A 72089-nucleotide genomic window follows, 5' to 3' on the forward strand; every position below is an offset into this window, starting at 1 on the left:
GTATCTGCTTCTTATCTGAAGCAAATAAAAGCAAAGCTATCTTCAAAGTAAAATACCGCAAGAGGTAAATGAAATAATATGTTTTTTTTTGGCAAGCTGGATAAGCTGACCTTTTAAATTTCAAGACCAAATGAAGCATTTAAATTCAGGAGACTGACTCGTCTCAGTGGTAAAAATTTGCCTTGAGCAATGTGACACAATAGAGTGAAGATATTAGACAGTGGTTAACGTATTCAGTCTGCTGTGCCACTCTAAAAGGCTTTAATCCAGACTGCTGCCGGCTTTAGGTTATAATCCCCCTTCACCCCTCACCCATTCTGTTCTACCATCTCTCTACCCATCCCCCTGTATTCACACTGTCACCCCTTCTTTATGCCCCAAGCCTCTCACTTATTCATCCCCCATCTTCTCAACTGCTGTGTTTTACTGCATGTAAGCTCTCTGATACAATGCTTGCTGAAATAGCAGTGGGCCTCGACAATGTAGAGGGTATCAGTGTTCTACATAGTGGGGGGAAATGAAAAAAAAAAATCTCCTTTGTCTCTTTGCTTAATTCCCTTTTTCGTCTCTCTTTGTCTTGTATGTTTTATCCCTGTTCGCACACAGGCTTCAGAATACAATATCTTTGAGGGTCTGGAGTGCCGTGGAGGTCCAGCACTGGTGCTGAGTCAAGGTCGGGTGGTTTATGAGGAAGGCAAGCTGCAGGCTCAGCAGGGCACCGGTCGATTTATTCCCTGCAAGCCCTTCCCAGACTATGCCTACCAGCGCATTAAGTTCAGGAACCAGGTACAGAACATAGATGACGAACAGGGATCTATGGCAGTATTAAAAATGGGGCATTTAAAAATATTTCCACTTGAATGATTAGATGGACTGTCCCAACATCCAGTGTTAGTTTCTCTGTAGCTACACAATTAATTTTCTCACTTGTTTTCAAAAATATTTAGAAAATACATATGGAAAACACATGCATAATTTAGTTTGGTATGACTTACAGGCAATACACCAATTTCCATTGTTGTCCCTGTTGTTTTTCCGATCCATCAACATTCAAAGACAGGCATTCAATGACTGACAATAGGAAATATTACAAAATAGATTTAAAAAAAAAAAACGGTTCATTGTTACTGTAAAAACAACTGATCCAAGAATAGAGCTTCATATTTGATCAGAAGCTCTAAGAAAGTCTAAGTTATGAAAACACAAAAGAGTTATACTGTATTATGCACCCATATTACAAAATATATTTCACAGTGGTCTGTATAATGGGTTATTTTGTTGGTGAGGAATGACTAATAGTTGTGCTTTGTGTTTGTCTCTCTGTGTGTTTTCTGTCCAGGTGAAGGGGAACCAGGGTGTTGCTCGTGGGATGTATGATGGTCCTGTGTATGATGTCGTTCCTACTCCCAAATATATTACTCCAGCCCCATCAGCCAAAACTTCACCCACCTCTCACCAACCACCACCAATACGCAATCTGCACCAGTCCAACTTCAGCCTATCAGGTAACAGAAATTATATATTTTGTGCGAGTTTTATAATCCACTGAATTCTTTGATGCTTTTAATGTGAAAAATATTCCCTTTTAAAGTAAATAAATCAAATATTTTAATTTTGCTAATTTAATCTGATTTTTTTTATTTCTCAGGGGCTCAGATTGATGACAATGTCCCACGTCGGTCTGGCCACCGTATTGTAGCACCCCCCGGTGGTCGCTCCAACATCACCAGCCTTGGTTGAACACCTGACTGTGCACAAAGTGTGGTTGCTGTGGGGTTTCACCTCTTGAGTGTGTGTGAGTGTATGTGTATGACTGAGAGTGTGAGCACACTGGCATGAATGAATACCTTTGTATTTTTTGGTACAATGGTGACACGCTCTTTTTAGACCATTATGATTTTATCAGATTGCCTTGAGTCCATGGTCACTGAGAAGAAGCACATTTATACTTCCAATAAAATAAGAGTGTGATTTACAATCAACCAAAGTCATTCAACTCACAGACTCACGATCGGGGCACTCACACACACACACAGATCTGGTGTTGGACCCCCCTCCAAGCACCTAAATGTGACCCCAGTATTATGTCTAAATGTTGTTGTCTCCTTTCCCATGAGCATGACTTCCTCCTTAATCTTCCTCACATCCCATGTCTTACTGTGTGGGTCTGCTCAGACATGGTGCTCCTTTCCACCCATCTGGTGGACAGCTGAAGAAATGACAGATTTCTCCTGCATCTAGGTTTTCGACATCTTGGCAATATTTGTCTCAATGTGACTCAAGTGGATCAGTTATACATGTTGCATGGACACATCTTTAGACGTTGCACTACTTGTGGTTTATTGTTAAAACGCAGGAACACTTAAAATCGTACTCAAGGCACATTTGTATAGAACATACAGTATCCTTATATTGATAAATGTATGCTTTGAACACTTAACTATATTCACTGTGGGTAGAGCCAGCTGTTACCAGGTTCAAAACATGTTAATCCATTTCTTAACATTACTGTGAACTTCAATAAAAGCAATGCAACTTCTACTCCACCATCAGATACTATATGCAAATGCGTCAGTACTCTCCTATAAAGTATTAAGTAGATGAGCAGTTGAAACAAACACGAAGCTGCGGATTGCTAAATCAATTTTTAGATTGATGTACTTACATAATAGAGTTTCACAGTAAAGACTTTATGATGTGTGTGCTAGTTTTTCTGCCAATCACTCATGCCAGAAATAGACCTTTCTTGTGATGACATGCTCAACTCACTGCTGTAAAAGGGCTTCAGCTCCCACCGCCACTCTATCAAACTTCACTGAGAATCTTTTTAAGCTGTTTTTATTTTGTTGTGTTGATTCTGGATGTTTTCTTGGTACATTTAGTGTTTCTATGCCGCTCTGTTTTTGTTGCTGTTGTCTGGTGTCTCCAATGGAACCACTAATGATCAATAAAGACTTGACTGTTGTCAAAAAATTATGGCAAAACATTCCTGAGCATTTAATACTAATGTGTTAGTATGACGTGTGATTTGCCACATAATAATTGTGACTACAACTGTGATTCAGATAATTCAAGTACTTTCTTATGCCACATCTTTGTCTGCTGAATTTCGCCGGCACAATTAATTTGTGCTAATAAATTTCAGTCTCCAAAAGGCACTATAGTGGAGCTTATATAGCAAGTCTTATATCACAAAACTTCTAGTCTTGTTATATACTGCAGTTGTCAGCTTGTCATCACCTTGAAAATACTTTCACTTCCAAAGTGTCACAACACAATATACAATTAATTATGCTACATCTGTAGTATATCTACACCCATCTGTGTTCCCAGAGGAATGTTTTCTTTTGTTTTAGTCCTTGACAATAACAGTTAATTTGCCTTACTTCATTTTCACATTTCATCTGGCAGAGATTGGCATCACTAGTTCTAAAGTGTTTTCTCAAAGAAAAAGTCTGTAATCAACACGTTTATTAAAAAGTGGTTTTGTTTTTTTTTAATTACACTCCTCATGAGATTGCTGCATAAATATTATAAGTATCACATTCGAATGCACTCTTCAATAAACTGACGTGTGATATACAAGTATATATATATATATATATATATATGTATGTGTATATGTATATGTATATATATATATATATATATATATATATATATATATATATATATATATATAAATGGGTGCACATAACTTTTCTAGTGAGTAACTCAGGTAAGTACCAGGAGATGGTGTTTGGTACTCACCCCATATGTAGCGTGGTCTTAATAAGAGCAGTCTTCCTCACTGTCCTCCTCGGTGTCGCCCCCACTGTCCTCTGCTTTAGCTTCCTGCATGGTAGATGATAAAGATGCTGCACATCCACCTCCCTGTCCTTGGTTGAGCCTCCAATCAGCTGTCTCCATCCACAGGTCAACAGCTGGCTTTGGGTCAAATGTCTCTGTGGTCTGCTTTTACAGGTGAATGTGCATCAGGGCTGAGAGACGAGCATCTGACAGACGAGATCTGTACTTGGTTTTTATTATGTTGAGATGTGAGAATGCCCTTTCACAAGCTGCGCTACTTAAAGGCAGTGTAAGAGACAGCTTAACTACAGTGTTGAGGTTAGAGTAAGCATCTGGGTTACTTGTATTTACTATTTGGACCAAGTCATACACACGGAAGAGGCTCCCAGGCGTTTTCCTGCCGGCTTTAAGCGCATCCATTCTGTCACAGTGGTGTCTTTGTCAAGTTGCAAGGTGGCTTCATATTTCTTGACAGACACAATGTAAACGATTTCCTGCGCAGTTTTTGTGATGTCCTCAGAACTATCAAAAAGCAGCCCCAAAACTTCAGCAGACTGCAACTTGGCTCGTAAGTCCCTGCTGATGGTGTGAGCGATGCTCTGCACGATCCGTGTGGCCCCTTCACGTGAATGATATGCACCTCCGACATTTACTCCTAGCCGCTTCAGTAAAGGGGTATCCTCAGAATAGGAAGACATGGGACGTGCGTGTTTTGCTTTATGGAAGGCGAGGAGAAAAATGTTAAACAGAGCTTGCCGCTGTTCTTCATTCAGCTTGTCTCGCCATCTGGTGGGGGCGACAGGACATTTCTTCTCGGCTAGCTTGTTTATTAGCAATGACTCGCACTACACTCATGTGCTCCTTGCTCTTTTCATGTTTGTCAAATAAAGGATGGTTGAAATTCTTCGAGCCATTATAAAACGCACCTGTTTTGTCAGCTAGATGTGGATGCGAGAGCCAAATCTTGCACCACGTTTCCGTGCGCTCATCGTTAGCTTCAAGCCACGGCACATCTTGGAGCCACTTTTCTGAAAAAAAGTCTTTTCTTCGGCTCTGGCTCCGGTTGGCGTTTCTTTGTATGTGGCGAAACGCCAAAGAAGATGCTTAAAGTCTGTTGTTGTTTTTTTTTTTGTTTACATCTCCAACAGTAGTTGACAAGCGTGTGCAAGCATGTGTAACGTAAAACGAGATAGTGATGTCGTGACGGTCAGGTACATAGAGGCGCGTAGTAACACAAGTGGGTATTACGCGTTCCTGATTTTTGTTGCGCATGCGTACCAGTTATGTGCGCCGCTGTATGTATGTATATATATTTGTGTATTAATAATAATAATTAATATTTTTCATGTATATATATATACATGAAAAATATTACAACAGTGTGTGATCAGACATATCATTTCTATCCCACCCATTAATATTTGCTACATATAGATTTTTTTTTCAAATTCAAGCTTTATTCTGAGATTCTCTGCAATGCCTCATAAATAAAGATCACAAAGATTTTCAGTATACCCAATTGGAAATATAAGAGTATTTTCAATTGTCAGGTGTAGCAGATAGTGGTGTTCTGCAACACAAAATAATAATAATTTAAAAAAAAAATGCTCTAGTGCAAAGCAATGCAGTAACATCACAAATTTTGGCATTTCTACAGTTACAGTATGATCTTCCCAGTGAAACCTATTACTGTCTACTGGATTCTCGTGTTTTTTTATTTATAACACACAGACTGTATATATGAATTGGATATTTTCTGGCTTCTTCTAAAGATGAACTGATTCCAGACAACATCACCTTCACAGAGACCAACTGAGACCTGCATGCTGCCTCTGCCATCTGCTCTGGGAGCAAACCAAAGGGATGTAATATTGAGCTTGTGAGAGTGAAATTATACAAGTTTTCCATTTTCTGCAGTAGGTCATGAAATCACAGAAATGGGAAACAGTTGCTGTGTGTGTGTGCGTGTGTGTGTGTGTGTGTGTGTGTAGGGTGCACAGAAGTATGAACAGGTGCCATAACAATACAGAGACTTCCCATACCTTGAAAGGTTATGAGCTGCTGTTTGGGAATAACAGGGGATTGCCTACATCCAGGCAAATTACTGAGCCAGCTGTGCTGTTCCTCTAACACTGATGGTCCCTCAAGTCCCTGCTGTGCGTACCTGAGCTGAATCCACTTTACTGTGCAATAAACAAAAAATATGCTATATCTCTTTTCTGAATGCAGCCAGGTTGTGAATGAGATCTCATAAAAACCCAACAATAGGGTACTAATTCAGTAGTACTTTCTAACCTCTAATGGCCTACGATAGTTATTTAACGTATTTGATGGCAAATTTAAAAGGAGTATTATAATAATAATCTCTCACTGTCATCAGTACATTTCTGGTTTGTTTCAGGGAACAATTACATGTAGAACACAAGTCAAACTGACACCGGCTACAATTGGATCCTAGATAACACTGCCATTACCTTAAATACATCATATCATCATATTATCTTCTAAATGTGGCACTGTGGATTGATGTACTGTGGTTGTTGTTCTACATAGTATCACTCCTATGTCATTCACCTTATTGACCCAATTAGCCTATCCTACACGATTACAGTAGACATCATCACATCTTTTTATCTGACAGATTTATTTAGTATATTTAGCAGCAAGCTGTGAACACAATTAATTGCTAACAAAGTAACTCAGCAGGGAGGTATTTAACACACTCTGCATCATAGTCAGGTTGTAACACTCCTTTTTGTCCAGTTGGTGTCCATATTGAGCTTTATTGTTAGGTCAAGCCTGTTCTTAAGACAGGCTTAGATGGATGTGCATTTATTTGAAGTTAAAAAAAAAAAAAACAAAACAAAAAACTTTTTCCCAGCCTAGACAAACCTGCTGGATTTCACATAAGATGGTGAGACTTTTGCCAACTGCCCTTAAGGATAGGTTCAAAGGAGCAGTTTTTATTTTTATGAGCTAACAACAAGATTATACCAAAAACAAACAAAACTAAAACTAAACTATTAAAAACAATGAATAAATAAATAAATAAAAGAAAAAATAAAGCTTTTTCAAGCCATGAATTAAAAAATCTGGCCTCCAATCCTACTACTGCTGATAATACTACTAAGTATATTGTTTGTAGAGTGTACTATTTACTAATATTTACAAGTAATTGTATGTTTAAAAATTATAGCCTTGAGCTGCCTAATACCTACCCACAAATCACCACTGTCACAACTACAGCTTGGAGCTGTCAGTTATCTACACGCCAACAAGAAAGTTTCATTATTATTAGGTAAACCGCACAACATCTAAGGGCTGAACACTTACTGAGAAAAAAACATCAAGGGAGTGAAGCCACACAGTGATTTGTGTGGCATTATTTGTCTGGTCTTTTAGAAACCAGAAGCTGTCAGCTATCGGCCAATCAGCAGATGAAACACACCTCTGCAATCACTTGAAACCACAAATCCCACATCACCACCTGCAGGTCATCAGCCACACACACACATACACACACACACATACACACACACACGAGCTTTGGGTTTCTGTACATTAAATGTTTTGTTTGGATAAGTTGACTTCCAGAGAGCATCAGTGTTTTTATATCCCAAAATCTGGATTGGTTTCATTGATCCCATCAGTTTATAGTGGAACATTAATGGAATTATTTTGAAACTTATTTGGAAAGACTTGCCAACACAATATATAACATATTTTTGTGTTTATTTCACGGTTTCTTTTCTGGTTCATTTTCTCCACCACTTAAAACCTCAGTTCATCATAATAAGTCCAGCGGATGTACTGACCATCATGACATTCCAGGTAGTGCAGTATGTTACTTGCTTTTCAATGTTACTGTTTAATTTCCTGCACATCGTTTTCTCTTAGTCCAAGGTTTTTTGTATTATAGAAATCTACAAGAATGAACTGGAATCTTCACTTTCGATCCCTTCCTCCCAAAACCTCATGGCTTGTACATCTGCATGCTTAAATACACAGTTGCCCCGATAGTGTTGACAGTAGTGAATATTCTCACTCTTGCAATCATCAATAACATTAGAAATGTGACGAAGCTACACAGTCTAATGTGACACTTAAACCACCAGCAGATCACTGGCAAACATATCTGTCTTATATGATTTGGGAATTAATGGTAGAAAAAAACGCTACCTAAGTACATACATGTTTATCAGAAAGTTTTTTCTTTGTATACTTGAAGTCTGATACATTTCTCATCCCTCAAAAGGATGTACTTTCACATGAAATCACATTGTACAGTGGGTATGTGTTATTTCCTGCTACTCGACCAAGAAAGCTGATGGCACAGCTATGATGAGTTCAGGCTGGTGTGACCATGAAAAGACGAAGAGACATAAATGACAGCCTACAGAGGAACACAGGGAGGATCAAATCTCACATCAACCGCCTGGCATATCACTGAGAAAGAATGTTTACAGCTCTGCTGCAAGGCTTTCCTGAACAGAGGAACACTGCACTCTGACAGAATTTATCACATCTGCAATGCTTTATGCTCAGCTCTACTGATGCTGAATGTTTCTTTGGTGTTGGAGGGCTGCAGCACCCTGCTATAGATGTTAACTGACTGGACATCAGAAAAGATTCCTCCCTGACAGGATAAGCACAAATGAGTAAGATGGGGAAATTTCAACATATTACATGATTATGTCTTTTCACTTTGAAGCCATGAGCCCAAGGTTCTCTCTCTCTCTCTGCAAGTAAAGTCTATTCAAAGGCAAAACACTTCTGCTTGCTTTCACTCAGAAAAGGAGAATCTGCTTAAGCCCCTGAAAGCATCTGACAACTCCAAAGACCATTTGATATACTGGACCGTGTATGAGGAGGTTAACATTCTGGGGTTTACTTCATCAGGCGCTTTCCTCGCAACATTTTCCTCTATCTTTACAAAATCAATAACATGCACGTCCATTGGGTCTATCCCAGGAATTTAATTAAGAGTTCAAAGAAACTGACGTCTGTTTTTTTTGCAGTGCAGACAATTCCTTGTCCATTTGTCTGGTGAAACAATGTGATTTATTTACAAAGCCTTTTATGGTTGCCACTTCTGTGAGATAACTTACGAGAACGAGTTGATTGATACGATACCTGATGCTTTTGATGTTTCAAAGATGGTTGTTAATACCTTTTACTGTGGGGCTTAATGATTTTCTTTTATGTGTGTTTTTATGACGTTATTGCAGGCTGCAGAACAATTGGTCCTTCGGGGATGGTAATATCTGGACTGTTCTTTCCTGAAAGACTTAAAACTGTGGTCAGTAATTCATGATTTTTTGTTGTACACAGACTTTTATTAGATGTGGCACATGCTGGCATTTTAATACAAGTGATTATACTAATTGCAGATAATGAGGATACAAAATTATATGGCTCTAGAATCCACGAATTGACATTTCAGCTAAACTGTAGATGAAATGTGAAATTGCTATAAGCCATCAGCCGAGAAAAACACAAACTGAAAAACTGTTTAAATCCTTTTCTCAAACAGTGAAATTCATTTAACCTGTGATGGGAATATTAAGTTGTAATTGTTTGACAAATTGAATTAGCAGATCTGTATTAAGTGAATAACCTGTGACCAGTAGCTCAATCCCCTGACCTGTTAAAATAGAGTAGATTTTGCTCTGGTTGTTTTGTTGAAGATGGTGAGTAATCAATCAAGATGGTGAGTAATCAAATATTAAAATAAGTTTGGTATGTTGGTATTATCTGCACTGGTGGTTTTACCACACATGAAATAAATGATTAGCACAGATTCAGATTGAAACCTTGTGGAAAGCGCAATTCTTTATCTTATCTGTGTGTTGTCACGATATATAACATCCAAACCATTCACGAAGCCTCAGCTCCTTCACTTTTTCTGATTTACACTTCTGAATTACACCTCCAGTAAATGTATTATCCACCCATTATCCATTTTATATCTGAGATGACACAAATTGTGAAATATGAAGAGCTTTCCTCTTATACATGATCATTTTCCAGATTGTGTCACATTGAATCTCTTTCCATTCTTTTATAGCAGAATAAGCACAAGAGGCTACATTCTCAGCTATAAATTAAACTGGCAGGTGTATCTTCTAGCTGTCGGCTCAAAAGAAATGGCTGTTAAGCAGAACATGCTAATAAATGTATTTGTAGCTTTTCAGTATTGGTTGTAGTTTTTTAATGTATATTTAGAGAAACTGATTTCTTGATCTTTACTTATTCTATCCTCCATTATTATCAAAATGAGTCTGAAAGAAAGGAGAACAGCTCATCAAAGAATGAATGTGTGCACTGCCAGAAAACCAGTAAGTAATACTGATACATGACCACACGGGGACAGTGTTGCATACTGGGCAAGAGGAAATACAGATTGCGGGACTTTCTTGACATTTTGAGTCCTTCACACTAATCTTTGCAGCAGTTAACACCTCTGAAGCATTTTCTGATAAATGTAAGTCCAAATTGACCTCTACATTTTAAAATTTTCTTGCTGTAGGTCCCAGTTTAGAAAATTCACCTTTCAAAGACACAGTTGATGAATGATGCCTCATTTTAGTGATATTCTAGAAATATATTTGGGTGTCAGTCAGGTGCAAATTGACATTGCACATTAAAATAAAAATATCAAGGTGTCATTCTGCTAAATTGGAGGATTTTGGTTCTGTTAGTTGGGCATGAAAACAGTTAAAAAAAATTAAGCTTGACATTTCGTTTTTGCCCTCGGAAACAACAGTCTCCACTTACACGCTAATTCTGGAGCTTTCTACAGCACAAAATGGTCCTCTACTGCAGAAGGATTCTAATTTGTCACAGAAGTGAGATTGAACGTCTAAAGCCAAGCTCCTCAACAAATTGTTAAGTTTAACAACGTGGGACCATTCGAGTAAGGCACCTTTTTAAAAAGAGTTCTTAAGCTATAATTAATGAATATTAGCTATGAATGTGGACAAGTTTGAAGTCACTAAATCTACGATTATAACTGTCAGTAAGTTTTCTCACCTTCTTATCAGCTATCAGCGAAAGCTGATCAATCACATGCACTTGTAAATGTTGAGATAATTAATAAAGTGTTCTTACACAATCCATCAAGTCTGCAGTTGTTGTTAATAAGCTGTTAACAGAGAGTAGGTAGGTGGTCACACCATCCATTGGAGGGGGTATTCTTGAGGAATTATAGAGCTAGCTAAAAACACATCATTCTACAACCTGGCAACCCAAAAGTAATTCTTTTTAATAGATAATCTATTAAAAAGATCAATCTATAAGATGTTTGTAAATGATTTATTAATCATTAACAAAGAAATTAATTACAGCTTACAAACACTTTATAAATACTGCCTCATTAGAAAGTATTAGCATTTCTGTGTGTGGCCTGGTTATCATTATCATTAGGTCATCTCAAACTGATGTTCCTGAAGACAGTTTTGCAAATACTTTTCCAACAATTGTTTATCTGTTACCATGTGTCAGTTAAAGTTAACAGACAAACAAGAGTGTTTGAAGTTTTTAATGTCAAAGTCAAACTTTTACATGATTCATCTTCATACCAAACCATTCGTCGACGGCTCCTCTTCTTCCTCGTCATAGCAAATGCAATTAGTTCATTATGTAATTACAGGAAAGGAGCAGCAAAAAATAGAGCCAGCCCCATAAGAAAACAAAGAAGAGGAAAATAAAAATAAGTTTTTTTTCTCATTTTTTTTTCTCAAGTGCAGATTTGAAGACCTTAAGCATGCCATTGTCTGTTATGGATTCCAGTTGTCTGTTCTACAGTGTAGTTTTATCTGTACATGGCTATAAGGGTAACAGCACAAGGGGGATGACAGGTACATGATGTCCGCTGAAGTGTCTGCTTTTAAAAATGTCTTGATTACTGGGTGACAGATCTCAGACGTAAACAGTCTTCTCTGTCTGTGTCCCCTCTCTGTTTTTCAGTAGACTGAAACATATTCATGTTTAAACGTGCAGTATAAAAAAGATACACACCCACACAGATTTGTGTACAGAAAGTTCCCTTAAATCCGGATCCGAGGGGTCTGAAAGGTGCCATAATGGAACTGCCATAAAACAGCAGTTTAAGAAATATCTGCCACTTCGATGAGGCAGGGCTGTGTCAAGAGTCTCTTTCCAAAACTCACAAACTGGACATTAGTTCTTCAAGACCTTTCTGGCGTCAAAGGATACAGACACATTTATCCAAGAGAATAAGCACGTCTTAGTGTATGTACCCTGAAGGATGTTGCGATTGTTTTCACAAATCCCTTTTCAATGTGAACTCTCCATCAACAGTAACTCCGCATGTTAGGCCTTGAGTTTGGTTCTGTTGGTCTTCAGCACAGTCCATCAATGACAGAGCTCGGTAAACAGCCGTGTTGGGCAATCGGGGGTAATGAAGGCTTAGGGAGTAAGTACATCAGTGGCCCAGAACAAGCTACAGAGTTGTAAAATTGAAGATACATACAGGTATACAAATTGTAATCACGCATTTTTCTCAGCCTGATTACCACTGAAAAATCAAAGGAGTTGTGAAAATTACTACTTTACTGTTTCCACGTTTTAGGTTAGCTTTCAGTGAGGGGACAGTCAAGCACCAACAGTGTGTGGGTTGGGGTGTGGCCCTAAACCACTAGCAGCTAGTTAACAGCTTGAACACTGTTGTGCATCTTACCTGAGTGTTGATCTTATTTCTGACTCTAAGCTCTACAAGGATCTATGAACTAAACTTCAGCACATCTTTAACAACTAGGTCTCTTTTGACTTATCTGATCCAAAACAAGCAGAAAAAATGAAGAGACACACTTACTAGCAATTTCCAACAGTGTTACATTCGCCTATCCAGACATTAATGAGATCAGTGCAGATCAAGGGAGGAGAAGAGAGGAGAAAGGAAACTCATTAAGACCACAGGGACGACCTAACCCTATTATCCCTATCACACCACTGAACCACACACTGATGATGGGAATTAAGATGTGCTGGCCTCGATCCACACCCACTCTTCAGCCCAGTGCAGCAGAGTGTGTCTGGAGTCGAGCAGTAGCTGCTGGGAAGGACAAATGTGAAGGAGTTTGTTATCTGCGCAGTTCAGCACAGCAGTATGGGCGTGTTCAGGTCGGCACTGTGTGGTGAAAAGGGTCGCAGCAGAACTCTGCGCTCCCACTACATTGTGTTCTTTTTTGTTGCAGCCTGCGGCACTCTCCGTGCCAACGTCAGGGGTGTGGGAACTGAGAGAAAGGCCCGAGGTTAGCCCAAACTTGCTCTACGATAAAGAAGCAACAGTTTAATCCACTGAAGCCAACTCCCGTGCTGCCATCATTATCTCTATTTCCCCATAAGCACACACATTTAGTACAGATGTATCCAAATAGGCGTGGTATCCAAAAAGGCGTGTGGTTTAAAAAAGAGGGAAAAAAAGTTAGCATTATCTTTCTTTCATGCAGTCTTTTTTTCTATTCCTTTTTTTCTTACAGAAATTTGGTTTTTCTATGAGTCCTACTTACAGTATGCAGAATATTTCATATTCCCACATGTTTATCATTACATACAGTAGATGTCATTGAAATTCCCATTAATGTAGCCCCACACATCAGTCAGAGAGATGAGTAATTATTTAAATACATTTCATGTTTAAATACTGGCTGGAGGGGAGCAGGCAAAATGCTATAGCTAGTTCAATGAGAGGCAATATGTTAAAAAATTATGATTAAGAGCACATACGCACATAGTGCATATGTATTTTGCGCATTGCACACATCTTAATATGGGTTTGTGTCTCTACTTATGTTTTAATATGCTGTATGTGTGTGTGTGTGCTTAATGTTTTCTGTATGAAAGCTAATGCAAGTTATTATATACTTTATGTTACACTGCCACTGAATCTTGTCATAAACTGTGGCCCTATGCATGTTCACATTCTGTTAATGCACTGTTTGAGATTGTGTTTACATGCTAAGGTCTGTATGCGTGCATGTGTATGTGTGTGTGCATGTGTGGGAAAGAACATTTATGATACATGAACACTGTTAGGATACTGTAGCCGAGTCGGGAACTCAGCACCTCAGTCTACTCTGAAAGCGTTGCACAGCAGCAGAGAGAGAACGCTGCCGTTTTATCAAATACACACATACAATATATACATACAGACTGGGCGTGAAGGCAAAATAAGAAACACATATTTTCACACACGCCAGAGAAACAGTGGCACTACTGACACCCTATGAGAACCTTGTATTCTGAATGGTTACATTTGATTACTGTAAAAAAAAAAAAAGTCACATTGTTGCAGTTTGTTCTGAATCATTAATATTTTTAACGAACAGTACCTGATTTTTGAGATCGGCACTTTTTTTTTCCTACTGTGTAACTGTACAGTGTTGATTCTCCGCTTATGACTTAAGATTCTCGCAGAGTTAGCAGTTTCATTGGTTAATATTCCCGTCTTGCGTTACGATAGAGTTGATTAGGCATTAGAAAGTTTGATTGGTTTGAATTAGATCCAAATAACTCAATCAAAGACCCATTACTTCTTTTCATCTATTTTGACTGGTTAAGACCTCGGCGGTTTCTCAGAAGACGGTTAATCAGTTGAGTCCAAATTTAGTCTGCTGTAGCCTCAGAGAAAGTTTTTATGTGCACTGAGGCATTTATAACATCAGGCATTTATAACATCAGGATTTACTCAGTCTCAATCTCTTCTTCACACAGATCCCTCTGTGGCAGAGGGTCAGGCATGCATTGGATTCAGGTAAAAAGAAGAGGAGATGAAGTTGTCCTCCTCCACAAGGACATAATAGGATCTTTGCCTGTAGGCAATTTTCACTGGTAGTTAAAAACACTTTTTTTTAGAAAGTACTTCTGGTCGGAGCTCTCCAAAGAGTGGATCCATCATTTGCTCAAGTTTAAGTTCCTATAAATATTAGTCAGAATCCAATAGTTCCAATTTGATACACAGCTTTTGGAAAACATCTTCCATGACATTTTCACATCTTCACAGGTTTAAATGGCCCTCCGAACTGATGACTTTCCAGTAAAGTTTTAACCTTCCCTCTTTTACAGAAAAAGGAAATGTGTTGTGATTGCTCTGTTGCAAGACTGTCACAGGTAGACCTCGCGGCGTGACAATGTGAGACAGGACGTGGTCTTGTAGTCCGCTCCTGTCCGCGTCAGCGGTATGACCTCAGGTGGGTTCTGGCCTTCTCCTCCTTCCTCCTCTGGCTGGCGTCTCCCGAAGCCTGCGCTACTAAATGTGTCGTAGGATGCCGAAGTCATCTTGCGGTTCAGAAGGTTACGGTTGTGATCGCCCATGTTCCTGTTGCGGTCTCCACTACCCAGGGTGCCAAGAGGATCCCCGTTGACTAAGGGTAATCTCTGACCTTCTCCGCTGACGACCACCCCGGGTTCTGAGCTCCCTGCGCTGCCAGCACTCTCGCTGTCACTCTCATGGTCGTTACCACGGAGATTGTTGTTATCGTCTCCTGGGGCGAAGGTGGAGAGCCGTGGGGGGTCGCTGCCGTGGCGCTGGCGCTGACGAGGTGAAGGGCGGACAGGCATCCAACAAGTGTCAGAGTGGCCAAATTCATCACACTCCCTGGTACACTTTCCTGTCAAAGCTACGTCTGGCAGCTGTCTGGCATCTGGATACAAGAAAGAGACAAAACGAAGAGTCAAAAAAAAAAAAGAAAAAAACTGAATTTAGTACTGAACCAGACAGGAAATATGGGGAGAGAGAGAGAGAGAGAGAGAGAGAGAGAGAGAGAGAGAGAGAGAGAGAGAGAGAGAGAGAGAGAGAGAGAGAGAGAGAGGTGTCACAAGTAGCCGAACTGTTGATGCTGCAGTTTTATGGTACGTACTATGCCAATTCAAATGGAAAGAGAAAGCAGACTGATAAAATACAACAGGAGTTATGAGTTGAACATTGGCTGAGGCAGACAGGAGAAAGACAAATGTTTAAAAAAAAAAAAAAAAACAGGGGACAAAGGTTATAAGGGACGGGATAGAATTTGAAGGAAGCAAGAAAGGCATGAAAAAAGCTGTTAAAGCAAAATGAAAATTGCTGACTTCAAAAGAATGATTTTAAAATATCCTAGCTGTGCTCAGCATTACGTGAAGGGTGAAAGGTGAGGTCAAACCAAACAACTATTGAGGCCAAAGAGAAAATAATTATCAGAAATTTGAATGACAAATCCAAATTTTTTCCACATGCAAGGAAAGGAGGAAGTTACATTATTGGCCCTATTACATCCCATGAGTGTTGGTTCAAAAGGTTAGTGAGGCCACCAGAGATTGAATGCTGATGTCCTACAGTGTCAAGTGTCAAAGGTTATGGTTATTATCTATGTAAACCAGTCATTTCTGAATCAATACTGACATCGTGTTAAATGGAGACAGGAGTTATAATGATGATAGATGAAGTAACTGTGCAGGTTTCATGTTATAGATAGTGGTAAAGAAAAATACTCAGTTCACATCCCATTCATTCACTGTTTGATTCTCTAAATTCTATTTTAACTTGAATTAAACAAAAGAAATTAAATATTTCTCTTGTACTCTGAAAACTAATTCCAGTTTTGGTGGCTACGTGCAGCAAGAGCCGAGGTAAATTCATGTGAAACCAAACAAGCACATAATCATACAGCATAATTACAACCAACACAAAGAATTCTCTGCTCAATTCCTCTCTCCATCTGACCGTGACAAAAACGTATTAAACGCCACAAAATCCTCAAGATTTCACTTCAGTGAAAATACAGCATTTACCTGCAAGCACATTTAGAGCCCCAGAAGTATAGTCAGTCACCAAGGTCATAGTGACCTTGGTGTATTGGCACTGTTGTTCCAGCTCTGGCCTGATCACATACTGAGGAACGAGGAAAAAAAAGAAGGTAAAATAAAAACCCTTTTTTGCCTGTCTCTATCCTTGAGAGAGATCCAGTAGAAAAAGCTAAAAACACAATTTCTTTGGTTAAAAGGAAGATTTGGGCCGCTGACTGACAGCAAGACCATGGATTTCTGAGACAGGATGATTTCTTTCTCAGCCCCTGTTCGTCCCTGCCTTTGCCAATGTGTACCGGACCGGTTTCATCTGACATTCTTCCTGTTTCCACATCCACCTGCTCATCTGTTTTGAATTTCCAGTCACTGGAACTTCACCGCCTACCTACACACCTGTTCCTCTTTTCCCTCAACTGCTTCTTGGTATTTCGACCAGTCCTTTTCCCCCAGTCACATGTCATATCGTTTGCTAATTTCTCTGTGTTTCACTTGCTGCTCATGCTGTGGACTCCTGTTCCTGCAACCTGTGTGTAATTACGTGCCTGCCTGCCAGTGTGTCTGCTCCTGGGTCCTCCCTGCCTGTGCACCCTACCACCAGCAGTGACACTGGAACAACATACTACAACACATTAGGTTTTCTGAAAAGCTCTTCACATAAAACACACAGACCTTCATACAAAAACATGTGCAGCACATGCAAACAAACACAGGACAGCTGCTTCATTCTGTAAAACACATTCTGATCATGTGAGGAGAGAAAAGACTCCTGAGACCTTGACAGCAAGTTAAGGTTTCAGTGAAAGTGTTGGTCTGTGTGTGTGTGGGTGTGTGTGTGTGTATTTGAGAGTGTGTGTACAATCAAATCATGCCTAAGCCTTTCACAAAATACAGCACATATAGCCTTGAGGAATAAAATATGTAAGTAAATGACTTCGGAGGCCTCTTGACCCCAATTCTAAATGAGTTCAATAAATTTTATTAGCAGTTTACTGTTTGTGTGTGTGTGTGTGTGCGTGTGTGTGTGTAGATGCTCTGACCATTCTCCACATGCTCCTCCTCCCCCACACTGCCCTCCGGAGTGGTTCGCTCATAGCCTTCCTCGGGCAGCGGCAGGGCTCCCAGTCGTGGCCCTGATGAACTCTTGCTGCTCGGCGTCTCCGAGTCCTCCAGGCCACTATCATAGCAACCGCCATCCTGAGGCTGGCTGACTACCGAGAAGGTCACCCGACGAAGGGTCCCCTGCAGGGAACATACACACACAATACGGGATTAATCATCCAGGATTCCTAATCTGAGATTCTAAATCTGGGGATTAGGTTGGTGGGCAGGGGTCTGCAAAGACATATTGAGATTATCTGATCGTGTTCGCCTTGATTATGGGCTTAGAGGCTACAATGCAGGGTAATAGTCATCAACCAATCACGGCAGCCTTTCAAAGTTTTCAGTTGGCTTTTAATCCCAGTTTAGATTAATGCAGCTGGACATGGCTGATGTTTACAAATCTCTGACCTGCCCAGAGACACTTATTTTTCATCTGGAATGTCGCCCAGTAGTAGCAGCAGCTGGGCAATATAGAGTCTTCTTTGAAAAACACTTAGTTGGTGCTCTATTAAAACAAGTGAAGGATTTTAAATGATAAGTCTGGTGATATTCTATATTTTTCTTACTGTTAACAAACCCCATGAAAAAATAAAAACCAGCTTGTCTGTGCATCCAAATCATCATATAGCTTCTTCCTCAGTGGGATAGATCTCCATTGTTGTCAATTAAAGACGCATCAAGAAGCCACACCCTTGCATTGGATGACATGTTCCTTCATAACAAATAACATGAGAAATGTAGTTTATTTTAAGCCAATCTCACCTACACCGTCTTGCTGTGCGTACAGGATGATTATGTGTATAAATACTGATTAGATCACAAAATGTGTATTAATCCATGGCTGAAACCAGTCCCCAACTAAAAGACAGTTTACTCTTGTCTGAGTTACGCTTGCTTAAAACTACAGTGCCCTGCTGTTTTTAGGAAATTATTTAACCTTTATAAAAAATATAACAATATATTTGTGACCTACTTTGAGATTTACATCTACAGAGGGATCAAATGGGGCTTTGGACGAGTGCCACAAATTGGGCCAGGACGATGGAAACTGGAGAATGAATAATAATGAATCATCATGAATATCAACATCCTCATGACTTTAGTTGATTTTTAGATTTGTTAACTAATACAATTTTTTATCATAGACTCTTTCTGATGTTTGGTTTGTTCTGCCTTCTCTTGTTCTGTTGACACTGTGTGATTTGAAATTGCTGTTACTTTTTATTTTTTTTTATCATTTTACAATGGCCCAAGGAAGACTACTAATTGGCACTCCTGTTTAACTTCCACCATGTGGAAGTTAATTGGGATCTGAACAAAAAGAAATATGTCTTCTACTCGTGAAAGCTTGGAAAGCAACATAACAGTTTCCAAGGTAGGCTGCATCTGTAACTGTCAGCACAAACCAATGGGCCTTCAACCACTAGTGACAACTCCCCCAGTGCTGCGGTGAAAGTGGTGGTGATTCAGTAACGAATCATGTCATTCAGTCAAACTAAGCATCGCACCTGCTGTGATTTCAACACACAAATCACCCCAGTCTAGTTAGCGGACCAGTTTCCACTTTGGAAAGAAAAAAAAAAGACTGTAATAAGTCCATGCTGAGAGAATATCAGAGAGAGTTAAATGACTCCGTCTAGCCTGGAGGGATCACTCTGCACCAGGAAGCCCATTTCTATACAACACCCCTCCTATCTCCTCTCATACTCATTTATCTGCTCGCAAAATTACAACCCTTTCAATTTGGATCTGCTTTGAAACACACAGCGTATAGAGAGGAAGTGATGGAACAGAGGGAAGAGGCAGATTAGGGCGGAAAAACTTCAGCTCGGAACGTCGCCTCTGGATAATCTGGAGGGAAACTGATGGACGGCTGGGATAAAAGCCAAAACTGCACCAATTCTTTATTTTTCTTCCAACCACCCAAAGAAAAAGGAACATTTGAACATTTCACCTAATGAACGAGACAAGTGGAGAGAGGAACAGAGCAAAATTAATTAAGCAGAAGGGGGAAATTAACGGAGCATTTGTTTCTTCTGCCTTTTCTTTACAACATTTAGATGAAAGAGGGATGAGAGAAAGTAACTCAGGCAGCAGCGATGGCGAGCACAAGCAAGACAGAGAAAGAGGAAGAGATATTAGAGTCTAATGGAAAAGCAGCAGTTCTTGGAATCTCAGTGGTTTCATCTTAACTCTCCACAGAGAGAGCAATGTATTTTTAGAGCATTAGCTTATATGAAGCAGTCCAACCTCTTTTCCACTCGTTCAGACTAGGGGCAAATGGCACAGAGATGGAAAAGTGGGTGGAGGAGTATAAGAGGCTGAGTACAGAAAACCACAGAGTGCAAGGGTAAGGATGATTTTTGTTTTCCTGCTATGAAAACAAAAATTTAATTGTGTGATCTCATTATAAGCATCAGTGATGTTAGCACCACAAACAATTCCTCTATTTCTTGATTTAAAAACCTGTCAAAACTGTTTTCATAGGATCATAGAATCATAACAACTCAACATCATGGCAGAATGTGTTTTCATGATCACAGAAGTACTTCATGATATTAATGATATATATATATATTTTTTTTATCACAAGACAAGAGAACCCATTTTCTACACTCATTTTCTTTCCAATCTTCTGTTCAGTGAAACAATATAAAACAGGAAGAAAATGAGATTACTGAGGAGTTGAGATTATTGTTAGCTTCGGTTTGGGCCTTTCATTTATTGCCATTACGTTCAAATCACAGAGCTCCACATCAGATTTTATGAAATATAAATACGCTGCAATCTTTGAAAAACCGGGAAAGTTGTTTAACCACACTCACAATGTTCTGAAGATTTTTCTAACTATATATAAGAAAAAATAAATTCTGTCTTGAGCACAGTAGAAAAGATTTTTAACCCCTGTCCATAGTTGTCCTGCTTTTACCAAATACAAAGATCGTAGCCAGAAATGATCCTCAATTTGTAAATCTGATCAAAAAAAATGTAAAATCAGTTAAAATTGTTTAATGTATCATCACTCTCCAATATTTTATGCTTTAATATAAAATAACAGATATTTTGCTTGAATTTTACAACAGTAGTGTTACTTCTAGCAGCCTGAATTAGGAAAAACAGTCATAGCCTGGGAGATATATTCTGTCTGATGAGCACAGATGGAATATTTTTTCATCCAGATGGTTAGAAGAGTCTATGAGGATTCTGGAAATACCTTCAGAACAGTAGCTAACGATGTCAAACACGAGTCCGCAGCCATGCTAGCATTGCTAAATGCTAACACCAGCATGTTGATAGACAGATATAAAATTCAGGGGATCATTAAAATTATTACAATTTACCCTGTGGGGGTAAATTGTATGCATCTATGTATGCACCAAATGTCATGGGAATTTATCCTTCCATCCATCCATCCAATAGCTGTCAAGATATTTCTCTGAAAAGCCAGGGGATCAGAAAAGTCAGTAGGCTTCATCCTTTGGGGACCATGGATGTCTGTAGAACATTTAATGGAGGTCCATCCAATAATCTATTTCCATCCATCAGATGCTTAGGTCTGTGACTCAGATGTAATGGTAATACATGAGAGGCACAAACTGGAGCAAGGATTACTTTGTGAATGTAGAAATCCAGCCTGCACCACAGGGCGGGACTTGATTGACAGACGAGGAGTGAGTTACTACTATTGGAGGCCTGGTGCTGGTTGCTCTCTGTGTGTGTTCTATAACAAAATTCATCTGTTCAGCCATGATTCCATCTAATTCAATTTCCCTCTAACCCTCTTTCTGGTCAGAGCTGCCCCCTTTTATTCCTTCACCCTGATAATTTTATTTTCTATTGCTCTCCTCTATCCTTTCTTCCTTTGGCCGGTCCTGCCGTCAACTCTGCTTTTCACAGCTGTAACTCTCCCTCTTCTCTCTGTACCTCCCTCTCGATCCCACCACCACCCCCCTCTCCTCCATCTCTCCTTCTCTTTGCCAGTCAGCTTTATGATGTGGCGATCGATGATGTGTCCTTGACCTCGTTATGAGTCCCACTCCTCTTCCCCACAGCAGGCTTTATTGACCCATAACTTCTCCACATTCCCTAACCCCTTTTCCCTCTTTCTCTCTCATCCTCCGTCTTCTCTATCTCAAAATCTTTCACTCATTGACAAACCACTCTTCTGTTCTTTTGCCAAATCCCATATTTTGGCATCTTTTAGTCATTAAATTCTACTAATTGTACACTCTACACAGTCTGCCCCCGTCCCTCTCGCTTCTTATCATTGTTGCCTCACTTCTTTCCAAATTTGGCTTTAAACTCCTTCATTTATTCTTCTGCTACTCCCTAATCAGTCTAACATTTTTCTGTCAGTGCGGTCTTAAGCTTTTTACATCTTTCTTCTTTGCCCAGACCTCATATTTATCTCTCTGTATTTCCTTTCTGCGTTACCAACTTCTACCTTTCTCCATATTCCTTGATATTTTCAAAACCTGACTCACAAAGCACACAGCGTGTTTGTGTGTGTCCGTAAATGTGTGTGAATCTGCATATTTTCTGTTATTTGGCTGTGCTATTCCAATAAAGGCTTTTTACTAAATATTTCTACTGAATGTCGACACACATTCATACATGAACATCCACTCACGTACGGATGGATTGGCTGAGGTCCAGTGTGGCCTATGAATTCATGCCTGATGGAATATTAATTGAGTTTGACGGAGGACATAAAAAACCTTCTTCTTAAGCTGACACGGGCCATTACAGTTCAATACTGACATGGGAGCTGCACTCATGTGCACGACACGGTGCGCGTGAGAATGAGCATGTTTGTGTATCTATTGTGTGAGTGTAATGCATCTGTGTTGTACAAGCGTATGAGTATCCTGATAGAGTATAGAAGCTATTGGGAAGTTATTTCTGGCAGATCAGTGTGAATCAAACAGAGGTATGATGGGTCTGAACTCAGAATAAACTTAACCATCTAAATCTTGCAGCTCTGAAGAAGCTGTAGAAAAAAATGTTCCTAATATAGCTTTCATTTCAGGGCAAGCTTGTGTTGCAGCGCACTTGTGTGTGCATATGCTTACACTTATGAGTGAGACTTCACACCTTTATGTTTGTGTTTTATGGCTGTGTATGAGTGTGAGACTTTCAAAGCCTGCAAGATGTGTTATGTCAGCCTTTGAGAACACGTGTGTGTGTGTGTGCGCGCGCGCATGTGTTTGTAGTGTGAGGATGCGTATGTGTGTGTATGCATGTGCACAGGTTGGCTTAGTCATCAAGGTAATTAGTGTGTAAACCTCCTCGCTGTCGGTTCAAAGAGAATTAACGAGCTCTAGTTAATTAACAGTCTCCCTCTCTTCTCGTTACATGTGTCTGCATATTCAACACATGTGTGGTGTTGTTTGCGGGTGTGTATGTGCAACATCTGCAGATCTGACTTTGTGCCTGTGTGAGTACTTTTGGATGTGAATGTGTGTTTGTGTTTGTCTATGCCCTGCTACACTCCGGTCTGCATAATGAATTGACAGGATGTGGCTTATGCATAAACCAAAACTACAAATATGGTTGTAGGACTGGAGCCACATTCCCCCTTTGGCTCTCTGCTCATTCTCATTTATGTTTGACATGATCTAGGTACAGGGGGTACGGGGAGAGAGCCACCATGTAATGGCTAACTTTGATTAGCTTGTTATATATACATTATAATGTTTAGTTCCTCTTTCTAACAAGTATTTTGCTTACAACAACTCTCAGATTGGAGGTCAGATTCCCACTGAGGCCACACATTTGTTCATCCATTCACTGAAGTCTAAGTCACGTTGCGTGCAAGGAGAGTGAACATGTCATATATTATCCATAAATGCATGCATAGAGCTACCGCATATCCTACTTCAGATATAACACAACACATTACTGTAGTGAATCAGCACACTACAGACAGAACAAATAAACTCGCAATAATTCATTTTCCGCACCAAAATATAATTGGAGTTTGACTAATATGGGTTATTGAAGACTGATACCAAAATTATTGAAGATCAATACCCACCGACAGTGTATGATAGCTTTTTGTTCTTAAACTGATATTTTATAGAGTGGATGTAGGCAAATTAATTGATAGCGGCTGTTCAATAATTACATTTGGGCTGAACAGCTCTTAGATTTTAATTACATAAAAAGATGCGTTTTTTCTTGCCTGCTTGCTTTTGTTTATTAAAAATGTAACAGACTGTGGCAGAGGGAATTTATTTTAATGACTGAGAATTAGGGATGATATTTTCTAATATTTCACAAATGTTCATCGGTTATGATGCCTTTAGCTAGTCTGATAGCACGATGATAGCCAGCATCACAAGTGATAGATTCTATTTTCATCTTTCATTCCCAGCATCCCACTCCAACTTTCCTCCATGTTACTTGAATGCTTGCATTTGTTATTGTGCTAAAAAAGAAAAAAAGCAAATAGTCTTATAAGGTTTTTGTGTGGAAACAGGCAGACGTTGAACAGCTTTATGAGCTAAAGGCCAATCAATCAGACACCCGACAACCTATTTGCAATCTCCCCCTCCAGACACCTGAAATTTTCCTAACGTTGACTGAGGGGTGTAGCTTTGCGTATTAATTTCCCTGCCAGTTGTCCTTGACTGGTGATTTCTGCATGTGGGCACGCGATATTTGATGCCAAGCGTCAATATTTTTTTAAATGTGATTATTTTCATGCCAGAAATAGGATTGTGTGACCCTCATGGGATTCTGAAAGTCTCAATTAAAGGCTAGATTTATGGAATTATTTAAGTGGCTTAGCAGCTCTGCTGGGCAGAATAGCTTCTTGAATGGTGAGAATAACTCCGCCATTTAAACATAATATGTGCTTTCAGGGAAATAAACAGTTAATAAAACAGTTTAATGGAACAGAATAGTTTACAAAAAACACTGAACTGAGTAAGGGAATATTCAGAGAATATTTTGATCTAGTGCTCAGGAAAACATCTCTATCGCATTAGAAAAGCAGATATCTGATACTTAATACAACATCAATATGACAGTCTAATATTACTATTTATATATTCAAATTCTGTCACCTCATCCTGTTACTTATAATATGATAGCTTATTTACTACCTAAAAATAAAATGTGCTGATAAAATGTCAGTCTTCCATTTATTACAGCTATAACTACAGAATACGTAAGGTGATAGCGCACTATGCTATCATAACACACAGTGAAAACTAATATGCTTCTGTTGACACCACATGGGTATGGTCCAGACCTCATATCTGGAATGCTGATCAGTCAAAATGACCTTTACTTCTGCTCTCTTGTTTTGCCTGCGTTTAGAAATCATGTTGTGCTAATGCAGCCGGCAAATGGATGTGCTCATACTTTGAGAGGTGAGTGAGTGCTGGAATGAGTAAGCGAACTCAATAACTGTGAGTTTATTACAATTCAAACGTTATTGAAAAATGATGAGTTTGCATTGACTGTTTTTGTGTTCACATTATTGAGCAGGTTTACAGCAGGAAGGCTGTCGTTTTTCATGATTAAACTGCCATGTAAAGATGCTTTGTGTGGAGACGCTAACTACATGGATCGATTCACACTATTGTCTAATTCATACATTCAAAGTGAAAGGTCCGTGCGGCTCCTCTGACGTCACGTTTTGTTTCTTGCCTTTGATTTAATGTATGCTTTTCCTTGTCATTCTTTAAGATTATTTTCTGCCATTTTAATTGTGTTGCAATGTAGTTTCTCATCATCTAAACTTCAGATGCCTTGTTTGATTATTTTAAGGGAGAATTTTTTACAAGCACTTTCAGTGTGAAATTTGGTGGTGAAAATTCACAAGAATATCTCGGGTGTTTTATCTCATCTACACAAACAGTGAAGTTCATCTGTATTTTGTTTTTGTCCTTTAACACTTTTTTCCTATCACTTTTCTGTGTTTTATCACCATACCAATGAGACCAATGAATGAAACTAAACTAACTTTTACTAAATGGTTGAGTTAGCTGGTCAAATTTCTCTGTTCTTAGACTGCATTTGCTCAAAAATGGTTCAAACACTTGCTAGAAAGTCTTTTTAAACCTTTCACTGTTGACTGTTAAGTTATGCATCAAAGGCAGCGAGGAGGAGAAACAGTGAAAATATGCTGACAGAAAGCATCTCACAGGGGCTGTGTGAACAGGACAGATGTGTTAAGAATTTATTTGACGATGATATATTTACACTGGTTATTTAAATATAGAACTGATCTAAAGTTGTATTCAAGACCCTGTGCTGTAATGGGGTGACGTGTGCAGTGCTGGAATGCAGTTTCCTGAGGCTATGCTGAAAAGAACCGACGCCCTGCGCACACAGTTTAGCCATTAGGTCAAGCAGACAGGTAAAGACAAGTGTCGGGTAAGAAAGTGGGAGAGAGGCAGCAACTGTGGATGAATAAAACAACTGATAAATGAGTGAATTAGCAAAAAAAAAAAAAAAAACGGACAAAGAAAGCACCAAAAGGCAGTTAATCAGCATGTGAGGCAGGGAAAAACAAGAAAGGGACAGACCAAAAGGCTCTGCATGACCACAGACTGTCTGAAGTAGAAATGAAGAGACAAAGAATGCTGGTTAGAGGGGAGAGACGACAGACTGTTGTGGTATTTGCAGAATGCAGAAAATGGTTTGGAGCAGGTTGAAACTCAGCTCAGGGAGGGATGAAGCAATATGAGCGGCATTTCTTCAGTTGTCTGACTCGCACATGTTGATGAGCCAAGGTGCCTTGTTACCACATCACACACACACACACACACACACACACACACACACACACACACACACACACACACACACACACACACACACACACACACACACACACACACACACACACAGCTTCCATGCGGATACCGTAGATCCACCTGCTTACTTACACTCACACTTGCAGGTGTGCACTGTACACAGACTCCCACATTAGGCAGCATGTATGTTGCAGTGGGACCACCTCTGCAGTAAAAGCAATCCTCTCATCTCCATGCTTCTGCTTTTCCCTTATTTTTTTCCCTCCCATATTTCTCTGCTCCCTCTCACCCTTCCTTCACTCTCCCTTCTCTGATTTCCCCTTTCTCCTCTTTCCTCTACTCTTTCCTCTTTCATCCTTTTTATTCTGCAGTTCACCAGTCACACCCCTTTCCTCCCCTTCCCTTCTCTCCTTCCTCTGTCTCAGTCTCTCTCTCTCCATTGCTCCCTCTAGAAGCAGGTGATGTAGAAGGGTGCTCAGCAGTATCTGACTATCAGGCCTGACTCTGTGAGAGGAATGATAATCACTGTGCTGCACTGCAGAGAGAAAGAAGAGAGGGAGTGAGGGAGAGACAGGGAGAGAGAGCAGAGGGAGGGAAAAGGGGCATGAGGTAGAGGGAAAGGGGGGCAAGTGCAGCAGTAGAAAAGGGGGGTAAAATAGAGTGGGGAGTGGGGAGAGTGAGAGGAGGAGGAGGAGGAGGGTATGACAGCGGGACAAAGAAAAGAGGGAGAAGAAGACAAAGAGGGATAAAGGAAAATGGTAGAAAGAAAGAAAAAGAAGGAAAGAAAGAAAGAAAGAAAGTAAGAAAGAAAGAAAGAAAGAAAGGATTACAGAAACTGAGCACTGTTTTAGTAACATATACCTCCTCTGTGCCATGCTCCCTCTTTCCCCTCACACAAACACCTTCTCCTTCTCCACTCCCCTCATCTTTCCCTTCCTGCGTACACACTCATGCAAACACACACACACACACTCACACATCTCCAACAACACCACCCCTACCACCACAATAGCTTGTACTACAGCAGCCCTGCGATATGAGGGAGAGCCTTAGCCTTGTGTCTGAGTGCCAGAGAACATTAACTGCAGCAGCGAGGTCATCTGATCGGCACTATGCGGTCCCTCTCTCCCTCTCTCTTCTTCCTCTTCACACTGCTGCAGTCTGCTGCTGGCCCCCCTGTGGCCACCGCTGGAACTACTGCCCACGCTGCCTACCAGCACGCCTGTCCTGATAAACAGTTGCATCGTACAAAGCATGTATGTAATTAGCTGAAGCTCTCTGGCCATAAATCACTTTCTCTTACTGGGAGCAATTTAAGCCAACCCCTGCAGCCGGGTTCTCATTATCATAACCCCAACTAGTTACTGTAAGTGTGTGTGTGTGGTTTTTTTTGTAGGTACGCTGTGCTTGTTTAATTTGTGTAGGGAGAGACAGAAAGAGAGGCTGATTAACTTCACGTAGGTCCGCTGCATCTGCCCACCACTGCTATGTTGCCATTTTCAAATATATGAATCATTATAAAATCATAAAAATTCAAATACATTTATGCGACTGCAGAAGAAGAAGAAGAACCAGGCACCAGAAAAAAAAATATGTGTGGCGCTGTGAGATCAGATGCTACTGTACAGACAGTAGGAACATGCAAAGCCAAAAACTCCTACAGCAGTCAAAAAGTTCTGTGTGGAACTCCTTCCAAAAAAAAAACTAAATGAAAATGTGGTGCAGTGCAAACTCTGCCAGGTAAAGCTAGCATATCATAAGTCCACCACAACTATGCAGCCTTGTTAATTTTGCCAATTTTGCTGAGAGGTGTGAAAAGCATGAATGGGTCTCTCTCTCTCTCTCTCTTTCCGTGTGTCTTTGTGTGGTGGGGATGAGGGGATGAGGCTTCAAATAGTATTTTTGCTTGAAATGCCCATCCCTAGTTACCATCAAGCTGTCCACTCTGGCATTGAGCTTTCTCCCTTCTCCCTGTCTCCATCTGGGTCCTCCACCCTGCAGATACACACTGAAAATCACTCACTCTATTCAAAGCGTCGGGCCTTTGAAATGTTTATCCTTTTGTGCAGCCGTCGCTGTCTATAGGGGGGAGAAACAAAACAGAATCAAAAGCTCATAGAGTGAGATGTAAAGCGTGGCTTACCGGACAAATGCCCATGATTCAGATTAGCTCCTTTGTTGGTGTGTTTATGTGTGTGTGTGTGTGTGCCACTGGTGTTCATCGCTTTCCACTGCTAGTCCCTAAAACAGTCATCTCTTATAATATCCATGACAGCACTCATTGTTAAGACAGATGCAAACAGGATGGTGGTGTACAACTGGTCTTCTGTGTGCGCTCGTGAGTAAGAGAGACCATACATATGTATGCCTGCTATTTAGATGGCATTTACTGCCCATTGTGTGTGTATATGTGAGTGTGGACCATTAGACTAATAGTATGCGTGTTAGGAACAGGCTCTTCCCACCCACTGCTATTGTCCATTAAGGCTGACCAGAGGAGAGTGAACAATGGCTTCACTGTGGGGGCTTGTGTATGAAAGAGTAAAAGTGAGGATGAGGCTAAAGATACGTAGTCTTACACACAAGGCTGGCAGACAGGCACACACACACACACACACACGCACACACATAAACACAACCTCCCTGTTGAGAGTGATTAGGAGTGCTGCTGTGAACAATAGACAGAGTCAATAAAGGACCTCAGAGACATCCAGATACAAGAGCAAGGTCTCTATCCCCCCACCTCCTCCACCACCACCTACACCTGCACCACCCCGCCCCCCCCCATATTTTCTTTCTCAACATCCTGTACACTTTCTCCTCTCTCTGTATCTCATTCTTTTTTCTCCATTGAAATTGCTCTTTCTATTCCACTTTCTGAACTATTTTATTTGTCTTATCTGACTCAGCCTGCTCTTTATATCTCTCATTTTCTTGTTGTCTCCGTCCTCTCCATCCCTCTCTCTCGCTCTCTCCCTCTCTCACGCATATACTCTGTCTCCTTTGTAGCACTCCTGTCTTTTGTAAAACAGGCGGACGGGCTGAGCTGACACAGGCTGACACTGCGGAGCGCCACGGCAAACTGAAATCCATCCTGTCAGTTTACAATCAGTGTCAGTCATTCTACAAGGTTAAAGATAGCTTTGCCTAATGTGCTGTCAGATACAAACAAACGTGCACCGCGTAGACCTCGGCACACATTCACAAGCCCACATATTAGTTAGACATGTACGCTGAAAATGTACAAACTCGCACATACATGGTCTGCACTCCAGGAGAAGACAGCATCGACTCTCCCACCTACATATAAATCTGACCCCGAAATGATTATACAGTATATCTGTGTATGAGTATTGGATATTTCTGAGTGTGTGTGTGTGTGTGTGTGTGTGTGTGTGTGTGTGTGTGTGTGTGTAAGAGTGAACCCCATCTCAGCCCTATCACCCCCGTGACAGACACAGTGCCACAGAAATGTCTTGGGGCGCCTCGCCCAATGTCTTGACAATAGTCTCAGTGTGTGTGAGTGACAGAGAGTGGCTCGGGGACACAGAGGGGGCGTTATACTTGGTAGACGACACGCACGCACGCACACACATATATATATGCAGGCACGCACACACATTAAAGTAGGAAGACAGTGCACTCTTTCTCTCCCTCTGCGCTATTTCTCACTCCCTCTCTCCCTGACGTAGAGAGACTCAATCATTCTCACACTCTGTCTCTTTTGACGCAGAGGAAAAACATAAAACAACTGCTCCCTCACTCTCTCTCTCACTCTCTCTTTTTCTGGGTTTGTGTGTGTGTGTGCAAAAGCAGACTGTATAATTAATATGGCTTTCATTTTCTTTGAGCTATGAAGTATGCTTTTGGTATGCAAACAGACTTCTTGCATGTGAGTGTGCATGTGTATGTGTGTGCGTGTGCTGTTCGATACACCAGAGACCAAGTGCAGAGTCGGGCCATTGAGCGATAGGAAAAGGAAGGAGGAGAGTTAATGAGAAAGCAGGGGAGAATCCAGCCCGTTCCCATCGATAACCTCACACCACACTTCAAGAATATACATACATCGGCTCCATTTTTGCAGCCACCTTTGAAAATTACGGTTCAGCATTAGAGCTAAAAGATGACTTCAGTGAAGCCATATCCAACAGAGTTTCAGAGAACTGAGCCTTTGCTGAGGAGTCAGCCTGATTATTATGCGACTCCTGGCATTAAAAAATGTTTAAAAATGCAAATTATTCCACAGCTACTGCAGTAAAATAGTTAAGCTGCAGCTGAAAACATAATGTTTGTTGCATTTTAAAACCACAGGTATATATTGCACTGATTGCCGATAATGTGTATATGTATACTCTCTTACTTTACACATGTATGCCAATATAAGGATTAAGGAATGTTTAGCATACACAAATATAACCTTAGTTACTTACTTTTATTTATTTTCCTTTGTTTTTGGTCTTCAGGGTCAAAAACTATTTTAGGACAACTACTGATTCCTTTCATTATTGAATTATCTGCTGATTACTTTCTCAATTAAAAGATTAATGAGTTGATGATGACTAATTACTTGTGTTATCCAAACAGCAGTACCAAACCCAAAGATATTCAGTTTGTTGTCATAGAAATCTATGGAAGTATCCCCTTTTTTGAAATTCAAGTCTGTCAATATTTTGCCTTTTGCTTTAAAAAATGACTTAAACAGTTAACTGATTATCAAAATTGCTACTGATCGAGTTTTTGCTGATCTAATAATCGATCAATAGAAACATATTTTCAACTCTAAATTGTTTCTCTTGCACAGTGCTGCTCTGCTGTGAAAATATGCATCTCCAAAGTGTTGATTTTTCATTAAGACAATCAAACAAAGATAATCCGACGACTCTTTAAAGCTTATAAATAGAGAAAAGGAGCATTTTTCAACTCATTAATCCTCCAACTCATCTAAAAACTGAAATATCACCAAGATAAATTGTTTTGATAGGACAGCAACAAGACCTCTAATGTATATGATATTTGCATGATTTAACTGTGTGTGCTGAAAAGCTCAAACTTTGAATAAAGCACTTTGTAGATGCAAGTGTGCTAGCTAATGTCTAAGTCAGGACGCGCTGTGTGTAAATTGGTTTCCTAACAATCTACATCTCAGACTCACATTCTACATAAAGCCCCATATGGGAGTAGGGAATGAATTATTAAACCATTCATAATGATCATGCCATGTGAGAGTAACACAGCTTTGTAAAAGTCACGCAGAGCCATTTTCCTGCAGCAGCGACTCAACACGCACATGAAAATAACACTGGCTTCTTTGATATTCAATTAGTAGTTTAGTCAATAATTTTAGATTCAGCGTTTGATCACCCTTGGAACCGCACTGCTGCCGCTGCTGCTGCTTTGTGGTTGAGATCCACTTAAAATGTGGCCAAGCATGGAGAGCACACTTGACTTCTGCCTTTTAGGAAATTCAGAAAAAAAGGGGGGGAGGGGAGAGAAAAACCACGGGGAGCATGTTGAGGTGAAATCGTCGATTCAACATATTTTTGACGGAAGGCTCCCTACAACGGCTCTGCTGGATTTAAAAGGGCTGTCGTCAGCAAAGGCCGGCATTAAGAAACACTCTCGCACATCAAATTCTAATCAAAGCCTGCTCTTTTTAACAGCCGTGAAAGCTTTCATGTAAACACGACACCGCGACCAAAGCTTTATTCATGCTTTTAAAAGAGACTGACCGGTCAATGAGTGTATGTGCGTGTGCCTGCGCCCGACAATACACCATATCTGTGTCAACACACTCTATCCTTGCTTCTCATCTTACCGGTGATACTGTGTGTGACTCCCCCAACCATGCATAAATTGTCTGTGATCCCCACTTACACTGCGTACACCTGTGCGTGTGTTTGTGTGTGCGTAAGTATGAATGCACACAGGGATGTGTGTATTTTCCGAGCCATCTCAGGTTGTCAGCTCAGATGTGAGTATTCTTTTATCCAGCCAATTAGAGGTTGCCATTTCATCCCCATAGAAACCTGTTTGGGGCCCTAATTGGAAGACAGATTTGCATTACTTTGGTTGCAATTTTTTTTATGTGTGTATTCTTGTGTTTAACTTTGTGTGTGCATCTGTGAATCTGAGTAATGCTCAATAAAAGTGTGTCGTTTTGGCTTTGTTGGTTTCATTTCCCCTTTTCCTCAAGTGCTGTTAGCTGCTATCTTCATATTAGCTCTGTATTTGTGAAACAGGAGAACAGAGCCTTTTAAATAATGCATGCCTCACTTGTACCTGTGTAGTGTTGACCCATTAAGAGCCAGCTTTACGGTAATGCTGCGCAATTACGGCGCTGTATATTAGCAGCATTGATAAGATAATTGATTGATAGGAGCATTGATTGAAGTTAAGGGAAGCTTAACTCATCAGAAAAGTTTGATTTGGAAGAGTCTTTGTGTACATGGGTAAAACAAAACAATGTTGCTTTCACATTAAGGAATGATGGTGGTAGTTGTGACTGTTCATTTGTAATGTCTATGGTAGAGAGCTAAAAGTAGTGTGAGAGCCTGATTATGTAGTCTGTATGAGTACGTGTGTGTGTCAAACAGGTCAAACTATTTTAACGCCTCTGTTTGAAGGCACCGGGGGGATTTCTCTCCAGCAGCTTGACCGGTTAGATCTTGTAGTTCAGCTACCTGTCTGTGTGTTTGTGTGTCTGTGTGTGAGTCTGTGTGCGTGTATAGGTGGGCGTCTCTTATCTGGTCTATTTCTGACATGAACAGGCAAGGCTGAACGAGGATCAAAACACACACACACACATATATACACTCACACATACATGCTCACACATACATTGAGAGAGGCTTGGGTCAGTGGTATAATATGGAGCATCGCTGTAGGCAGAGGCCTGCCCACTCAGATTTATGTAACTTCTTCGATAGGGCAGGTAGAAAGCTCTCATTCTCTCTCTCTCTCTCTCTCTCTCTCTCTCACACACACACACACACACACACACACACACACACAAACTCAACCCAAAATAGCCCGAAGAGTCTGAGCTGACTTTGCTCGCAGAGTGAAGCTCCCTCCCCTCCCCTCCTCTCCTGTCTTCTTCTAACCCTAGACCCATATACCTCATTTCTATCTTTTTCATTCCATCTCCTCCTTCTCTACACTCTCTCCTTCAGCTTTCCGCCCCTAGGCAATATTCATTGAAGCACGCCTTTTCTCCCACTCGCTTAATTTCTCTTCATCTCCCTACCTGAGTCTCCTAACCCCAATCCTCCCCCAACCACTACCACCACCATCCAGTTCTTTCTCAGCCATGGGTACTGACCAGGAATATCTTTCCTCCTCCTCCTCCACTCATTTTCTGTCTCTTCCTCTGACTCTCCCCCCTTCACTTCTATCTCCATCTTGATCTTGCGATTTATCTATCTTCCATCAACAATTCTAAAACAGATGGCTACACATAGCCCGGGGCAAAAACATTGGCTTTGGACTACAGTGCTACCAGGGCCAGTCTTTTGCACTTACGCAAGATCTAATAAGCTGATATCCGGCGAGAAATGTGCTCTGATTCGCCAGTGGCAAAAATGCATAAACCATATTGCATAGTGCAGTTATTCACACCTTAGGCTTGTTCCTTGGTAGCATGCTTAATTTTATCCAATCAGAAAAATGAAAAGCAAAGATTAAAGCTGACTTTAACTACAGTCTAAAAGCAGAAAAAGAGGGGGAGGGGAAAATTTTGAGGGTTGTTAAGAGCCATTTGTAAAATTTAAAGAAACTATTAAGTGTTATTAAAAAAATTTTTTTTGAACCATTTAAAAACACGTTTTGAAAAGATGGATCCAGATGGAGAGTGATGAAAAGAGATGAAACCACTTAGGGAGAACAGAGAGATCAATCAGAGGGAAGACAGACGGAGGAGGATGTGGGTGTGTGTGTATGTGTGTGTGGTGGGGGAGGCAGACAGCTATTGGGGATGGAGGGTTGGAAAGAGACGTGTTTTTTACTGGATGAGTTACAGAGGGACTGTGTTCAGAGGCAGACAGTGCAGGCGACTAGTCTATGGAATATTCAATCATTCATAATGGTGTGTCTGGAAATCAATGTTTCTTCTTGTCATCCTAGTTTTACAAGTTTGTATATTTAAGTTTGTACCTGTAAACTCTGAAAGTTTAGCTTTTGGGGTTAGTTCTTCTGAAAATTTGGTTTCTGCCTCCATACTCTTTTGGAGAATTGTGAATTCTGTTTCATGGCTTCAAGAAAACAGAGGGTCCATAAAGACAGAGGGGAGGACATTTAACAGCTTGCTTTGAGCTGCTGAACAATCAGTGCAATTGGCTGTTTAGGCCTGCCAGTCACGTGACAGTGAGACAGCTGTTGTTACTATGAGATCCCAGACAGATGTCTGACTAATGATGTCATAGAACCAGGTAAAAGACCTGATTATTTAAGAACACTTCAACATGCGACACATAAATCTGTATAAAAACCTGTAATGGCCGGGATTACAGCCTCAGTATGCTTAAACCAAAGTGATTTTCGGTCTAACACCATCTGAGACCCATTTTCTAATGTTGGATTTGACAGTTTCTGTAACTTTCAAAACAGACAGTACGACAAAAACACCCACTTTGCACATTGATTGGCCAGGTGGGCGGAGGTGATAAAGTAAGATGGGGTTTGAACTTCTCTCTGTCAAGCTCTATTCTTTCATTCCTCACTCTGCTACGTCTGTCACTTTTTGTGTGCACAACTCAGTGCAAAACATCACAAATGCTTTTGAAGAGAGACTGTCTGAAAGTGTGCGCACTTAAACCCATTTTTACGATTCAGTACGTAGATTCATAAAGAGTTCTTGAAGAGGGATCGGGGACACAGTGTGATGCAGCCAGGTATAAATAATTTGGCTTTTTAGAAGTGGTTGGACGACAAACAGTACGACCTAGTTTGCTTCAAGCATAGAGAACCCTTTGCATAACTTCTTGCCGCACAGCCTGTAAAGCGAAGCTTGAAGCGATGGTGTTTAATGCACAAACTCACAAGACAGTTTAAGGATAGAAACATAAATGTTCAGACTTCAAAAATGAAGGCAGCAGCATAAACTTTACGGCTACAAACTTCAATATACCAGCTTACAAAACAAAGCTGACAGGTTCAAATCTCTATTTTCAGAACATCTTTAACAAAATAAAGCTAATAATATCACGTCAGTCCACCTAATATAATAAAAATCGCTCACACGGTGCCCGCTGAGCTGACAGCTGCAACATCCACTGGCAAGGGAAACAAATTTAAATCACCTCACTTCAGTTCGCTTCACTTTAATTTGATTCAGTTTGAGTTTGACTCAGTCCTACTCGATTCCATACAGTTAGAATTATTCAATTGAGCTGAGTTGGGCTCACTCCAGTTCAATTCAAAATCCATTCAAGTCAATTTAATTCAGCCCAACTCAATACCACTTAATGCACCAAAGATTCTTCTGTGTAGGAGGATAAAACCAGTCACAGGGCTACTAAGCTGTCTAGAATCCGTGTCTAGTGTGAGAGAGAGCTCTTTTGTTTAGCAATATTGGGTAAAATTGCTCAACCCACAGACAGCCATTAAGGTAATGCTGGAAGGCAGATGAGCCGAATGCAGAGCTGTACAATGCAGAGCAGAGTCTTCAAGAAGCAAATAAAAGGAAGCATCTCAGCGAGGGGCTTGCTATGTAGGTCTTTGTGTGCGTTCGATTGTGTGTATGTGTGTGTGGCTGTGCGAGTATGTCAGGGAGTTAAGAGAGAGTGTGTTTGTAAGCCTCTACGGATGTGTGTGATTCTAGGAGACAGTGTGTGTCTGGACTTGTGCATGTGATTCGATCCAGAGGGAGCGGAAGACAAAACCTGATGTAAGAGCCGGAAAACTTTCCTCTCCGCTCGTGTGTCATCATATTCATATCAGAGTTCGTCTGCTCGCGGTGAAACGTGTATATGCATAAGGATCTGGGAGGGTGTGTAATTATGTGCTATTATGTACACACAAGAGCGTGTTTCAGTGGGCAAGTCTGTGTGTGTTAAAATCACACGTCTGACAGTGGCGGCTGCATGTGCGTGTCCCTGCCTCGGCTTGTCTGTGCGTGTATGTGTGGGGATGACATTCCCACATTCCTGCCATTTCACAGAGAGCTTGAAACAAAAGCTGAAGGGAGGAGTTGTTAACACAGTAACATTATCAGCTGAACAGACTGTCTGTAATATCTTGTGTGGTAAACAGCCAAGACAGACAGAAGACTTCCAATCACATTCCAGCTCTGGGTGACCTTGATGTGTGAGGAAAGAGACAATTTCTCTCCCTCTGCCTCCCGCAATCTCGCTCCCTCTGATTCTCTCCTCGCTTTGTCTTTTCTGTCTCTGTCCCGCTGTCCTGAGCTCACACACGGAAAAATTGGAACCCCAGTCTCAGTGCAGCGACATAGCCACTAAATGTAGTGTATTGATTTGTGTTGTGTGCATGGACACAAATTTACCTTTCTTTTTCTTTCAGAGTAATGTGTTTTGGTTTGTATCCCAGTGTAGTGACAGTTTGTAAAATATCACATTTAATGTATTGATTCATGTACAAGGACAGGATTTTTTCCATTTTTTCCATGACAGTAAAATTTCCACTTGTAGTGGCTATAACATTATTACACTGTTCATGGTTATGTTTAGGCATAGGTAAGAACGACCAAAACATCACTTTTAAGAACTCATCTTTAGTGTTAGTCCTAGGTCACATGAGGACAAAAGAAGACTGGGAAATACAATGGGAAGTTGCTAGATAAAAGCTGTAAAGTGGACATTGAGTTAAGACCTTTTTTGTTTGGTCTGTTTGCCTGTTCGGTTTGTTATTTTTTTTAGACTGGTATGAATTCTGTTATTCAAACTTAAGCCAAAGATAAAGTGCAGTTCATTCACTAGACTCTGCGACTGAATTTATGTGACAGTAGTATTAATTAAAAAGCCTAACTGAATACATTTACAGGATTTGTGTGTCTTCTAATCATAGCAAATCTTACATAATCTATCTTCTATGTTGTTATCAAAGATTATTTGGTAACCATAGTGACACAAATGCCCACATTTGTAATTAAAAACTTGGTAAACCTTAATTATTCATGTTTTACAGTACAACAGATGAGGTCTAGTCGCGGTCTTAACTGATAAGACCGGCGACCCTCTGTCACCACCAGAGGAGATGAATAAAGACAGAAGTTTTTTTTTAAAGTCAGTCAGAGCAGTTTGTTTGTAATACAGTACGTTGTTTGTTTGTTTGTAACACAAAACGGGCAAAATCTAAAAGGCACTAGATTTCAGTGTTTTTCTTTGTTCTGGGCCGATGGAACTGCAAAGCAAGTGTGAAAGGACCTTTAAGCACAGCACACTTGTAAGGTTTCCATACGATCCTGGTCAAGCATAAAATCAATGTTTACAGGGTAAGCATGTGTTCCACCTCCACAGCCGAGCATCCAACACAAACACACATCTGTCTCCATTTTCCTGTAACGTTTGAAGCTTTCTTCATCTCCTCTCATCATCCATACCTCTCTTTCTCTCCCTTGTTTCTTTCTGTCGGGCTCATGTTGCCTCTCTGATGCCCGCTGACTCTCACCTCCTCCCTCTCCCCTCCCCTCGCTCTTTGTCTCCGGGTCAGTAGATCAGTTTTCAGTCTGCGTCGTTGGGTGATCCCCACTTTGGTTACCTCGTCCTTCTCACCTCTCGCTTACCCCACCTCCTCACCTCCCCACCTCCTCACCACATGAGCATATGGCTGGCTGCACGGCATGAACTCACTGTGGCTTTAATAAATACATCAGTGCATTGTGGTATCATCATGACAGAGGTCACAGGTTGGTTACAGCTTGTGTGTGTGTGTAACAGAGATAAAGAGAGAGAGGGGGGCGGGACTGTGTGTGTGTGTGTGTGTGTGTGTGTGTGTGTGTGAGAGTGAGTGTGAGTTCCTGTTTGACAGTGCCCTCACCTCTATGACCCTAATACATGCCGCATGGTATCACAGGAGGCGTATGTGTGGATGCCTTCATGTGGCGTGCCTGAGCACGTGGAGGGGTGAGTGTGAGTCTATGACAGACGCTCATCATATTTAATCCTGCAGGGATTTCGTTGAAATGAAAAGCTGCTTTTCAATTTTATAATCCAGTAGACCTAATCTCTCCACCCGCGCCTGTCCATACAGTCCAATTAGATGAACAAGACCGGATGGATGAGTCCTATTCACCACAAACTCATCTCCATACCCTGTCCTTGCTGTATCAAAACACTGTGGTGCCCTGCGTCGTGAGAGTCCAGCACTGACCTTCAACAAGCATTGCAGAACTGTGCAATGCGCAAAAAACTGCGCCGTCAACTCACCTGTTTCTACTGCAGTCTTGGCCTTGTTAACAGGGCATTGATTAGACTGTGTGTGTGTGTGTGTGTGTGCGTGTGTGTGTGTGGAAGTGGGTGCGTTTCTGGTTCGATTCAGCCTTTGTGGCACCGCACCCGCCCCCAGACACTCGCTGGGTCCAGAGAGAGAGAAAGTGCTCACGACAGTAAAAGAAGAAGTCACACTAGTGAAAACGCTGAGTCGATTCATTCTCGGAGGTCAGCGTGGAGCATTGGAAGATGCAAAGGTAGCAGCGGTGGGGTGTTTAGATTTATGGCCGCGCATGTGGCAAAGAGAGAGGGAGAGCGACAGAAAGGAACAAAGGATGAGAGTTGAAAGGAGAGGTAAAAAAAAAAAAACAGTGCAAAGTGCTCACCAGATCAGATAAGTTACACGCTGCAATAAAAAAGATTACTAAAAAATAAAGGCCTGAGTAAACTGAAACGTAATGTGGAATTTGAACAACCACGATGACCTTTGTTGTGGTTGACTGAGGACAGCAGACAGAGAAAAACAGTTTTGTGGTTGAGTGTGTGTTATGTGTGTGGTAGTGGTTAGAGGGGAGAACGAGGCCACTTTGCCCATATTGACTGCAGTGCCATGTGACTGCTGTGATCATTAATGTGTCCTGATGCCAACGGGTATCCTGATGACCCACATCTCAGCAGTCCACTCTCCCTCTCTGGCTCCCACCCAAACCAGACCTCTCTCTCTCGCTCTCACCCCCCCCCCCCCCACACTATCACTCCCGGCCTCTCCCTACTTGGAGGCACGTACTCCAACCTTTTCCTTTACACGTTCTCCATCACGCCCCAATACTTTTCTGATACCAACCAAAATGTGTCTGTGGCACTGAGTGTCTGCGTACACTTATTTTAGACTTGAATCTTGTTTAGGCAAAGATCTTGTTCTGCTACCTGCAGTAACGTGGCACAGCATTTAAAATCTGAAGCGTTTCAGTTGATACCAATCCAAGACACCAAACACACACACACACACACACTCTCACCCTCAATCTCCAATATTCTCCTCTTTCTTTTCATTGCCTCACACTTGCCTTTTTTCTTATTGCCCCTCTCTCTTGCACATCTCTTTACCCCTCTCTTCCCCTCCAGCTAACCTCTATCTCTCAGTCCTGTTCCTGCTCTCTTGAGTATAGAGCCCCTTACTCACTCTTTCACTCTCTTCTCCCTTCTCCTCCTGTTCAGATTTGTATTTATTCATAGCCATTGATATGGATATCTTCCCTCTCCTTCCCTTCTCCTCAGCAAACAATTTAAATTTAAAAGAGATCCAACACTGTTGACTGAGCTGTTTTATCATCTTGTTGCCTCTCTGATGCAATCTTGCTCATCATCCATGATGCCCAGTTTTTACTACTTGCCTTTTTTCCCTTATTAGCAGCATCCTATTTGGTCTGATGATCTGCTGACTTCAGATGAAGAGTTTTTAAGAGTTTTCACTGACCCAGTAAAGTAGCTTTGAAATTCAAAGTCGTCGCTCCCCCCACCCCCACCCCACCCCCATCTCGTTTACTCCATCTTCCTCCCCTCCTAACCTCCTATAATTCTCTCCCACTCCTGATCTAATGCTATTCCAAATTCTGTCAGCGTCCCAGTTCCCACATTTGGCACATACTCGCCACCTATTACTCCTTGAGTCTATCTCTCACTTGCACTCACATATAAAATGCATATGCCTTCATGCAATAAGCAGTCCCTCAAGCACAGTGACAGGTACCCACCAACACAAACCTGCTCATGTTGCCAAACTGTTCGAGTTAACAAATTCTGACACATATGCGAACGCGGTCACACACGAGCATCCAAAGTCTTAGACACATGCACACACATACACACACACACACACTCAGAAAGCTGCGCGTGAAACCACTGGCTGTTGGATATATTTTGGGGGTGGGCTGGGGTGAGGCGGGGGCACACAGCAGAGGAGTTAATTACCACCATATGATCAATAATTCATTATGCTGTCAGTTTATGTGTCTGTGCATCGCCGCATGTGTGCTGGCATGTTTTGAGTGCACGTAAGCATGAACACCAAACTCTCCCAGTAAGCATTTTCTTTCCCTGGGAACGGCAGATTAAGAGGATTGACTCCGTAATGGATTAACCTCAGGAGTGTGTATGCGGGCGTGTGTGTGTGTGTTCCTATATGTGTGTCTGTGTGTTGAGCAGGATCAGAGAGCCCATGTATGAATTGATTAGCCTAAGAAGCTCCTCTTCTTCCCTTTTAATGACCACATCAGCACTTTTTCACCACGGGAAGGATAAATGTAGAGCTGTCCGTCAAGGAAATGAGACACCACCCCTTTAAGAAGGGTTAGCTGTCACTCAAACATCACTCTTGGGAGCACTCCCCACGGACTAGGGAGACCCTGCTGTGTCAGTGTGTCTACAATGATAGATAGTGCCTGTGTATATGCATGTGTGTGTGTGGGTAGAAGGGTGAGTGACCATCTCTATGCAGTATTTATTTGTCAGCAGGACTTCAGCTTTCAACTGCAACTTCCTGAGCAAACACCAAAGCCAGCACATCCATTATCTATGCAACTGATATTGTTTACAGCATAACCATACATTCTTATAGGAAGAAACATAACAGCTTGACACAGGAAACAAATGACCAATTACCCTGTTGGAAGCAACTATTCGCCCACTCCTCTGTGTCCTTACTCCAACTGAACTCCTCAGGGGTTTATACACATGGTCACATACACACACACACACACACACGTATGCAGTCATGCATGTCTACTCAAATGCACATTCACATATTGTCTGACTACAGTAGGGGGTTGACTCATGTCCCCTGCATTAGATCTTGCTAAACAGAGGGCTGATGTTTGACACACACACACACACACACACACACACACACACACACACACACACACACACACACACACATTCTGACAGCAGGGTACCATCACACTGCTCACAGGCTTAGGATGCTGACACAGACACACAAGCATGTGAGCCGCTGTGCACACACTGACAGCTATTTTGTGGAGATAAAATGGTGTTTAGACGTTAGCGGCGGGGTGTACGGTACAGTATGTCAGCAGATACGTGAATAAGAAGAGATGAAGCCAGGGAGGAGGAGGAGAAGACAGAGATCAGGAGCCAGGGATCAGAAGCCAGAGAGCGGACAAAGAGAGAGAGGGAGACAGAGAGAGCTGACTGAGATTTTTCAGATAGATTTAAATAAAGAGGGGACAGAGCAAACCACATTTGAGGTTCCATAGAGACAACATCGGCCCAGGCCTTTTCCAGACTTCCTACCTGTTTGCTGTACTTGTTCCCAGTCTGGCAGCCATACTCTGAGCACTGGTCAGATCCCAGGGACATGGCATCTGCATTGCCACTGCCCCCACTACTGCTGCTGCTGGAGCCGGCACTCCCCACACAACCTCCACTGCCCACAAAGGTGTTGGAGGGAGGCAGCTCCTGGACCGCCTGGTGCTTCTTTCCCTCAGCTGGGGGGGAGTGAGGCTGTAGGTTCACTGCAGGCAGAGGCGAGCTGGATTTGTAGTGCCTGGCCAGATCTGGGCTTGACTGGTGCCTCCTTCCACCGCCCATCCGTGGGCTGCCCGGGTCACCGTCCACAGCACAGTAGCGGGCTGCCAGGCGCTCGCTAGCACTGCTCAAATCCTCCTCATCATCGTCATTGGCGTGGCGACGCAGTCCATTGACTGTTACGATACCACTGTAGAGTGATCTGTCTGACTTCCCTCCTCCTGCAGCTGCACCGGCGCCACTTCCGTTACGTTTGTCCCGTCGAGGTTTGCGTCCACGGTCTGATCCCCCGCCACGGCCAACCTGTGGTTGAGCCCCTGGAGGGCTGAAGAAGTCTTCCTCTGGCTCCTTCTTACCAGCCTCGTAGCCATTCTTGCCCTGAGCACCGCATTGCCGAGCTGTGACTACAAGGAGAATGACTAGGATGACTGCTGCAGCTCCCGCCAGGACACCTATGGCGACGCTGAGGCGCTGTTTTCCTAATGCACGCTCACTGTCTGGGTCCCCTGCAATGTCCAGTGACAGTGGAGCCATCAGGCTTCGGGCCACCTGTGGTGAGAGCAAGAGAGAAGAAGAACAAAAGAGAGAAGACGGAATGTAAAAGAGGAAAAGGAACAAAAAGAGAAAAACCATCAATCAGAAAAAAAAAGTCCAAAACAGTGACTGTAAAAGATGACAGTGGGTGTGTGCCACAGAGAAACATCAAACAGCATCTTCAACTTAATTAAACTCATCACTGTGCTTTAGTGGGGGAGCTTCCCGTTTCACCATTATTCCCAGACACACTGAGTGTCACTAAATATATAATTGCTCTTGCTTCCCAGTTGCAGCATTTCAAGTTGCGGCTGTAATACTCCACTTGTGATCTCGCATCATCTGCAGTGTTACGGGAAATGCCCAGGATTATACTGTTTAAAGCTGATTAAAAAGAATAAAGGCAAACTTCAGACATTGAAGTCCGGGACAGTTAGCAGAGGAAAGGTAGGAGAAAGAGTCAATAAATGTGCAAATGAAGGCATGAGACATGCTGTGACTACATCCCCAGAACACAAACACATCTTCTGTCTCATCAATGAACAATGTTCTTATTGTAAATGATAGCGTAGGCGTGGATTTGTTCAGGATTTGTTATCACAATTTTTTTTGCACTGAGAATAGGATGGATAGTCAGATAGAAGGCTACTGTAAATATCTGTGCTTTGTGGAACAATTTTTAGAGCCTTATTTTTTTTTTTTTTTGCATCTTTAGGGTCTAGAGTTTGTTGTTGTTTTGAACATAATAGTTTTTTTTTGTTGCAAGACAAATCCATGCTAATCCATTTTGATCAAAATATTACACTTAGAAAATATTTTGTATTTGGGTTTAAGACTGAGGAGACAAATAACAGCAGTCTTCCATTGTAAACACAGACACAGACACACACACGCACATGCACACATGCTCTGAGCCTGTACACTAATAAAAGGATCATTACAAGAAAGTGGGTTATGCTGAAGCACAAACAGCTATTACTTGTTATGGAGCCTTGTTCAATGGGAGACAATGAGGCTGTGGAGTTCTGGTCTACAGAGCCCTGCTGGTAATATCAGGCAGGGCCATGGATCTGAATATAGGTAATCAATACATAGCAACTATGCTGGGAGAATCACTATGCAGAAAAAAACACAAAATACAGAAACGCACACGCTGATACGTATGCATGAACCTTCCTGAGCCCACACAGAGCGTAACCTGTCCGTTAGTGAGACAACTCATTCTGCAGCTGTGTGGCACCTCGTCTCAGAGCTCATATGACAGTTCCTTTGGCCTGTCAAGGCTGGAAATTATATACTCATGTAATCCCTGCTGCCTTAAGAATGGTGGGTAATAAGGCTTGAGGGAGTGAACGGGAGAGAGACAGAGAGCGCAGGTGAGAGAGAGTTAAAGTTAAATAAATCTGAGCCCCTGCGCTCTGTGATAACCAGAAAAAATAAAAAATAAATAGAATGACTACAGTTATTCTATGCAGTAGTCGTAATACGGCAGAGAGTGTTGCTCCCACAACTGCACTGTGTAACTTGCTTATTACATTATCCAAGGCATATTAGGCTTACTCAGATAGAGCCACATTATTCACTTTCACTTCTCGATACCCCCAAGCTAAGAACGGCACTGTGTTATATTTCATTGTTTCATCACCATCTATCTCTGTGGTTAAGTTTCATTGTTTTTGAACGAGTTGTGCTGGTTCTATTCCATTATTCTGCTTCCACTGCAGAGGGCCTCTCCGGCATGCTCCCCTCTCCTCTCAGCCCCATTGTTCTTCTCGTGCATGCAGTATTCCTTTCCATTCTCATTCTGCTGGGCATCTCTCTGGCTTAGCGCATCCCTGCGCTGTCTGCAGTATTGTGTGTGCAACACAGAGAGAAAATTGCAATGGGCTACCATATGTGCGTATATTGTCTGCCAGAGAGACAGCCAAGTTCGTGTGTGTTTGGGAGTGAGCTTGGAGGTGTATGTGATGGAGAAACACATGAGAAACTGATGATGTGTGTACGTGTGAGAGAAGACGAAGAGTACAAGGTATGTATACATCGTGTGTATACTACATGTGTATATGGGCACACACAAGACAGTCAAGTGTTCAGCTGGATAAGTGCAGCAGCCACCTCGACTGCCACGTCTGAGTGCATCCCTCTGACGCATCCCAAACTCCCAGAGGAATCTCCCATTCTGCTGCATGAGCTTTGTTGCGACTGGACTTAACATCACTATCTATCTGTTCCACTCTCCGAGGATTCTTTTATCTGCACGTCACTGCAAGATGTTGATGCTGTGACCAAGACAAGGAGTTCTCCCACGACCGCACTATTGACCCAAGCTTAGAAAGTGCCTGATCTTAGTTGTAGTTCGGTGAATTCACATCTCGGCGTGAGAATAGAGAGCTGCAGTTTGGTAATAGTTAGCCATTAATTAAATTAAAAGAAAGGAGAATGTACATATTTCAAAACATGGAAAAGAAACTTCACATTTTAAGATTAAAAAGAACTCTTGATCTGAGACGGATTACAAATTGGAAGAATGTGAAAATATTATCACAAAAAGCTCTCATCAGCTTCACAGTACAGCGTACTTATGATGTACAAAGTACCTTAAAGTTTCCCAGATGTCTAAAATAACACAACTAAATTCCCTTTTCTTTTTGCTCAAACTCTGCGGCATCATATCGTAACTAATTACCCAACATGTGGTTCACCCAGTACTGTTGGATAGAAAAGACTGGAGTCATTTTGTGCCGCGGTGCTGCAGCAGTAGCAGCCGTTTTCCTTCCCTAATTACATCTGGCATCCATCCACCACTCAGTTTGACTTCATTATGAGATGGAGGTATTCTCTCTTCAATGACTTCTACTCAATTACTCCGCCAAGTTCCTCCCTACAATCAGACTAAACTATGCATATTGTAATCAAAGACGGCTTTTATACCGGCTTGGACATATTACACCCTATTGTTCGGTTCAATGGCCCCGGTCATTTAGGCACATTGCAGTTAATTCCACCTGTCAACACCATTGTTCCACCGCTTACCAAGTGTTCTGTTCTAATCCTCACCCCCTTGACTGTTCAATTTGTACATTTCATTCTACTTTTAAGCAACAGTGTTACATTCATGGGGTGATCTGTTTGCTGGCCAGTGCTCAAATCCTACACCTTCTGTCTATGTTCAGTTGTTTGCCTTTGTTTAAAAAACAAAAAACAAAAAAAAAAGTGCCAGGGAACACAACGTTTTTGGATGCCAAGTCGTCTCCATATGAGGTCAGTCGAAACTCTCAGGCTGTGATTATACAGTGTTTTTCTCTTGCTAAAACACAAGATTTAGCCTTAAGTGTCATTCAAAACAATGATACAGAGAACTCAGACGACACACAAAGCACGTTATTCCAGTTGCTACTGCGGCCGTCTAGAATAGCTGCACGGTAACCTAACTGAAAACATTTCCCAAGGTGATTCTGTTTTATTCTGTTTTGTCACAAGTTGAAACACCCAGAGAAGGACCACCATGATGACATGAATAGTTTGCAGCAGAGAAGCATTTGCTGCAAACCTCTGCATTGTAAAAAAAAGATTCTGTCCTTAAGATCACAATCTTTTGGCTTTTTTTTCCACTCAGGTTAGGCAGAACGCAATAAAACACTTTTTATTGAGTGTTATGACAGATAAGGGCCCTATGAAGGTACGGCATACGCATGGTATTTTGGGGCACCAACAGAATCTGTGCTTTGACACATTTTTGGAGATTTGTGCCTCTTATCTGTCTGACTGTTCTTTTCCTCTCAAATGTCTAAGAGCTATTTTAGTGTTACACTGTTTACGTCATGTTACATGCACAGACCTGACAGGTGAAGACCTTCTCCGCGGAGAAAAATGAGAACGTGTTCCAAACCAGGTTTCAACAGGGCCTTAAAAACACAAGCTGTTAGTCTCAGAGCTAACATTGTAAGTAAGGCCACTGAGGCAATTTAATTATTAGTCAATACAAATGACTTTGCCCAAACCACAGACGAAGCTTTAGCAATTATTACCTGCCAGCATTTATAGCTTAATTGAACATTTTTTAAAGCATAATGGGAAGTTCATTTAATTAATATAGAGAGCGCTGAGAGGAGAGAGAGATTTCCACCGGCATAGCATATGCTAAATTTGAAATCATGCAGTTGTAGTTATTTCTGGTATCTCAGTAATGTCTTTGAGTCTAGTCAATTACCTCTGCACATCAGTGTGGATCTTGCAAGCCAGCTATAATCTTGCTGTGAATTCCTCAGTTCCAGAAGACAACACAGATTTACGCAATAACAGTGGATGTATTAATACACATGTATTTCACATTTCCTTCATTCTCCCATTTTTGTGGAGTTTACAGTGTTTTTTTATTTAGTTTCCCCGAAGTCTGACCACCTCTGTTCTGCTCAGAATGTGCTGCATGACACAATGCAAACTCCAAAACCTCATCAATATTCAGGCCTATAGTGAAGAGACACTGCTAAGTACAACTTCTATTCAAATGAACATACTTCAACCTACTCTGTATCACAAGGCCAAAACTGGGACAGGCCTATCTCTCTCTCTCTCTCTCGCTGCCTCTCTAACACACTCACCCATAATGCTCTCTCTCTCTCTCTCTCTTCCTCACATACACACACACGCACAAACACACCTAATGCTCTCAGCTCGGAGTTCAATGTACCATAAAAGAAGAACCACTTCAGTAATAACAGTTATTTTAACCATATAATCATTATAAGAATGCATGCTGGACAAAGAACACACTCCAGTAGGATCCAAACTACAAAGAAGCTGGCATTGCCAATAGCCTTCAAAAGAGAAACGGGGTTCTATATCTGGGACAAATATGAATACAATTATTTCCTCAAAAATTGGCAGAAAATTGCAACACTGAACAGGCTGCTGAAATTGTGCATTTATCTCATTCTATCAAGAAAATAATCTTCTTACCAGTTTAGTTTAAACAGCGACAATCAGTTGTCATTACCACCCTTCTCTATTGTAATGTGTTATCACTGTGGCCATTATTTGAATGGATCAAAGGACAGTATGATCACTGTCATTATTGGTTATCATTACCAGCTCTGTGGAACAATAGAGGTCTGCACACACCAAAACAGGGCAGCGGGATTCATAACCGCTTCTAGACGCATGTTAATATACTTTGCTTGCTGGTGCTGGAATCAGTTTTAACAGCATATCTTTGTATATAAAGTTTACCTGCGCATCCACTAGGGTGGCGTTGGCCAAGCTCTCATTAATGAAGACATGAACCAGGGCGGTGGCACAGAGAGAGGGCACCCCACTGTCGTTGACCCGGACCACCAGGCGATGTAGACCTCTGTGGCGCCGCTCCAGGGGCTCTGCCAGGGTGATCACTCCATTGGTGTGACCAATCTCAAACAGTCTGAAGGGATTCCCCCCGACTAGAGCGTAGCGAAGGTCTGCGTTTGGGCCTGTGTCTGAATCTACAGCTGTTACAGTCCTGACTATGGTGCGGGCGCTGCTGGCAGGTGGAAGAAGGGTGTAGGACTCATTGGCTGGAGAGGTGATTGAGGGGGCATTGTCATTTTCGTCTGTCACAAAGAGTGAGATGGTGGCTGTGGCAGTTTTGCGGGGCTCCCCTCCATCCACAGCCCGTACACGGAAGGTGTAGGCGGACAGCTTTTCACGGTCAAACGATGCAGAAGAGAAGATAGTCCCTGTGTTGTTTTCAATGGAGAACACTTCTTCACCTCGCTCTTTCTCTCCATCTTCACCCTCCATCTTTTCTCCTGCCTTCTTCTCGTCAACTCCATCCATCTCTACAAACAGACTCAGTTCTGCATTCTCGCCTTCGTCAGCATCGGTCACAGTGACCATGCCAACTGGGCTGTTGGCAAGCAGGTTCTCTTTGACATAGAACGTAAAGATTTCCTGAACAAACTTTGGGGCATTGTCATTTCGGTCAGTCACCTGAACAACAACAGTTGTAGAGCCTTGCAGAGAGGGGGTGCCCTTGTCCTTGGCAATAACCCGGAATTCATACCTCTCTCGCTGCTCACGGTCCAGAACCCCAGTGGCACGGATATCTCCATTATCTGCATCTATGTAAAATGGCCCATTGGCAGCAGGGTCCAAGGAGTATGCAATCTCTGCATTCTTGCCACTGTCTGCATCTGTAGCTACCACAGTGACAACCCTCTCACCAGGTGAGTTGTTCTCCGCAAAATGGACCTCCACAACACTCTGGGCAAAGGTAGGGGCATGGTCATTTATGTCTACCACTCGCACCATCAGTGAGCTGTTACTGGACAGACTGGGGCTTCCAGAGTCTACTGCCACAATGGTGACACTGTACTCTTTGGTGGCCTCGTAGTCCAGCAGGGCGGAAGTATGTAAGAAGTATTTTTTCTTGTTCCTGTGAAAATAGTTACAAAATAAATTTCATGAATGTGGCTGCAAACCTACAAGAAAATAATATAGGTCTTGTCTCAAAAGCAGTCAAATAAAATACTAGTGCTGCTCATTCTTACTCAATTAGCTGATTTGTCACGAGGGTGTGGGCTAAAAATTGTTTTGTCAGTAGTCATTGTGTTGGTCTTTTTAAGGGGACAGTTCTATTATGTGCTAAGAAAAAAAAATCAGTAAATAGTTTTTCAAAAAACCCATTTTATTTTCACAAAGCCAAATATGACATCCTCAGATGTCTCGTGTTGTCTGAGCAACAGTCTAAAGCCCACAGATATGTAGTTTACAATGATTTGAAACAAAGAAAAGCTGCAAATCCTCACATTTGAGAAGCTGGGAGAATGAATTGAGTTTTTGCTTGGAAAATGACATTAAACGTTAAATCGATTGTCAAAAAAGTTGGGAACTAATTTTCTGTGAATCAACTACTGGATTAATTGACTAATTGTTTCAACTCAAATCTTCATACACACTGGATGTCTTCCTCCATAACTGCAGTCATCTGCAGAGAGAAAACAACACTGAAGAAAACGGTGACTGATTTTTAAAATTAAATCAGCAACTCAATTTGCTGAAGACCTCTCATGATTATTTCTTCGATGATTTTTTTTTGCCAAGGAGAGCCCTGCAGTCAATACAACAACCAACCTTATTGTTTAGGTGTCATAAGTAGTAGCCTTCTCTATTTCCCACACACATTCAAACGCTTCATAAAATATCTTTACAATTGACTTAAGAGCATTGACTTTTGCACTTGAAATGATTTCAAAAGTATAAAACCCTTGACTTTAATGAATATTTATGCTCTAAGTTTACAAATTGTATGACATTCTAAATATTCTATAGCCTCAGTGAATCAGTGGCAGCGCATGAACTGAGCTTAAATGAAATACGGATGCAACAACACTTGAGCCACTCTTCTCTGAATTCTCTGTGAAAAATAGAAATTGCAGAAATACCTCCTGGAGCAGTAGAGTCAATGAGACATACAGCAACTGCATGTTGCATGTAAAGTTCTCATGATTAGAAAATAAAAGGATAAAAACAGAGCTAGCCCCTGACAAATTGACATAGATGCTATTTATGAATAATGTTAAATTCATATACACACCTGGGAAGGTACCAAGAAATCACAGTCACAAACTATCTTCTATCAGTTACTAACATTCTAAATACCATTATGGCCATTTTCTAAATGGCTAATGATCATTTGTAAATTAGTTGCTCCTGCTAATTTTGAATCAGGTGCTTAATGGGACATATCCAAATATTATCTGCTTATTATGTATATGTTAGTTAATGCTTTTGTTCCCCTTTGGGTAAGGAAAGTGGTGCATCATACTTCGCTAATATTTGGAATGCATCATTACTTTATAATTACCTTAACATTTACCATTTTTGTTGTCCCCTCAAGAAAAGCAATACATCATCCTCCCCAAATCACAGGAAGTGGCTACTGGCTACTGGTTCGTAAATACAGTATCTAGAAGTGTTTTTTCAAGTAACTTATTGTCTATTATAAACTCCCTGAATCAGAATTGCTCAGGGATTTTAGATAAGCAGTTAATTCTTTACTCATTTATTTGTAACTGCTCAGGATTTTGTGTAACTGACTTTGTCTTACCTGTCGAATGCTTCATCTGCAGGTAGGGGTGGGAGAGCTGTTTCACCAGCTGGCTTCAGAGTGAACGGGACATCTCCTACAACTGTACACGTCACAGCCCCATTCTCTCCCTGGTCTCGGTCTGACACCTGTACCAGAGCTACTGGTGTGTCCACCAGAACATTTTCTGGTACTAATGCTGCACCATCTCTGACAGGGATCCGTCCAATCTTTCGGATTTCTACGACTGGGACATTGTCGTTTTCATCCCGGACAGCCAAAACTACCGTGGTTCGGTCACTGCGTGGAGGCTGACCCCTGTCCCTGGCTGTAACTGTGAACCTCAGTTGAGCCACCTCTTCCCTGTCAATCCTATGAAGAACGCTCAGCCATCCAGTTGCCTCGTCCAAACGCAGGAGTCGCCTGACAGATTCAGTGGCAGCCCCAAAGACGTACTCCACCTGTCCATTGACTCCAATGTCATGGTCTGAGGCTCTGACCTGGAGGACAGGTGTACCTGGAGGAGCATTTTCTGCCATTTCTGCCTCATACACGGGCCTCTCAAACTGTGGGTTATTGTCATTCACATCTGTTATGGAAACACGAAGCAGGGCTTGCGAGGAACGTGGTGGGTTCCCTCCATCTCGAACCCTGAGGACAAGTTCATAGGAGTCTTTTTGCTCACGATCCAGGGTGCCTTTCACAATGAGCTGCGGTTGTTTTTCACCATCTGGTATGTCTGCAACTTGTAGTTCAAACACACTGCTCCTGGCTCCTCCTCCATTATCTCCGCTTCTCCCCCTCCGATCCCCAAGTCCATCTACTCTAGTAATGGGGTTTCCTCCTCCTGTGCGCCTTGTTGAACTTGACCCAGCTCCACCATCTTGAATCAACTCATAGCGGTCAATGCCATTTCGCCCAAAATCCCTGTCTGTTGCTGTGGGCAGCAAGTAAAGGGTTCCTATTGGGCGATTTTCCTCAACTGAGAGCTGGAGTACAGGTGAGGGGAAGGAAGGTGTGTTGTCATTGATGTCTGTTATGACCACACGGCCTTCAAACAGGTCGACCCAGCTCTGCAGTGGCCCTATCACTGACACCTCAAAGTCCAAGAAACACTCATTTTCATCAAATATCATCTGGCACTGCGGGAGCTTCTCTCTGTCAATGCGCCTTGGGCCTGTTGTCAGTTCACCTGTCACATTGTCAATCTTGAAGTACTCTGAGCCGCTCTCTAAGGCAAAGGTAACATCCCCGCTTCCTGTACCTGCGGTGAGGCCCAGGTCGGCGGCCACGTTGCCTATCTTGACGTCAGGTGGGCCCTCCTCCGCTACCCGGTACCGGAGAGCTGAGTCGGCACCCGGTGGCTGAGTCAGCAGCTGCAGCACTAAGACCACGAGGCTGAGAGCCTGCGCCGCGGAGGAGTGTACTGCACCAAGCCTCTGCATGGCTCCTTCTTCCTCTCGCCTCTCTTCTTCCCGCTCTCTCTGCCTCCGAGCTGCGGCTTGTCTCTTATTTATTGGTGTTTTGTGGTCTGGTGTACCTCACAGCGTGGGTGTTTGATTTATCCTTTCTTACCTTCTCTCTATCGCTCTCTGCGGACTGCCGCCTGAGGTCCGGGGAAAAGCTTCTGCACTCTCACTGTAGTTCACTTCAGCAGTGCAGGCTCCTGTCTTTTATTCTCCTATGCTCAGTAGTGGTTTAGAAGCTTCTATAATATAATAATAATTCCGTTGTCTTGCTGGGCTGTTCATGCCACAAAGATATCAAAAAATCCATCGTGCTGCGAAAAAAGAAAAAAAAAGAAAAAGAAAAACAACTAATTCACCAGACTTTGATTAATCCACTTCACTCTTTCTTTCCTGAAAACCGGAGAACTATCCCGCTGTCACACGAGGACGCTTATCAGTTCATAATGCTATTTGTAAGTGCTTTTTATTCCAGTCACATTTGGGACAGCGGCTTTTCTCGCGTTTTTCACAGTTAGAAACTGCAATGCAGCACCACTACACAAAAGAAAAAAAAAGCACCGCTCGGCTCTTCGGATGCCGATGAAAATTAACTCACATTCCAAAAAGAGGAAAAAAAAAAACAGTTTGAAAAAAAAAAAAAAGTCTTTGGGATACTGCTGCTGGATCTTTTCTTACCTTCAGATCCAGCTGCGTTCTCCTCTTTTTCCCGCAGTGGAGCAACGTGCCAAGCCGTCGGATTCCTTCACGCAAGTTATGAGGAGACAAGAGTGCTTTTCAGAGCGAGTTTCTCATTATATCTCTTCACATAAAACAGAAGATTAGAGCCTCTCTCGGTCGTCTAAAAGGGAGATCCCGACATCAGCATCAGTTTAACATAATCCTGTGCAGCCCCGTGTTCGGGATGGATGTCTCGGTGATGGACCGAGTGTAGATGCGTCTTTTTCCAAGAGTCCCGCATTCTCTCTCTCGCTCTCCCTCGCTCTCTCTCTCTCTCCTCCACATGCGCCTCCTCCTCCTCTGGCTTTTTTTCCCTCTCACCTGCACTGCTTGGGACTGCTGCTGCTGCCGGTCTCCAGCGATGCTGCAGTCTCTCTCTCTCTCTCTCCCTCTCTCTCAGCTACTGCAACATTTTCCCCGGCCGCGTAACTCGATCGCTGAGCTGTAACGGGAGAGGCAGCAGAGGCGGTGTTGGGTCGCCGTGTGTGTGTATGTCGGTTACCGGGGACAGACCTCACCCCCTCCTGTCATATAGGAAGATTAAATGGCTCGGTGTCCCGGCTGCTGACAGCTCCTGGTGGGAAAATATCTTTATTCACACATTCATACAAAGGACAAAGAGAGTCGGAAGGAAAAAGAGAGCGATCGGGCTTTATCAAAAGTCAGCCCATGGGCTCAGTCATATTTCTGCTGGTGCAGCTATTTTGCCGGGGCAAGTGTAGAAGGCTTCATTCATTCTTTTGAAAGAGACAGAAATTGTCACATAGCCTCTAACAGAATGGGAAATTGCTATTAATATTCATGACCTATCACTCCCTGCCTCCCACTACCGCAACCAATACTGTAAGGGGCAAATAAAAGCACAACAATAACAAAAAATAGTTGAAGTTGTATACATAGCCTATGTAAAATATATCAAGCTATGTGTTTAATATGTTAGTTTTCCTTTTCTTTCCTTCTTTCTATTTGTAATAGACATGCTCTCTGCTTTCTTTTTCTTTGTCGGCGGTATCCACTACCTCATACATACACACAAACATGCACACACACTGCTGCGAAGATGTTGTGTCTCGGCGGACCGACCTGCTCCGTGAGGAGCGCAATGCAGCATCGGTCTGCTGCTATTGAACAGTGCCGGGGCTTCCACGCTGCTGCTCCGTTGAACCCCCTCTGCATTTCTAATTTCCAAGCTAGTCAGGCCGACTGTGCTGCCCGGCCTGGCCGGAAAGCAGGGAGGCCCCCCCGCCTCCCCCGCCACCTCCAAACAATATAATGTTATTGGCTGGGATAGACTTCTGTGTATCAGCTATTAGTGAGCAGTTAATGGCTGGCAGAGAGTAAACAAAGAGTGACAAACTGCAGAGAGAGGTCACATATCTGTCCCCCAGCTTCTCTCCCTCGCTGCCTTTTACTTTCTCTCTCTCTCTTTTCATCTCGCGCTCTGAGCTGCACCAACAAAGGAACTTGCCCGTGTGCGTTCACGGGCCTATGCGCCTTGCACTCCAGGTACCTTCGGCACGCGCCAGCCCGGAGAGCACCCACGCCCTCTGTCGCTCGACCCACGCGCGCTTCAATTTCCTTCGAAATCGTCAGTCGCGGAATTCGCCCTGCGGTGCGCGCGTGCGTGCAATAGCGTGCATCTGAATTTAAGGAGAGAGAGAGAGAAAGTTTGAGAGAGAGAGAGATTCGTAGGTGTATGCGTGTTCGTGTGTGTGCTGGGTCAGGTGAGTTCACTTTTAGCCTCCTTCAGTTGATTTAGCAAATTTAAGTCACATTTGACCTAATGAAAAAAAAAAACACCTAATAAAAATCCCTTGGCCTGAGCATGCTGTTATATCCAACCCATTAAGATATAATTGAGCATGAATCCTCTTTCATCAGCAAATGAACTGCAGTTTCAATTTGCATATTGAATGAAAAGTGTACTGTGCGTGCGTGTGTGTGCGCAGGCACTTGTGTGTGTGTGTGTTCTAGTTAAAGACAGGATGTTCTTTGGAGAAACATAACCTGGGTTGACATCCATTATAGCCTAAAGGCCTAATCTACTGTTTGCGCCACCACAAAAGAGGATCACAGGCTTCAGCACATGGTCTAGGAGGATAACTGTGGAGAAAATGAAGACAGTCTTGACATACGTATTTGACAGCATCTGGCAACAGCAAGTGATATTCAAGTGAAGTATCAGGGATCAAGTTTGCCAGATATCCTGAAGACATTTTGTGCTCATTCTGCACGCTCTTTAAAGGCACATGGCTTAGATTTTGCTCTTGTGGATATGTAATCATTCATCCAGCCATCCATCTATTGACTGGGTAACATCTTTACTGGGTCAGGCTTGCAATAGCAAAAATACAGATTGGAACATCCCAAACAAGCTATTTTCTGTTGCAACATCTGTCAGGGTAGATTTCAGTGCTCTGAATTCAAACTACTGATAAAGTAAGTAACTTTTACAACTGAGAATTCAGTAGAGTTATGTTATGTTTTATATTTTTCCTTTTTTTAAATTACTGTCAGCAAATTCCTTGACCAACAATGTATCAGTCCATCTCTTCCCCTGTCTGTGACACTATATGGTAGCCCATTGTTTCTTACAGATTCTGTAATCCTTGAAAACAGGTCATAAATATGTAGCTTCACTTAAAAAATGGCTGAGTAACTCCCAAAAACTGTTGGGCACTGTAGTTTTTGCTTTTAGCAAATGTTACTCAAATGTGAATAAATAGTGCACTTGTTTGGGGATTATTTACTATTTTCAACTATGGATTGAGAAATATTTGGTGTTCTAGTGAGTATTTACTTAAGCTGAACAGTGTATGTGGGACTGACTCAAAATAAACTACAGAGCCCAGGTTCATCATAATAAAGGAACATGTCATCCAGTGCAACATTGCTGCTCGCTGATGCGTTTTTAAAAGTTTTCGCTCTACAAAGGAGCTCTATGGCTTTTGCGGAGTGAAATATAACAGTCTTTTGCAATACAGGAAATAATTGTTAGCAGGATGAATTGTTGTTGCAACAAACTGAGAGCTGAGGAGTATTCAGATGGGTAACAATACTGAAGCTGAAAGCTGCTGGGTGCCCACGGGTTACCGGCGAAGGTAAACAAAACGCTTCTCAATCCATCCACTGCAAATTGCCATTCTCAGCACCGTCAACGTTAGAGGTGTAATAAAATCAGTGACAGAAAAACAGAGGGTTAATGGAGAATGTGTGGTGTGGCAGTCTCAGACAGTATTATTTTATAACCAGCTTCATCCTGAATTCACTACAGAGCCCCAGCTGAGCTGAAAATCAAACAGGTCTTGCAAAATGCATCTTTAGCTACCATTTCCTTGAAACTTGTTTTTTTTTTTATGTCTTTCCTCGGTTTCCTCACATTTTCCACACAAATTGCAGCGTAAATGAGCATTGCTGATTGTTTATCGACTGCTGTCTAGTCCTGTTTTGGTGCAGGCACACACATGCATTCCTGGTCTTAGATTTGAGGGGCGGTCTAGTAACACAACGCTAATTGTAGTGTACTTGTGCCACATTTGATTGTTAGAGCAGTAACAGTAATGATGGAACCTCTAATTAGTTGCTTTCACAGTAGTCCTCCACAGAAAACTCAGCATCAAAGGCCTTAATGACTACAACCAGTAGTCATGAAACCCTTTGACAGTCTTGTGTTGACTCACCTGAATCACATCACAGACCACCTAATGGACCATCTGCAGTTCACCTCCCACGCAGACCAGCACAGCAGAGACAAACCCAGGGGTATATGGAAGGATCCTGTCTGGTGGTGGACATTAGCCCAGCGTTCACTGCTTTGATCTATGATCTGCTTCCCTCTAAGCTCCACCAACTCACCATGCCCGCCTCCACTTGTCAGGGGATCAGCAGCTTCCTGATGGGTAGGAGAGAGCAAATGTGGCAGGGCAAACTTAAATCCAATATCCTGATAATGTATGATGATGTCTGTGCACTCTGTCCACTGCTCTTCTTCATTTGCACAATTGACTGCACCTGCAAGGAAACCTCTTTTAATCTCCTTAAGTTTGTAAGTAACACAACAGTTAGTAGTCTCATCCAGGACGTTATGGAAAGTCTGCACATCAGCGGGAAGTTGAATAGTTCTGGCAACCCCAACAACATGCTCAAAACAGTGGCGATGAGGGCTGACTTGAGAGGGAGTCTTTTAAATAGTACTTAGAACTGTGACGGCTTTGATGGACTTTGAATTCCTGTTAACCACAGTCTACACTGAAGTAGAAAGCCACGGAAAACTCTGTTGTACAAAAGGCCAGGTGGAGAATGCACTTCTTCAGCCAGTGGAGGAAACACAACCTGTGAAGGGAACTGGTGGTTTAGTTCTACACAAAACTACTCAGAGGACATGAAAAGTCAGTTTTGGGAAAAAAAAAAATCAGACCTATGGATCATTGCCTCCTTTGCAACTTTCCTTTTAGCAAATGTAGCATTTCTTGTTTTATTCTTGAAATGCATAACTGTGTAAATGCTGTTATGTCATATTTTACGGCACGATGTGGCCATTTATGACATAAGATGGAGCAGAAATAAAAGTGAAGTAGTGTGGGATTGATGTTGGTCATTTAAACGGCCTCATCAACATTTTTTATTATTTGTTTTTATCATCATTGCATTAGTTAAATGGCTGCAGATCTGCAGCCAGACAACCACATGATTTACTTGAGCAGCCTCTTTGCTGGGCTGTTGTCCTCATGCGTCAGTGTGATTGGCACAGTTGTTTCAGAGCGATGAGACCAGTGATGCGACTGACTAAGAGTGAATTTATTAATCACCACACCCACTGATTTATATTCCACCTCAGCCAGCCCTTTTTGCACTTTGCACTGCTGCACCCACATGAACCAAAACAGCAGATGCGCTTGGAGACGCCCACACAGTCCGCACGCCCAAGACCTGCAACTTTGACCTTGTTGTTCCGCTTGTGCTGTTAAAAAAAAAGGGGGCCTTTTGGCTCAGTAGTGTGAGCCTTTAGTGCAAAATAAGTGTTGAGAGACAGCGACAGGGGTATGGAGATCATGAGGTCAGGCTGTGATGGAGCTTAGAGTTGGGGCAACATCTTTGGTCAAAGTCTTCAGCCCAAAGGGGTTACAGAGGCTGGGTGTGAGAACTGGAATCAAGACAGTGGTTGGTGTGGGCAGATTTATAGAGGGTGAAAAAAGAGAAACGTGGGATGGTAGATACCTTGCATCCATTGCATATTTCCATCCCTCTGTCTCTCAGGTGCTTCAGATCACAGAACTACAAAACAACCAGACATTAGAACAGGTTTGCTACACATGCTATCAATTTCCTAATGGTTGGCCTCATGTGATGGTTAACCTACAGTTTTACTGCACACAGTCTCTATTTGTACAACACACTGTGCCAGTTGTATTATCCTCTACAATACATGCACAGCAAAGACAAAAATACAGAGTAGGGAGGAAAGCCCGTGTCCTTCACTATGTACAGAATCCTAACACAGGACATTGAGTAGTTGGTACATTGTTTATAACGATGTGTTAGAGAGGCAGCGTCAAGGTTGGTAAAGCTAAATGGCTTGATAAGCTGTTCAAGAACAGCAATTCTGTTGTATGCCAGGGTCCAGATTGTCTGGAGGTAGTAACAGAGAGTAGGTTGAGGATAGGTATTGAATATATCCTCCATGCATGACGCCTGTCCCCTCTATGGGGATGACAGAACCAACTAAGCAGCAGCAGCAGCGTGGGTCTCAGTTTTACCCACACACACCTGGTCTATAGCAAATTATGATAGATTTCTATTGTATATTAATAAACTCTACTTTACATGTGCACCTATAATTATATATTTCAGTTTATATGTTGATGTCTTTTCATAGTTTTAAATCTCTGGACACACATGCACACTCCATATGGAGGGTTTCAGAATAGTGTAAACACTTCATTAAATTGGGCCCTGGAATAACTTAATCACATCTGCAAGCACTGCTACAGAGGTGGGCCATATTAGGTGGAGTGCCAATTAGAAGCTTTTGTCAGCTAGATGAGGCGTGGTAATCAGCAGTGCGATGTCTTTTCAAAGTAACATGAAACAACTGCAGTAACAGGGCTCTAAAGAGGCCAAATCATTTGCACTCTAACTACAGGAGTATCAGTTAAAAAAGTGTTCAAATATTTAATGCGTCCAGGGGAAGAGTCTCTAACATTGTTGCATATGCCTCATGCCAACACAGACAAACTGCAGTGACAAAGAGCAACAGCAGCCAAGAGCTGAAACTAACCAACAGGGATATGACACATATAAAGTACTCGGGGGTTGACTAGTACTGCTAATTGCCCTGCAACCTCATATGGGCAGCCTTTGTACTTAGTTAAAATAATTTTTGTTTGAAGTGATTTCGGCTAATTACTTCTGTATTCTGTGCATGCTGGTGTATATTTTCCACAATAATGACACACTGTAATTACCAGCATACTTAGACGAGTACATATTGATATACATAATTTGTGTTGATCTGTGTATTATCTGTTCTGTACTATGATATCTAAATCTGCCCCTAGGGATCATCTTTAGCTTTTGTATTATATCGTGTCATATTCTGTCTTTTCTCAGTTCCTATCCAATCCTATACTCGGTCTTACGCTGTCCTTTTATATCATATCTTGTTCTATCCTGTATTCTACACTATCCATTTAAATTGAATTCTGTGTTGTACTCCTGCATCCACTTGACATTTGGTGTTTTATACTGACTGCTGATTAGCTCAAGAGCAAATGTCCCTACTTGCCTCTGTATATAGTTATATTTACATAACATCATTATTGTATTGCTCATATCCCTATTGATGCTACATGCACACATCTGACATCACATCTGGCTCTAAAATCCAGATTATAACTGTGATTTGTAGCTGTGTAGGTGAGTAACCCAGTTATGCTGGCTGGCCACAAAGAGTGTTGGGGAATTATGGGAATTTCTGGCCTGTTGGTTTTGTTTACTTAAGTGTACTGGTTTTGTGAGTGCATTTCATACAGGTTTACACTATATTTACCAAAGTTTGGGATATATGGCTATTATTGTTATTGGTTGGTGTTTGGAGTACTACATGAGTATTTAGGGTATTACGTGTTGGAGAAGTTTGATATATTAGGATATCTGAGAATTTGGAACACTTAACCTACTCTGGTATTTGAGATACTTGAACATTTGAGACATTCTGAGTATTACTGACATTTATCGGTGGCAGTAGAAGGTATTGTTTTACACTGGGTTACAGTGAGCTCCTAGATTAAATCTGTCCATGTCTCAGTGGATTGTGGCACATTTGTAAAGTTGAGCTGGCATACTGTTACTTACATGGCTTACCTGGCCATACAGACACTTGCTGGGAATCCACATTGAAAGGGACACGTGAGTGGTGTAAGCAGTACTGACGAGTTCGGTCCACACCGACTCTGACCTCTGTTTGGCTGTCTCTGTCGTCAGAACCAGGTGCAGCACAGCTCCTGACGCGAAGGGGCAGCAGCCAGCCAATCTGTCTTCAAGCTGAAAAAAAATAGTTTTCAAGTAAGCTGCCTGAGGATTATACAGGGAAAAATCAGCATTGTCTTTATTTATGGATTCATTTTTTAAATTGTTCTTTCCACTGAATCTGCCTACAGTGAAACTGGAACGCTCACAGTGACACAGGGAACCTTGATCAGTCATTACAGAGTCTGTTAATAAGCACAGAACATGCAAAGAGTGGGATATTTATGTGATTTAAACAGCTGTCTGTAGTGATTATGCATCGCTAAGTGTGCCAGAAGAAAGAAAATAGACTCAGAGTCTAAAAAATGCAGAGGGTCCCGGGGCGATGTGAGAGTCTTGGAGTCAGTGTCGATTTACACATTTGATAACACGGAAAAGTATCAGTTCTGCAAGGCAGGCGAGCGACACCAGACGCCAGAAACGCTTCTGAAAACAATTTGGATTGCCCATTAGACTCTCTATTTTCTTGTGAGTAGGCAACTCAGCAATACAGCAGAAATACACAGGGTGGATAACATTATTACTGAGCTGATCTTAAATGCACCTGAGACAACCTAGTAGAGCAACGAACAATGAATGCTACAGTTCTATTTCTAATTTTTATTTGGATCTGTGGACTGTGGCTTTGCCTGTGTGGAAATGTGCAGCAGTTTTCTAATTGGTAACATCACATATATGTGATATGTAAACGCTGGTTTACCGTTCATATTTTTGGAGACTAGTTTTGAGTTATTTTGTTTTGTTTTTCTTTCTCCCAGTGGACAAATCAGACGCAATCTGCACTGGGCCACAGAACAAATCTACAGTGGCTGTAGATGTGTGAGGAATTTCCCCGTGGGATTTAGTTTCAACACGAGCAGGATGGAATGACTGCAAAGACTCCACCAATTCCCACAGGGAATTTCCAGGTCAGGTGGGATATGTAGCGCCTGTAGCTTATCCTAGTGTATCTGCGCAGGTTTTCATCCCTGTCAGCTTTACCTCGTAGAATGGTGAGGTAACTGATTGATGTTTACATGGCCTAACCCAGTAGACTTTTAAAGATAGATGCTGTGTTTGTGTCTTAATTAAAGGCAAGAGTTTAATTGCACTTTGATGTACTGTTAAGGGAAGAACCTGGTGAAACCTTGTGAAATTCTTGTTTAAATCTTTGTGACAGATTGTGTGTTGTCAATTATAATACACTGGGAATGGCTGCAAAAATAAGATCTGAACCTCTTTAGAGTTTGTCAGAGAAGGTGAATTTAGAAAGAGAGAATCTGAGGGTTTACTTTGTTCTGTCAAACACAACTGGCACTTTCTAACAGACAGAAATTTAGAAGTGCTGGGCAATTTGGCTAAAACTATTATTACCATTTTTCTATAGATATAATTATCAATATATTCATTTAATATAATGCAGAAGAAAAACACTTTCCATATGTTTGTCAGACCTTGAGGGCACACAGCACAATGTGCTTTGGTAAGTAACATTGAACATAAACATAACTTGTTTACAAGAAAACTCCAGAGGGCGCCTTTAAATTTAAGGGGTATATTCAGTTTAGGATTGAATCCTACATAAATCACAAAGTGCATTATGGTTTGTTTCTCAATCAATAATTGTATACTCTCTGCAACCAAACTTATGCTTATTGGGCTCATGCAAGATTTTACAGTGCAGCTTGTAGTGGTGGCAAAGTGTGTGACATCACTAAGCTGCTCTTCCACTTTTCCTCTGCATTCTGCATTAAGCTGAGGCTGCACTGTTTTTGAAAAAAGTTACCATCCTGCGACTTTATAACTACTTTCATTGGCTTTTGAAATCTGTTTTTTTTCTCTGTCTTTCCAACTGACATCATGTGTTTCACCATAAAATATGGAATTGCACTTGTTGTTTCCTCAGCTTCCCAGCTTCAAGTGATGACTGAAAAGGCAGACACAAGCGACTGCTGCTGGGTTTGAACTAACTCTACCACAAGAGGCTTGTTTGCAAACTTGGCTGCTAATGCTAGTGCTCTTAGTTTTGGAGCACCGATGCTGGATTGTGGTATGCTTGGTGGGATGGTAAATTTACCTTTTAAAATACTGGAAATTAAAATATTCAATTTCCTTTTAGTTCTGTTTTTGGTCTCCACCAACTTTTGAGGCAATGACTTGCTCTTAAGCTGCTGAATACTCTATCATGTTCACCAGTTAGTCGCAAACCACGTCTATGTGCTATTTGGTACTGGGCAGGTAGTGTACATTTTGGATTTTGTGGTAACTGAGTAGCTTGTAGTTAACTTATTTGTTATTGCTGCAACAACTGCATTATTAGTTTGAAATTATTATTTGCAAGTTTTAGAACATTTACTGCTAAGTTCATCCACCACTGTCTCTGTTCTACATGACTTTATCATATTTTTTAGTGGCTTCCAAAGGGCTGAATAATTTCCTCTGGCCTCTGTGTTTACTGAGGAATAATTTTTTCGGCTTTTTCATTTCTTAATTCTTCAGTAAAATGATCGTTTAGACCTTTATGGAAGGCCATATCAGTGTTGGAGTGGATTCTCAGTGCAGTTAGAAGTGCAAAATCCTTCTTCATAAGTTTTCAAATTGACTCTTTTATCCACAGTAGAGATATTTCACTTATGTGCTTGGAAAAACATGCCAGAAATACCATCAACCATTTTCATTAATTTCTTGCAGTATATATTGTGATTCTGATTCATTGCAAAATATGTATATTGGGATTCTGTTGCTGCTTAATGGACCTGGGAAAGAGATTGTTACTTTGCAGAGGATAAATCTCAGAAGTGAGCCTAAACTGAGAGAGAGGGAGAGAGAGTTGGTTGTTCTTTCCCCTCTCTCTTTTAGCCATTGTCACTTCCACATGCATGCATGCATGCACCCACCCAAGCACACACATACACTTGCGTGCACACATACACTCACAAGCACAAGCACACGCACACACACACACACACACACACACACACACACACACACACACACACATAAAATCATGATGCACAAAGTGGAAATTCTAGTCATCACACACGCAAGCAAAACAAACATGGCCTGAAATATGGATCCACTACATACATAATTGCACATATGCTACTCTTGTTTCCTTTTACCATGTCTTACTTAAGTCAGATATATAAGTAGGCTCACACACACGTGTGCAAACACACACTTTCCCTCCTCCATTAATACTTTTTACTTCCCACCTGTCAGGTCTGGAGGAAATGTATAAGAGTAGATAGGTCTTGACAGAGCAGTGAGTATACACAATGCAGGTGCATGTACGCACGCACACACACACACACACACAGATGCACACATACACACACGCCAAAGTCAGTTACTGCTTTATTTCCTACTGATCCTTCATCTCTGTGAACCGCTCTCCAAAGCTTCCCTCCTAACCCTGCTCTTATGCTGTCTATAAAGACGTCTCCTTTTTTCCCCCCCATCCCTTCTTTGACAAGATATTGAGAAAGGTTTCACATCCCTTTCACACTTTACACTCAAGCTTACATATACAGTATATTATAGCTCTTATGTCTCTTTTGAAAAAATAAATAAAGAAAAGAAATCCCTCTTGATCCACCATAGTGGCCATTTTCTTTGTTAATGCATTGCAATTCAGCCAGCTCTGCTGCAGTGGAAAGCAAAAAAAAAAAAAAAAAAAAGGCATCCATAATGCTGAGCAAAAATGTCAGCATTATTGTAGAAATCCAGTCTATGCTAGAGTTTTATATGTGCCTAGAGTTCTACAGCATCTGAGTTAAAAGTTTTATATAGTTTTAAACAAATGCTCAAAGGAACTAAAGAAATTAATGAACAATTAATTATTCAGCGAACACTCTGAGTACCCATCGGCTTTTTATTGAAACACCCACGTCTTAAATTAATTTCCACCGGATATTATGTCCCACACATCCACGTGTTGTGTATCCTGCTGCTGGACGTCTCTGATGACCGCAGTAAACAAGCTCCTCCTGCCGCTCAGAAAACACAAGTCAAGAGAAAAATAAATGGATTTTTTAAAAAAACCCGTAATCAAAATAAACATCAATAAAAAAAATATCAATCAATGAAAAAACAAAAATTGGCAAAAAAACAAATCCCCAACATTGGCATTTATATAAAGAACAAGAATTGAATTAAGTTTCAACTCTAACCTTTTTTAATCAGTTTAAGAATATTAATATAAAGCGCTTTTGATAAGTTCTTCTTCTTAGTCTCTGACTTTGCCTGCACTTTCTCCCCACCACATCACACACGCACACACACACACAATATACAATGTCTCTCACACTTGCCAATAATAGTTTAATTCAAGCAGTGGCAGCCTTAGTCTTAAACTCTCAATTCCTGTGTTGAATAGCTCTCCCAGCAGCGCCCCTGAAACGTCATCAGCTTTGGAAATGCTGACAGACTGAAAAAGCAGCTGAGTCATTCTTAATGAAGATCAGGAAGCTTTTCCTCCTCTCCTCCTTTCCCTCCATCATCAGAATAACAAGCATGCTGGCACAGACAGCATAGGCTTACCCCACTGGAAATTTACTGCTACAGCAGTAGCTGTCAAAAAGTTACAGACCTTTGGCAAATAAAAGGCAGGACCAGAACAAATTTTTACTTTCCACACTTCACCTTTATTTGTCATAACAGGTTTTCCTCTCTACGGATGTCAGGGCTTGATTTGCATTGTTCAAAATCTCACAAGAGCGTTGTTGAGTCAAAACATTCAGGCACGCTGCAAAATGACCGCTAAAGTAATATCAGGGGCGAAAGAGCAGAGAAAAAGTCTCTATTAAAGAATCAGCGGGCTCTAAATCTTTTGTAGCAGATGTCCTTTGCAGCAGAAATCATAGTTTATTGTGGCCACAATCCCTCGAGGCAAGATGAAAATGTGTACACTTGGCAGCAAATATTATGTATTGACATCTGCGCAAATATGATCCCAGCCATGAAACCACCTGGCAGTTAAACTATGAAATTCTTACATTGTGTACATCAAGCTATGTGTCACGGATGCAGTCATCCATGGAGCAGAAACTAAGTGTACTTGTCAAACAGGGCACATGAATTTTGGACAGAGTCTTGAGAAAATAAACTGACTGAGCAGCAGAGTCTTACGAACGTAGACTACGATGGAAATCAGCAGCTGATCCATTTGGCCTTGAGATGGTTGACGGTGCTCTTGATTTGATTTCAATTTGCCAGATACTTGTGAAAAAGGTAACTCCGCACCTGTCAACCAGCTAGATGATATTCAGGGTTTAGGCTTTGATGTCAGATTTAATAAGTCAGCCCGAGTCACTTTTTTCACACTTGAACATCAATTGTCCTTCCTGGTCTGAGTCCAGAGCCACAGACGGGGAAAAAAACTGCATAACGTGTGACACTGCAGTCAATGACGCAATTACAGACATCAGCATTACAACGTATGGAATTAAAGAAAAAGACGGAAGATGCAGAGGAAACATGAGAGAAGGAGATGATCCCATCTGATAAAGAGGAAAAGAACAGAGTCAGTGGTTGAAGGGAACAGATTAAATGCTGTAATGAATGTGCTGTAATCTTGGCAGTGTTGATCTCATTATTTGTTTATTTCTCCTCACACCTGCCTAGACACGCCGTTCCACAATGTTTCCCCTCTTCATTAGTAAGGAGCTACTGCTGTGCGCTAATGCATGTACTCGGCTGATGTTCATGTCCTGGGTGTTTGTGTCTGTTTGTGTGTGCGGCTCGGTGTCTGCGTATGTGTGTGCGTGTATACACGCTGGCATATTTTTTCCTTCTGATTAAACTCCTGCAGCGAAGCGATACCGCCTGTGTCTCTGCAAACTCCTCCTGTTTTTGACCTTTCTGTCGAACGTGTGAACACGCACACATCACATGCACACATGTCCACGCAAGCTGGTGATGGATGGTGTTATTACCTGAAGCTTTTAAGGGGCAGAAAGGTGCTTAAGAGAACAAACACACCTGACTGTTTGTGCTTTATCATCAGGAATTAACACTCAGATGCCCGAGCACGCACACACACACACATACACACACACACACACACACACGCACACACACACACACCAGCACAGACAGACGCACACAAACATCACAACATATGCAGTATTCTTTGAAATCATTAGTATTTAGCAAAGGAAAGACAGTATGTTCTCACCCAATGTTGTTTTCAGCTTTTTCCTTGAGCACACTCTCTCACCTGTGAAAATTATTCATTAATGATTTATTGAGACTCACACAACCCATCCATGCTTGAGAAGCTGAAATAAGCTTTGCATTTCTAACACAGCATTAAGTCCAGATAAACACACACACGCGCACATACACACATATACATTTTTTTATATATTTATTGTTGCCGGAATGGAGCTACATTAGGATGTTTTAGCACTTGGGATGACCTTCCTTTGTTGCACGATGGAATAAATACAACACCACCGAGGAAGAAAATAAGTTGTTTCTGTGGGTTGATCATGCTCCTGGTAAAAGTGATGATTCAAAATGCGTATCATTTTGCTGATAGTCAACATGTCAGTCCAGGACTGGTAATAAAGACATATTGCTTTCATCTGTCTCTCTTTCTTACTTTCCCCCTTTTTGTCTCCCCCACTCTTCTTCCCTCTGTCTCCCCCATCTCCATTTTGCTGATTGCTTTGCACCATTAATATTTCATGTGTAATGTGGCTCTTTTGGATACTGTGAGCATGTGTATGTGCCCCCGCGAGCCTGCATTTGTGCGTGTGCATGTGCATACACACGTATGCACATCTGCGTCTGCATATGTGTGTGCGTGCGCGCCCGTGTTTGTGTGCCTGTGCCGCAGTATCAAATTCTGCTCTCACAGCTGTCGGCTAGTCTCAGCTTGGTTGTGATCTGTCTGTCTACCTCTCAACCTTCAACCTCTCCTTCTGTTTCACACTCTTTCTTCCTTTCTTCCGAGTTTTTCATCTGCATCCCTCTGTTCTTCATCTCTCTGTTGCTCTCTCTTTATCTTTTCTTCTTCACCGCTTCCCTGGTTTTTTCTTTCACGGTATCTTCCTGTGTCTCTCCCTTGATGCCCTCTCCATCCCTCCCTCTGTGTTATTCCACCCCCGTTTTTTTTCTCCTGTTTTACTTTCACTCTTGCTTCACTCTGGCTGTTTTCACCTCTCTGGCATTCTTCAATTCTTAAAATACTTCCTCGATTTTTTTTACTTTTCAAATGTTGGCTTTTATTTGAGAAACACACAGAGTATGTGAAAACAAAATGTAACGAAACACAAGACAGAACTGTAGTTTATATGTAGAAAATATTTAAGGTTTGCTTAGACTTATTTAATGTTTGGGGATTACGCTACTTTTCTTTCTTATGGCTCTTGACTAAGTTGGACTATGAAGATGGATACAGTGGATAGGAAGATAAATAGTGGGGATTTGTGATATATATGATGAGAAAGTCTTTGACTCGATGTCAGTCTTCTGTTATGGCCCGTTGCGTGCCAGCACTCCCTGTCCAATTCTTGATGGAGTTCTGTAAGGAGAGCAAGGCAGAGGCAGCGGCAGCAGTCAAGTGACAGCCTCATATTGAACAGGAGTGATATGTAGGATCAAGTTCAACCTCTCCAGCAAATGAGAGGGGACAGAATTTTTTAGCACAGTCTGGGCGTGTGGATAGAAAGATGGAGAGCTGGTCAATTTCATATGCAAAGTTCTCCTCGTAAAATACTGCTGCTAAAACTCCGAAAAGTTCAAAGGTTGGAACAGCTATATATTGCCTGTCATAAAGCATCCTTAAATGTCTCTTTGGGCAGCCCTTCTAGCTGGTGTGTGTGTGTGTGTGTGTGTGTGTGAGAGAGAGAAAGAAAGAGAAAGCGTGCGTGTGTTCCAAAAGCCTCCTGCTGATTACAGGCACACACTGTTCCCTGCACCTTAATGAACAGAATCACCACTGACACACACACTTTCCATTTATTACCCTTGTCTCTCATTATGGAATTTCTGTGTGTGCACTACAGTGAGTGTGTGAGGTGTGTGTGTGTGTGTGTTCCTGCTGCTGTATGTATACGTGTGCGTCTGTGTGTATGCATTAACTCTGGTCCACCGTGGGCCCAGGCGTGTGATTGGCTGCGGATGAGAGCTATGGTTGGCACAACAACATTTCCGCAGAAGGCCGTAAAGCAGTAGGCCTGGAGCGCAGGCAGCATCTGCCCCTCCGTTGATGCCAAGACATATACACACACACTCACACACACGGACGGATTTGCATAAACATTCAAACAGAATGACATACATGTATTGACACACACTAGATATTTCACAATCTCTCATTTAGCCCCAGCCCCCTGTCCCTTGCACCAATCTATCCTCTCTCCTGGCACTTGTCCGGCATTCTCTCATTCTACTGACCCCTCTCTGTCTCTCCTCTTCCATCTCTGCCATGGCTTTGTCCCTCGTAAGCTGTCTCACCCTGTCTCATATTCAATTCTCCAGCCCTCCACTGTATCTGTCTTTCCTTTAAGCTGTCCTTTTCTATTAAGCGAAATGAGGTAAACTGTTTCTGTAGACCCACTCCTCTACACGCGATGCTCATTTTCCTCCTTCCACACCTTTACTGCCCCGCGACAGCACCACACACTCATTACAGGTCTGCCCCTCCTCTCTCTCTCACACACACACACACACACACACACACACACACACACACACACACACACACACACACACGGACATTTAAAAAACACACACATACACAGACATTTACCAAACACACTCACACACACACAGTCACTGCTCTACCACCCACGCTTAGGTTGTTGTGGCCAGGAGATTCTGTCATAACTCAAAGACTGACCTTTCATAAGCCACTGCTCCAGACAGATGAATAGCCCTATAGCAGTGTGTCCATGTGTTGCTGTGTGTGTGTGAGTGTGTGTGTGTGTGTGTGTGTGGTTGGGTATGATAGCTGTCGGTGAGCAAGTGCATGCTATTGTTTGTGCACAAATGTGTATTTTCGTGTGCATGGGAGGGAGTGGTAATGCATCATGAGTTTGAGCCTGTGTGTAAGTGTGTGTGTGTGTGTGTGTGTGTGTGTGTGTGTGTGTGTGTGTGTGTGTGTGTATGTGTGTGTGTATGTGTATGTGTGTGTGTGTGTGTGTATCATAAGGGCTGTGGCCTGGATGGAGATGGGGTGACTGAACAGTGTGGATAACAAGGAAGTGTAGAAAAAGAGTGAATCTATTAAGTGAAGCTATAAAAATAAAACAAAACCCTCATATGCTGTTTACTGCATCTGCATTTATTGCTTTACTGTTTTTCTTTCGTGCATCGATATTATAAATAAATGATTAAATTAATATTTAAAATGTGTTTTTAAAATTTTTTTTTCATTGAAGACCTTAAGACTGCGTGGGCTTGTTTATCTCAGCATGTGGAAGGTAACTTTACTGAGACTCTATGTTCTTGGAGGCCCTCTGGACATCTGAGCATACTATTGATAATCAATCCAGCTTCTGTCCCACAGTTTCTGCATCAAAGGAGTTTTAGGCTCTCTCTTCCTCTCTCTTTCATTCTTTATGTCTACCACATAGACTTGTACGCAGACACGTGTACAAACCCCAGGGAATACACAAATCTGCATACTGACGCACACGCTCAGATACAGGCACACATATAAATATGCCTCTATGGACAAACGCATATAAAATGGTGTTTTATATGATGTGTAGCTTTTCTTTGCCTGAAGAAACTGAAAGTCAAGGTAGCATCAAGAGTGCTCCGTCACTACTTCCACAATAACGATAATATAATAATATAATAATATCTGTGGACGAGTCTGTTACTTGGGCTCTTTTGTCTTGGGAGGATTATGAGCCTAAATGTTTACACTTGCCTGTTGTTACTTTAATTCTTACATTTTTGCAACGGCCTCACACACTTGGTTTTTTTTTTTTTTTTGCAAGAAAGAAAATACCAGGGACAATCCTCTCAGCACTAAACAATAATGCATCATGTTCCAAAGGAATATGCCACACAACATTTCCCACTTCAGGTCTGTCTTCCTCTGTCTCTATGATATCTACAAAAGCCATGGTAACAACGTTGCCATGACCACATCAGAACCACTGGCAACAGACTACATATTGGCAAAGTAATGTCAAAAAATTATGCTAAAGATTTCTTTCTGACGACACAGTGTGACTGATGTTTTCAAATGCCACTCTGAAGACTTTTTGTTTGGGGAGAAACATGTAAAAATCCTCAACACACATACATCCCGACATCGACTCACAAAAACATATGCACAAACACACAACACACCCTGACAGACCGTCTGCTCATAAGTAGAGATAAATTATAGATCATGTTCCCACTCAGAGCTTGTGCCTCTGCCAGACAGAGTTTCGGGCTAAAATGCTGAGACAGAGTGTTTCAGCGTCTCATCTTAGCCAAAAGTGGGGGAAAAAAAAAAAAATAGCCGCAGATGACATTTAGATTGACAGACAGACACTTAAACATTTACCCCGTCACTTCAGTATCTCACGGTAAAGTTGCTTTTCAAATGAACTAAATTAGCACAGATGGAAATATTGCTAGTTTTCTGACTTTGATTGATTGGACAGCTCTAAATGTAGACATTTATTTCATTTGGTAAAAAAATAAAATTAACTCTTTGTGACATACTATACCACTGAAGATTTACAACACAGTAATAGAATAGAGTTTCTCATATATGACGCATGTGACATTCTTCTGCAAGTGCAAGTGATAAGTGCCTTTTATTTTTTTCCCCAGGATGAAAATAGCCAGCCAATAGGTTTTTCGGCTCGGAGGTTTTTTTCTCCATCTTGTGAGCTTTCAGGTATTGAAATATACATCAGGGAAGAGTTCAAAATTTGAGAGTTCACAGCAGAGATTTTGTTTAACACATTTATAGTGAATTAATAAAAGATCTCCATAAAGCTCGTAGCTTCATTTCTTTTTCATGTTTACTTTTCTTCGTAGCCAACCGATTTTGGAAGAGGCCTAAAGGTTCGACTTTGGGTTCATTCACCATAAATCTGGAGCAGGTGCTTCAGGTGGTCTGGTGTCATGTCATTTTGAGTTGGAGGGCTGTTTTCGACCTGCACGTTTTTACCTTTGTCACTCTTTCACATGATAAAAATCAGAGAACTGGGTATAGTTCCACCTAGAGAAACTACAATGTCTTGCTATTTCTCATCTTAACTAGATTAGCATAACAAATCCCTGCGTGAGGGTGGGTTTTGACTTTTGGATAATTCAGCTTTGATCTGTCTATTACAGGGGAATGGGGAGGATAATTACATTTTACTGCTAAATTTAACACACTTAGTAAAACAAGAATATGATAATTATTTGCTAATGCAAATAAATGCTGTGGATTGTT

General features: G+C 41.7%; 2 protein-coding genes across 4 annotated transcripts in view; one reads left to right on the top strand and one right to left on the bottom strand.

Moving 5' to 3' along the window:
* The window catches only part of crmp1 (collapsin response mediator protein 1), a 9617-nt gene extending 7877 nt beyond the window's left edge, over positions 1–1740 (top strand). For all 3 annotated transcript variants that reach the window (XM_041035941.1, XM_041035942.1, XM_041035943.1), the window contains exons 12-14: positions 607–786; positions 1340–1505; positions 1649–1740. In XM_041035941.1, the coding sequence (XP_040891875.1) occupies positions 607–786; positions 1340–1505; positions 1649–1740 (438 nt within the window). The remainder of the gene's footprint in view (positions 1–606; positions 787–1339; positions 1506–1648) is intronic.
* Positions 1741–14059: 12319 nt separating this feature from the next.
* pcdh7a (protocadherin 7a) lies at positions 14060–52438 on the bottom strand. The gene is made up of 5 exons (XM_041037275.1): positions 51015–52438; positions 48161–49340; positions 42164–42946; positions 17631–17832; positions 14060–15455 (listed from the first exon to the last, which is right to left on the bottom strand). Exons 1-5 carry the CDS (start codon positions 52436–52438, stop codon positions 14917–14919), a joined length of 4128 nt encoding a protein of 1375 aa, XP_040893209.1. The 3' UTR covers positions 14060–14916.
* Between the last annotated feature and the right edge of the window lie 19651 nt (positions 52439–72089).

The sequence above is a fragment of the Toxotes jaculatrix genome, chromosome 4, assembly GCF_017976425.1.
Source record: "Toxotes jaculatrix isolate fToxJac2 chromosome 4, fToxJac2.pri, whole genome shotgun sequence".
NCBI classification, from domain to species: Eukaryota; Metazoa; Chordata; class Actinopteri; family Toxotidae; genus Toxotes; species Toxotes jaculatrix.

What these genes read in the sequence shown, in the direction of transcription:
- pcdh7a (XM_041037275.1), bottom strand. Translation starts at nt 52,438, where the DNA reads ATGCAGAGGCTTGGTGCAGTACACTCCTCCGCGGCGCAGGCTCTCAGC. An exon ending in GCAGATGAAGCATTCGACAG is followed by an intron (nt 49,341 to 51,014) that starts GTAAGACAAAGT and finishes CTATTTTCACAG; the next exon opens with GAACAAGAAAAAATACTTCT. An exon ending in GGAACAAGTACAGCAAACAG is followed by an intron (nt 17,833 to 42,163) that starts GTAGGAAGTCTG and finishes TGTTCCCTGCAG; the next exon opens with GGGACCCTTCGTCGGGTGAC.